Genomic DNA, 72,089 nt, shown 5'->3' with positions numbered 1-72,089 from the left:
TTTGAATAATTTCAGCACCATTTAGTTCAATTGAACACACCTTTGTTAATTGATAGTTAATGTTAGTTAATGAAAGTCATGACCACTGGTCAGTAAAATGATTAAACATCCTAGTTTCACACATGTGCCTATGTGTAAGATGTGCTAAAGCTCTTATGTATTACCTCTAAGCAACATTATAACATGTAAACATCCATAAAATACATCAAATGCTTTTTTGTCATTAGTGGACACCTTTAAGCATTTCATTGCAGTAAATCACGGTGTGAAGAAAATATTTTTTTTTGCCTACATTGTATGTGGTGTAAGAAAACCAGCTATTACAACATTGACATACAATAAAATCTACTTGCAGGTGAAAAATATGGTGTGCTTGCTTGTTTGACTGGGAGCAATCAAGAGCCATTCTGTCACAAGGAAGAGGGGGTAGGAAGGGAGAAGATTGCATGGTGATCAATATGTGGCTTTAATATTAGGTGATTCAGCTGCAGCTGTATTGCTCTATAGCAGTAATTCTGCAAGGGGAAAAAAGTAAAACATTTAGAAGCCCAGTAAATGCAATGACCAGGGCTGTTTTGTTCAATGGAGCTAAGTATGAGTCTAAATAATTACCTCTAAACTCAAAACGCAACAGATCCCCAATAAATCTGTACTATAAGATTAAATGTACTGTATCTTTCTGTCTTTGGTCTTGCAGGTGATCCTATCATCATTGTTTACTTTACAATCATTAACAAAAAAGAAACATGTGCAGTAGAATAAGAATTTCCATTAGAAAGACAAACAGTGGAAATGTTGTAGTAAAATAACCCACCACACACACATACACACACACACGCTCCATCCTAAAAATGGGTAGATTTTGATGAAAGATTTTATTGTGTCGGCTCTCTCTTTCTCCCTGTTTTCTGCATAGCAACGACACACACAGATCGATAAGGCCTAGACATTGGTTAACCCTTTTTAGTTTAGACAAAGATGCCTTTGGTAGCAATTAAACAATAACTAAATAGCAGGAATTATGTGCTGTTGCTATGGAGAGCTGACAGGGTTAAATACAGCCCCTATTTTGATAAGTATGACGTACAGTCAAAATACCCAAATGGTATGGGAATGTTTGATGAGAATTTGTTCACTTGCCTCTTTGGCTTTGGCCTATGGATCAGCTGTCAATCGTTAAGCCTTTTAAAAAACAAAAGGCATTGGTTGAACAAACTAAAACAGAGTTTCCTGTAATCATCTCCAACATCATCTGAGCTGGATCATAACAGTGGCTGATCAATGGCAGAGTATTTAAATATGTCACAGCTTGAATCTGATATTGTGCATGTTGAACTGCATAAACAGATCAATAGGCCACCATTGATCTCCATTGATATTCAGCAGCTTTCAAATACAATTAAACCACCTTTTTTTGTGCCATTGAAAGCACTTGAAATAAACAATTGACTGCTGCTTATAATTTAAAGAGCCGCTAAAAAGATTGAATAGATTATGGAACTGTTCCAGACACTTCACTGTCAGGGGAACCATACAAATCTATACTAGTGTGTGGGTGCCAGTACTTCAAGTGAAATCGTTTTTTCTCTGATACTTTATGCTTGCTTCATGGTACTTGTCCACCAATAAACACAACACACAAAGTAAAACAAACAGGTTTTACTACCCGAGTACAAATCCTATTCTTTTGTAAATTATTTTCTAGCAATGTAGATTTAAGGGTGAATGACTATGTAATAACACTGTAATTGCTCGGTAACTACAAAACTAGACGCCTCTGCTCTTGCGTGGTAATTACTGGTGGATAGGTGTGTAATTAGATGAAAATTGCCTGTACCATAGTGTTATAATGTCATTACATCTGTCACTTTTCATGCAATTTTGCAGTCGCTTAGATGTAAGTTGTGAGAACAGAAACTATTGGTAATTCCTAACTTTTTGCAAAAATTGCATGTTCATTGATGCCCGGTTACCTAAATTGCTACCAAGCATTTTTTTACTGGTTACTCTGCTTTGTTGTATCTATTCCTCAGTAGATTCAATGTGAATTCATCCATTATCTCAAACTAAACCAAAACACAATACAAAGAAGACGCAGCCCAAATACTTGAAAAAAACAACACTCTTCTTCTTTGTATGCCCTATTTTCTCCTGTATTTAACAGTATTCTATTTTATTACCATTCCATGCTTCCTATGATTTTTTTGTCTGTCTCCATTTATTGATTTCCACTTACAGGATTCCATCTTTTCAATCCGATTTTGCTTGTACAGTGTCTGTACCATGCAGCCACAAACTACTTTCACCTCTTCTTTCAGCCCAATACAGCCTTTGTGCTCAACCCCCTGGTCCTATTTCTTTTTTCTTTTTTTTTTTTACAAAGGTGTCCACTGCCTTTTCAACTCTAGGTTTTTTAAAGTGTATTGTTGTATTGGCATATCTGGATGGAAGTCGTGACAGACCAGGCATATTTCGTCATGTCTAGCAGGTATAATTTGCCCCCCACACTTCACAGTGATATCAATGTATGTTTTAAAACCTAATCTTGTCTGATGTCCTCATCACAAGAACAACGTCTCGCAAATTACCTTTTATTTAACTTGTTTAAAGATATACTGTAACAGATATGTAAACTGTAAACCACTTTGCTGTATACTGTTTGACCTTTTACAGTACTTCAGCAGCCATTTCAGTTAGCAATTAAAGGAATTAGCTAAACTAACACAAATTAAATGGTGGTGTATGGTTTATTTTTTAGAAGTTGATTCTAAATTGTAATTGGTCTTGATATAGCTAATGTATTACTGTATACCCTTAAGCATACTAAAGTTTTATTTTACACTGGGAACATTTTTTGTATATTTCAGATTTTCTTTTACAATAGATTAATTACAAATTGTATCTGGAATATACAGACATGTCTCACACAAAACATGCAGATATAATTCAATAACATTCATCGTAGCATTTTATAACCTGCGTGTTTGCTATGGTGCAAAAAGAATTTCTGTTGCTCGAGTGTGTAAAAAAAGGTAGGCTGTAATAAGAAATAGATAAATGCTGTTTGTAATGATTTTTCAAAAAATACCCCTGGCAAGCATGGGATTACAAGATATAGAACTCGGCACTGTGGTGTAACACAGGAGGATATGGCAGGGAGTCTGTGGCAGCACTGTAGTTTTTTCATTTTTTTTCTTTCAGGGAATCTATACCTTCTATAAACTGATTTATGCAGCCTGTTGGAAGTAATACCTTTACAGCTGTGACCATTTTATTATCTTGGTGGAGTGTATGCATTTCTGTTAGCCAACAAACTCCTGCAAATATATCTGAGAAATGTTAACTTCTGGGTCTGATAACATTCTGATGGCGCTAAGAAATGCTCTCTTTGATAACCTCCAACCCATTCCAAACAACAAAGTACAGCAGGAATGGTTCAATAATTTACTAGAAGAAGATTGTTTTAGGGGAAAATAAGCATTTCAAAGATAATTCCCAGACTTTCCCTCGTGTATCTCTCCCTCTCATCAAAGCCAGTGATAACAAGGCAGGAGGAGGAGCTGCTTCCCTAGCCATGCCCAATTATTTATTAAGCCTAATGTATACGAACACAATGAGCACAGCAAGTTAGTACAAACTTTGATTAGATTTCACAGCAACATTGTTTACTGTCTGAGAGAAGTCTCCAAAGGAATAAGCTGATGTCCCGACTTTATCTTGGTATACATGAAATCCTAGAGGTACCAGGTGTGGTGTTGCAGGGGAAATAGCTGAAGGATGTATTTTTGTATAGACTAGGAACACTTATCAATGCATTATGTATCAAGGCCACCCTTCACAATGAAGACTGTTGCTGTGGGTTGCTATTAAAACTCAAACAGAACTCATAGTCCTGAAAGCAGGAGCTCTCTTATGTCTAAAGGCCAGAATACAAGGTCCAATTACTATGATACTACAGGCCCTGTATGCATGATCAAACATGCACTAAACTATTTTTGACCTCACCTCAATGTTTCCATTCTACAGCAGAACACAAGAAAGCAAAACTACTGCAGACAGCCAGGCAGCCAGTATTTGTTCTTAAAACTCAGACAATCACTGTGCAACACTGTCCTTTTAAAGTATGCACTATAGTATTTTGGAAGTATTTCATTTTAGAAAGGCAAACATAAATTTGTCAGTGTCTTTTAAATCTTAAAAAATGTAGCAAGCGGGGGCTCCTGAGTGGCGCATCCAGTAAAGGCGCTCCGCGCGGAGTGCAGGATGTGCCCTATAGCCTGGAGATCGCAGGTTCGAATCCAGGCTATTTCACAGCCGACCGTGACCAGGAGTGGCTCTGCAGTGGGGCCGCCAGATCTGTGTTGTCCTCCGGCACTATAGGTCTGGTGGCATTGCTGTGGATCTGCAGTGTGAAAAATGACGGCCTTGGCAGGAGCACATTTCGGAGGATGCGTGTTCCAGCCTCTGTTTCCCGAGTCGGGGGGGGGGGTGGTTGCGAGCGATGAGCCGAGGATACAGATAATAATTGGACATGCTAAATTGGGGTGAAAAACCGGGGTAAAATAATTGGCGACGACTAAATTAAAAAAAAAAAAAAAAATGTAGCATACCATACCCGAATCTGCATTTACATAGCAAAATGTACATGTATTTGTTAAACGGATTACAACCCCGCCTGTATTTTTGTTTTACATAAATGATACAGAATTATGTACACAAACGTTTTGCCCATTGCCCTTTTCAGTCCACTAGGCCCAGCCTTAGGGTAATGAGTCAGCAAGCAATCTGTAATTTAATTTAATTTAACATGATGTAGGGCTCTGCCGGTAAGTATGCGTGGATGAAAGTTTTACTATGACAAGATTTGTACGCATGAATCTGAAACCGGAACACTAGGGGGCCCTCTTAAGAAGGTCCAGATATGAATTTGTATAATTCAGTAGTTTTCTTCATTTTATTTGGCATACAGGTCATAGTAGGTTCCAGTTATGTTCCAGAGGGTTCCAGCTCTCTTGCCTACACACTCCAAGCGTAGAAGGGATCTCTCATTCAGCACTTACCCACAGCCTGACTGCTTACAGTCATACAAAAGGACAGAGCTTAAATGAGTCTTCTTTAATGGATTAGTTAATGGGACTGCAGGGTGATTGCAAGTTATTTTAGATGTTTTTGGTGCCCTGTATTCTTTGTTTGTGTGCATTCTGGCCAATGATTTTTCCACTGGCTGCCAGGAAGCTTAAGCTTTCAGAGACTGGATGCAAACTATGCTAAGTGGCAAGGAATGATAGTCAGAAAAGCCATTTACACCAGTAGCAAGGTCAGACTTGATGCTTCCTTTAGGTTATGGTGACCAAATTAAGATGCAGCTCCTTCTCTCTCAACCTAAACAGACCCCAGGGTCATCTTAGACTGCTCATACTCCCCTTTCTTTTAGCCACCCATTAAGAGGCTGATTGAAAAGGATCCAGAGGGATTTAAACACTAGGAAACATAGACCGTCTTATTGGAATTCTTTTTTTTTTTCCCAGCACATATCAACACAGCTGTCATAGTTAAGGTTAGATTCCATTTGAAGGCGTAATCAAAACTCCCTTTTGCATTTTGTTTCTGCTATTGCAAACATTTTTCTAAAGAGAAAGAGGAGTTATCTGGGTCCCTTTTCTTCCAGGAGCTGGTAATACCAGCCATTTCAGTTGCACTTTACTATTATTATCCATGTGATGACTGTGACATGTTGATCATATATGGCAGCAAGAAAATTGATTTCCCTCAACAGAAACGCATCCAATTTTCCCAGGGCCATAATTTTATGCCCGCAAAAAAATAAAAGGGCAATTTTGCTTTGGATGGAGGAGGAGGGGGTGGGGGTTGAAATCTTTGATAGAAACTGAGAAAACGGTGGAGTTTTGATTGTGATGACTGCAGCTTTCACACAAAAAGCCTGTGCTGTCAGACAAAACAGCTTTACCAGTAGCAAAGTGGCTGACAAAGACAACAGGTTCAGCTTTGCAGAATAACAAGAGCACTTTAGATAAGTTTACTGAGGACTATCAAAACACAGCAGACCACATTTTTAGGCCTTATGGATTTTGACACTGCTCAAGCGCAGGGATTTGTTTAATTCATTCTCTGGTTGTATTTTATTCAATGACTGTTTATTTAACTATTTTAGCTAAGATGTATACAGTATCTTTGTGTGAGGAGCAGCTCTGGAGATGTACTAACTAATACATTTCTTGCCAACATCCCACAAGTGCTGAATGACTAGGTTTCTGTATAAACATATAGGATATTCAAAAGTCTTATTTCTAAGCCATGAGGAAAGTCTCCAACAGTTCCCTACTGCATTTCTTCATTGTGATGTTGTGTAGCAGTAATGGGTAGCTTCCAGGTAAGTGATTCTTGTATGGAATCGTTTTATAAAGTTGAATGTGCTTTTTTAAGAATAATACAGATAATGTATTATTGAAAACTTTTTTTTAAATAAAAAAAAAAACAATATTGTCCTTAATAAATGTTTAAGGGCAGTATTTCTCACTTATTTTGCCTAGTACATATAATGACCTGACATTGGCAATCACACTTTGACAATGTGTGCTGTAGAACGGAGCAGTAACTCACAAGATTCATATTAGTCTTTTTTTTATTTCATTTCCAAACTTGAACAATATTATTTTTTCCTATTGCCACTGTAGCTGAATGCCAAAGGTCTCTATTAGTGTCTCTTCCTGTCTGATCACTCCTACTCCAAAGGTCAATTTGGATTTGAAGCACGAGCCACATTACAGCTAATCAAATGCATGAAGGGTCATTTCTATTATGCTGGCTGGATTAAAACTGCTGAAGGGGAAGGCAAGTGGATATGGATACACCCCTTTTCTTTCGTAGGCTCAGCTTCGGACTACCTCGTCAAAATGCACTTGTCTTCACATTAGAGTCAGTCAGAGGCTTTCAAGGGGAGAAAATATCAGAGCAGAGTACAGAATCAGATCCAGGGGTTGCGACCTTGACTATTGATCCGGCCTCTATAATTTCCACGGTTTGCTGGGGCACCCTCTCCCAACCTGCTGGAGTACATTAGGGTAGAAATCCATAACACAGCCATGTTCATCCAAGCACAGGAAGAAACTAAATTAAATGTTAAAAAACAATCTGGGGCTAGAGTTGGAGACAATTCATCATGATTCCTAGGTGTCACGCAGGTGGGATGACCAAGGCTTCAGCCAATAGTCTACAGAAAAGAATATGGATGGACCCACTCTGACTCATTTGTCAGGTACTGGGCAGTTCAGGTTTGTAACCATTGACACAAAATTCAGCCAAGGTCAGCTAGTTCCAAAATTACTTTAATGTCGTTGTCTGGGGAAAAAAACCGAAAAACCCTCTGAAAATCCATAACTTAAAATCTAATGCTATTATGAACATCACAGAACTAAGCTCTATAACCCTTTGTTATTTTACAGTACATGTGCATTTATTTAGTCAAATATTGAATATAGACACACAACGATTAGGGAGGAGCTATATGCATTATTGATTACAGTAAAGCCACAATAGCACTGGTGCTTACACTCCTATTCATAGTACTTACTACAGATAGATAGGACAGGAAGAATAATGCTTTAAAATGAATAGTTAAAAATGTATTCTTAGATTTAACTTAATAGAGAAATATAAGAAAGGTAAATGTTTCCCTAGTAGTGCGTTAAGTACAATTAAACCCCAACTACTGGTGAGCTGAGAATTGGGAATTGGAACAAGTGGTGTTTTGTTTAACCAATTTAACCAGCTCCTCAATCAGCATCAAGTTTCCTGAACCAGCATGACCAGCTGAAAGGCAGAAAGTCACCAGCTCTAACCAGCATGCACGGCTACTGGCCATTGCTGGAATTTCCATTACGCTTAACTACTATACGCTAACCTCCAATAAGTCTGAGTGTCCCAATACTATCCCTATTGTGTGCATGTGTTTGTGTACACATCTAAATATAAGCAGCACAGCAATGTTGCTGTAATAAATGGATATATCTTATGGTGAAGCCTGAGGCCAGGCATTGAGACAAGCCATTTTACCCAAGTCCAGAAGTGCTCCTGACCAATGCATCCTCTTAACCTCTGATGGTCTTATACTGGGGTCAGAATTGAAGTGACACTTAGAAATGCATGAACTGTATTTGCAAAGCAGCCCTTCCCACAAAAACATGCCATTTCCCCAGAGAGGGCTTGTTAGTTTGAGACAGTGGTTGTCCTAAATTGGACAGGCCAGTGTGGTTACCTCTGTGAAAGAGTCCTTTAAATGTGAAGGGTCTTTGTGGTTACGAATGGAAATCCATTGAAGTACAAGTTTAAACAAATAACTATGGCAATTACATTTACACTTGCACATATTTGAAACGAACTAGAGGACATTGCACACTTTTATACAATGTCGTTAAGTTTCTCTCGGTAGTAGTAGTCTGTAAGATTCCGACATAAATTTCTTTATGGATCAGGTTTGTGATATCTTTTCTGAGACCTTTCCTAACCATGTTTATTAAACATATAAATATTAGAAATGAATTGTGATTACAAGAAAGGCCATGTTTCATTTGAAAAGCAAACAGTGCCACCAATGGCTAAATGTTGTAACTGATTCTTTGATGTTAACTTAGCACACAGCTCCACTAGGGACCAGCCATTATGATTATGGAAATCCTCTTTCAAAGGCAGTAGACATCAAGCAGTGACCTTTAAAGTTGAGACAACAGAGGTAACTGCAAAGCTGCCTGCACTTTGTGAATTAAGGGGGACATAACGGCCGTATTTAATTGAAGGCCATCTGCAGATATCAAAGACACCAACATAATTACACCTCAAATGTATTTATTCGCGCTTGTGTTACTGCCATTCAGTTAAACATTATTTCCAGTTAGGCAATTGAAAAAAAAATACTGTTATACAATGTCATAGTCAGTGTCCAAACACTGACTATGACATTGTATAACAGTATTTATACAAAAAATCAGGCAGATACTAAAGATCAGTTCCTCGTCGCCATTCTCTTGCACCCTTGCTCATGCTGTGGTTGTCTGATGCTAAGGGTGGGGATGACCTGATGCTTCTGGCCTTAAACTATTTCTTTTGTACCAGGCTTTTCAACTTTTCAAAAACGTATATTAAACAGTGTATCTATTCTAATTGTTCCTAATCCATCTCTCTAGCTTCAGTTTGATTATTTTAATCTAGTCTATTTGTAACAGGCAATGTTGAATGGTGCACTGCCATTAAGCATCCTGACCCCTGCCGGTGAGATGAGGTTAAAAGCTCTATGACTGCATGAGTAAATGAGCCTGACTCAAATGAGCTTGGTGAATGCATGGTTCAAGCCCAGTCCCTGCCCTGTTTCACTCCTCCCTAGAACTAATCTGTTTCTATTTACAATAGTTTATTTGTTGTGCACCATATCCACAAATTGTTATAGAAATTGCTTTGTTAAATGTATTTGTTGGATTATGTAGAAATGACATACCGTGTAAGCATCACAATGAATAAGCCATGATAAAAAAATTGAATGACCACTTCATAGCCGTACATTAGTCATCTGTCTTCTTATAAGTTTTACTGGTCGCCCTACAACTGAAACTGACAAAAACTTAAGTCGGTTTCAAAACTAAAGAGAGAAAATAAAGTTGGTCGCCTTTGCAATCCTATAGGGTAAGATTTTTTCATGTTACGCTGCTGAAGTGGGTACTTCGGGAATATTTGTGTATCTTCTGTACCTAAACACTACCAACCACTCAGCTTCTTCAAATCGGTCTCATTTTCTGAGCTTCCTGTTTAGTTTGCTATTGAGTTATTCAAGGGGTGGGGGGGGGGGGGGGCAAGAGCCTTTGGAGGAGAAATCATTTTTGAACGTGCAAAGAGGACACTAGAAATCATCTCCAGCAATTTTGATAATGGGTTTGAAACAGCTGCTCATATTGTCCTATAATGATGACAAATGATGCCTTGAAAAGCATTACCATTGAAGAGAGAGGAGAGCGCGTGCATAAATTGCTAGAGTATTTTGGAGGGTGATTGTGGAGGATTGTATTTTTATTGACATAGAATTGTTTCCTTGCCATGATGTCACTTTGTACAGAGTAGGTTTGTACTCAAGGATCACTATTCAAGAAGAAAAAATGTCGGAAAGGGCAAACATCAGAAAGGTTTGGCCCCACCATCAGAAATTTTAACCAAACTGAGCCTTTCAAAGACAAGCCACGGCACATATGTCTACCTCACACAGCTGACATTATATAAACAAGACATTTCATCTTCACAGCCAGGGTCAATTATTGTTAAATCCTTTTTTCCCCCGAAGGTTAATTGGGATAACACAATGTACTGTTGTTTTAGTCATGGTCTGGTGGTACCTACAAACAGAAAATAATTCTACAACAAAATAGTTTTGATGTGAAAGTTTCCTTCACGTCCTGATGAAGCGTGTCTTTATATGTTCTTCATATTTTAACACACTTTAAATAAGGGTTTGCTGTGTTATCACTCCACTGAAGACATTTGGGCGTATATATGTAATATGGTACTGAACTCACAAAGCACAGCCTATTAAAACATGTTAATCCAAATGAGGGAGTTTATCAGCCAATCAATATTATTATTATTATTATTAATTTCTTAGCAGACGCCCTTATCCAGGGCGACTTACAATTGTTACAAGATATCACATTATACATTATTTCACATTATACAGATATCACATTATTTTACATACAATTACCTATTTATACAGTTGGGTTTTTACTGGAGCAATCTAGGTAAAGTACCTTGCTCAAGGGTACAACAGCAGTGTCCTCCACTGGGGATTGAACCCACAACCCTCCGGTCAAGAGTCCAGAGCCCTAACCACTACTCCACACTGCTGCCCTTTCTACCCATTCATCAATAGGTCTAATCAATCACTGTTATGCAGTTAATTTATTTAAACAAAATGACTTGGTTTTACTGATCACTAGTATAGTGATTTCACTTTTACTGTACACTGAATGATTAATGTATTTATGTTACATAATTACTGGCACTATTATGTCCATTGTGAGCTGCTAATGTAATTAAATCAGTCTTTAACACTCTTAGTAATGACCTTGTCACTCACACATAGTGACATAAGGAAGTTTACATATTTTAATGGGTGGTAAAAAAAATTTGACAAATTGAAAACTATTTTTGAAGTTGTGTAAGACTCCTAACTATTTTAATGCAGAATGTTACCCAATATGAAAAATGCAGGTTTATGGATTAACAATATAGTCTTGTATGGCAAATCATTCCACTTCTAAAGTACTGAAATCATACTTTTATATACAGTATATATATATTTTTAACTGAAATTAATGTTAAAGCCCTGAGCTTATTTTAAATTTGTTTTATTTATGTATTTATTTATAATAACAAAAGCCATAAGCCTATGGTTGGATATCCCACATTTCTAAACGGAAATATCCACCACCATTGGAAAACAAAAGTAATTCAATTAATCACTTGCAATAATAAAACTTTCACTTTTAGCACAATACTCCCAAAAAGTGTTTCACTGACAGAATCAATGAACACAAATGGACAAAACTTATTCTCTTGTACAGCAAGCTTTTTAATAGTTTGACTTGCTTCTTCCACTCCCCATGTGTTTGAGGTGTACACTTGTGCTTGTTTACTATCTGATATATTTTGTTGATTGATGCTCCAACAACTAACAGAAAACAGTATCCTAATAGTAAATAAAACTGCATTTCATCTGAAGGAATTAGGCCAATATTCTTTGTGGGCATTAAATTAAACACTTTTTTTGGCAGATTACTTGTAAATTAGCCCCTTAGCTTTCTACAATTTGTGTCGAACAGCTCTTTATTAAACACTATTGTGTATTAAATGCTAGCATCTATCACTAATTGATCTTTATTTTGTATTCATCCATACTTCCAATCACTCAATCCTGTTTAAGTTCTGTTAGGTTTTGGGTCTTCATCCCCTTTAGGCACACAACAAAACGACTTTAGTAGAAACTTAAGCATATACCAGAATTACAGTTGGCTGATTTGTTGATAATGGCTGAACATTTTCCAGTAAGTTGGTCAGCATTTCCTTGTCTTTAACCCCCCTGTATCCTTGTCAAGCAGCCTCTTAATGGGTGGCTAGGAGTAAGGGGAGTATCCTGAGAAGACCCAAGAGTCTTTTTAGGTTGAGGGAGAAAGGGAGAAAAGAAGCTACCTCAAACTAAACATTACATACAAACGGGAAACATCTGACCTTGCTACTAGTGTTAATGGCTTTTTTGCCCATTATAACCCTTTTGAGCCCTACTTCTAAAAGCTTCCTGGCAATCTCTTGCATTTTCAGTAAAAGATGCAAAAATGTTTAGACTATGTACTAGAGGTAGACAAGGTTTAGCAAACAATTGGAGATTCAGATATTTCAGGGTTATCACAGTCTTCCCAAATTACTGTATTGGTTTGGTTTTTGGCTTCATGCACACCCACGAGGTTGCCACTTACAAGTTTTGGATCTTAATTTGGTAGATTTAATTGGCCCCTCAGTTTATTATGTTACAGAAACCATCACAGTACCAGTTCAAGACTAGTTGGTTTGGCAGGCTTTGCAGTAATTTTTTGAGATATAGGACTGGAGCAAAATGAACTGTTTTTCAGGCTTGTAAATAATGTGACAAATGACAGTGTGAAAACTATTGATTCCAATCACATTGGTACAATGTTTCATGTTGAAGCCTGCCTTTGGGCTTGAAAATTATTAGTGACTAAAGATTCAGAGCCATATATAAAAATGTTCAGCGTTCAAAAATATTCCCATGTCATATCACTCACCAGTTCTAAATCTCTATATTTCATATCACATGGTGCTTGTGTTTAGTTTTATAGCAAACAACTACAATACTATATTGGTGCACATACCATAGCACAAACAAATGCTTCGCTATGTTAGGGTTTTGTTATTAGTAAAAAGGGAATCATTTATTAAGTTGATTGAAAAAAGGCAGCACCATCTTTCTCATACAATAAAGATTCTTCAAATGTTATTTACAGAAAATGATACAAAGCGAGGTTTGTTAAAGCTGACTAAAAACATGTTTACTCAAGTGGAGCATAGTTTTTCCAATCATTTCTGCGGTATAGTAGCCTATAATATGATTTCTCCTAAGATTATGAGGTATTCATAATACATAAAAAAAACACAAGCAACATGTCACACAAACAACTGCCTCTTTTTCTTTGGGCCAAAAAACACTGATTATTCCAAAACGACAGCCGTTACGATGGTGTGGAAGGTGTGTGATAAAAGGTTAAAGCCAGATTTCCAAAGCAGAGCTCTAAAAGTGCTGCCGGGGTGTCCCCATATTAAGGATTATAACTAACTTGCCCTTAAGGTTGCCTTGGCATGTTTTATGCAGCTCTGACCTCGGGAGAGCTCCTGCATGCTGATATATTGACCTCCAACAGCTCCAGCAGCTTAAAGAAGCAGCCATCTGTGGAACAGCACAGCCTGACAAGTACTGCGAACTTCATGGTGCTTTCTAGCAGGTCAAGGAAGGATTAAAACAAAGAGATACTCCTTCAGGATTATTGCACAGCCTCTGCTGCGGATTAGTCAGCTTTATTCATGAGTATGCCGATGCAGGTCCAGCTGAGGCCTGGGCCTCTCCTTCGTTTGACTCACCCACACACCTATTATTTTTCTCCATTAAAGTGTGATACACCAGCTGGCAACAGGAAAGTCAGGCAAGCATCAGTGCTGCCACCAACCCCTCATTATGAAGCAAGGCTGCTGGGCAACTCTGTAATTAGATGGGGGTTTTGTTTGACCACAGCCATATCCAGACCATATGATTGGCCTATTCAAGCCAGGTCAGGGATCATTGTTTTGCTTCCTCAAGTGTATTTTGTTTTTTAAAGGGGTGGAAGCCATTTTAAGTACTGTGCGATGCTGAACAAGGACTATAATTAGCACCATTGTTTTGGCCACCCAGCCTTGGCTCTACACAACATCAGTCATTTTTGACAAAGTAATCAGCCTCATCAAGCCAGGTCAGTCCACGCTGGATTTTTACATTTTTACTGCTTCACTTGACAGATCAATGAGCTCTCTGTTCATTGATAATATTGACTAATAACCTCACACAATTCTAGTCTACAGGAGAAAATCTTAATCCTGTTTTTTCCTTATGAAAACTTGATACTAAAATTACTTAAAAACAAAAGGTTGAGGGTCAGGGGCATCATGTTGCATTGTTATCAAGGTTCTTCTGTTTTAGCCTATGTCAACAGGTTTTTTAATTATAATTAAGCCCTTAAGTGACTGTCAGAGACTTTGCGAGTTGTTTGTATTCAGACACGGGTTCCAGATGTGAAATTCAAGTGCTCTTATCAAAGGAAGGACCTCTTTTTTCTACAGTGCAAATTACACATGATAGCTCAACCTTGCAAAAATGTGCAGTATGGGTACCAGATATTTAGGAGTACTGAAGTGTTGTTGCCTAATGCAGACGTAAAGGATAAAGAGGATGAGGCAACAGGATGCTCTTTCCATTTTGTTTTCATTTATTCCTTTTGTATTATGTATTATGATATTATATTACAATTATAGATTTGGAAATCATGCACCCAAAGATAAAACAGCAATAAAATGAGAATTAAAAGATGCATTCAATTTCAGTTTGATCAAGTACTATTTAACAGGTGTTAAACGCTTTAGTTTATGAATTGTAATACATTTCTATTGCAACATTTCATGCTTTAAAAGACTAGTAAATGTGACCTACCCTGTGAGATGGATGTAAAGACAGAGCCACACCTCCATATATTCCCACAGTCTGAGACTCCCAATAAATTCTGCTAAATTTTGTTGATACCAAGTTTAAATAGTTAAAAAGCAAGTTTCCAGATATGCATGACATGCAGTTCAACAAATATACAGACAGACAGACACCTCCTTATATCCCCAGGATCTAATATTGTTCTGCTAAGCAATGCTGATACCAAGTTTCATCACAATTGGATAAGTAGCTCTCTAGATAAATGGAAAAATCTATCCAAGTTAATACATTATTAAAAAAACACCACCACTGACGTTAGACCAGTACTGACAAGGGTTATCAAAATTCAGACACAGACTAATAACAAAAGCTTCAGAATAAACTTTTCTTATTCAGAATTAAATTTGAACACTGTGGCACTTGCCAGTCGCGTGTACAAAGCTTTGTAATGTTAATCCCTGCAAAATACCGTAGAGACACATAAAGCAGGCTTTTCATACAAAGGCCTATTTATCTATTCATTCATATATAATGGGATTACTCTACTGTAAGGGATTGCCTCTCCATCAGACATTATTTGAATGCCATGAAAAAAAAGGTCTTAAGTGCTAGCATCAGCTTCCCATTATCTGAAACTAATTTTTGGAATATATGCTGTTGTATTTATGCAGTTGTTGTTTCACACAAGATTAACTCTGAAAAGTGAGAGTCCTTATAATCGGGTGACACTTATCATTTTAATTATGCCTGTCTAGTCACAGCAAATGACAGCTTTTGACTTCTCACGCCTCCTCCCTCTCCATGTGTGACAGCTAAAATTATTAATAAATGCCTGTTTATTATGTAGTTATGCTGTACATGTCCACAGGGTGTATAGGCAGACCTTGTGTATTTATCCAGTGCATGTGTCAGCAAAGCAGTGGGGGCCCACAATTGCAACAAAGCAGGCCGGCACCAGTGAAAAGCCTCAAGCCCCCTTTTACATTCAGAGCACATCTATGAGCTCAGCTGGGCCCTGGTTTTTAAATATGCTGTATAACTTGCTTTTGATCTGTAAAGCTATGGGGTAACATATTAGGGGAGGGGGAGTCAGCTGTGATCCAACTTTGATTTTAACACACAGGGTTCAGATGGGTCAAACAGCCTGCTTTTCATTTCCGTTTTATTACCTCTAAGAGTAACCAGTTCCTATTATTTAAAAAAACAAATGTTCTAATAGGGCTTATATAAAGGGTGCAGTACAGATACACTAAGGATTATATACTAATAGCTGTTCCATTGGGATTAATTCGAATTTGCAGCCATTATTTTAATTACATAAATTAATAGTGTGCTAGAACATTTTGTCTAAATAATTTGTTTAGCTAAATATACTGGTATATAATTTTTAGGTTAATCATTACTTTTCAGGTCCTAAAATCTGCAACAGTTCATTATCATGTACGTTGTTTAAGCATATTGTAGTGCTTGCTACAGAGACCTTTGACAATGGGTTGTCATGAAATAAAAGAAGCAGCAGGCCAGCTTTAAAGTCCTGCGCCTCCCGCTCAAGGACACTTTATTTTTGGCTAATACAAAGCTAAACTATCTTTGTGGGTCGCATTACGCTGAAAGTATTACTCAGTCCCGTGCAAAGTGGGTACCACTTTTTTTTCTATTTCTAAAAAGAAAGAGAGATTTGCTACGGAGATGCATTTAAGAGTCTCTCAAACAGATTAACAAAAATCTGTATAGTGCATTTCATTATTGCAAAGTGAACTGTGCTGAAGTGCATCAATCAACATTTTCATCATTATCTGCTATTCATTCTACATCAGTCAGTTCCGTCCTTTATATGCTGTGGCTGGCAGTATTACCTACTAAACCAGCACATTTTGCAGAGTGCCAGGAAAGTGAATGGCAGCTTGGCACCTTGAACTGAGTCACTGAGACTGCCACGAGTTATTGATGTTTCCGAATGTTCATTCTTTTACCTCAAGCAGACAAGTATCTAACACCTGGGAAATGTCATTCTGTCAAGACTGCTGAATGTGTGGTTAATTATTACAAAACAAAATGTACGATTAATGTTTTTGTGCCAAAGGATAAGATTGTTAGCAATTTGCTGGGTTACAAAGCAAATGGTGTCATAATGTCAAAATATCGAGAATACACACAAGAAACTTGGAAAGAAGGCTGCCTTCTAAACAGCTTGCCAAAACTAACTATGTTACAAAATTATTGTTATTTAATATCAGCAAGTAAAAAAATAAGTAGTTAAAAAATGTGCCTTCGAGGTGTGTTGCTTCAACATATAATTCCCTTCATTCAAATCGAGCTCAAACATGTATGTTTGAAATGTCATGTTTGCTGCAGAATAACCATATTACTAACAGAGCTAAACAATTATTTAAGTTTTAAAATATGTAAATAATTATTGTGGTTCCATCAGGAAAAGTATTGTCCTGTATTTATTTTTATTTTTTACTTTCGATACTAAATAAGGATAGAGGTTTGTATAATGTATCTGACTTAAACAAATATTGAAAGAAATTGCTGCAAGCTTTTCAAAGTATGCATTTGCTTCTATTAACTGTACAACCCCCCCCCCCCCCCCCCCCCCGGTCTATGCATGTCTTCAGGGCACATTAGAGGAAACAATCTCTCTGCTACATTAAGTCATATTTAGCTGCTTTCCTTAACTTATTTTACAGCTGGTCATCAATCCTCATATTGTTCAATGGTGGGTGTAAATGGGCCTACCCAAAGCTAGTTCTTAGTCTTTACCAAAGCGTCACATTGAAGAGTCTCTAATTTTATGAACGCAGGGCACAGATCAGTTGCCTGGACTATTTGTACCTTTTCAAAAAATAAGCTGCTAAAGAAACGGTATTGCTTCTTAACCTGAGGCAAGAAATCGAAAGAGTAATGGGTTATGTTTGAGGAAAGACTCCTATTATACGGTAAGTGCTGTGTAGAGTTCAAAAAAGGATTTTCTCTAAAATGTAGCATCCCCTTTGAGACCTCATTTAAACTGGAAGTCAAAGCCCTGTATATTAGCAGTGCATTTCCACAAGCTGGAGTGAGAGAATAAAAGGTACCAATGAAATATCTTCATTTAAAACTGACTCTCTTTAACACTGTGGTTTGCAGCAAAACATCATCTCAATCACTTGTTTCGTATCATATATGTGATAAAAAAGGGCCTTTAAACAGTGAATCATAAGTTTTTTATATTTAAAGAGCCATTTTAACACAGCTAATTCATTTCCACCATCAAGGTGAGGAAGGCCAACGAATTCAACTCAAATTACCTGGGCTGCGAACAATAGGCAGATCGTTCTGCCGTGGCGCTACATAAACTAAGTTAGCTCTTATTGAACGTGTTACGAAGAAAGAACTTTCAAGATGGCAGAAAACACAGCACTAGCATTGTTTTTGGATGAATTTATGGAAGATTGTGCAGAAAATCTGCTGTTTAATGCCTCTATTGCACTTGCATCGAGAGCCACCACCATGGCTTTAGCGGCAGTTAATTCAAACACATGCAAGAGTCCTGTAAGGATTGATGCTGCAGATTCACTTTGTTTAAAAGGAAAAATAGTCAAATAATTAAATAAACTATCATATTTGTTTTTACGAAAAAGAATGCATACAGATATGTTGGTCCAAAAGTCCAATATTTGGGGGAATTACACCACAGTCGCCACAGTGGTATTGTACCTCCGCCATTTTGAAACGGCCACCGAGTCAGCTCCTCAGAATGTTAGCTAACATTATGAAGCGCTCTCGGCGTGCAGGTCGTTCAATAGAAAGAGCCACGTAACGCTCTGGAGCCTATTGAATGTACCCCGGTTGCCTTGCCCTCACTTGGAATAACACCCTATGGCTTCTCTTGCCCTAACTAAAGATGGAGTGCCTGTTCACTATTCTCCAGGTCCCAGTGTATCCAAATCCCAATAGAAAACATACACTCAGTAACAATGTCTATATCTATGTTTGCAATGAAATTCCTTTTACGCCTTCCAGCAAACAGAATGTTCAGGCTTTTAACTTCAAGCAGACATATTGAAATACCAGTAATAATACAAAATCTTAACTTTTCACCCATGCAACACTCTGCACACGTAACAGCAATATATAGTATTGAAGGTCATTGGGGACCACTAACAATTCAAGTAGTAAAATTATTTGCGTCTTTTGAAACAGTAAGAGGCAGAGTAAAGAACCCAATAAATGAGCCTTAAATAAATACACCAGAGAATTAAAAGCCTGTTTTATTTAAAGCAAGCCATGAATATAAAAGATTGTGAACAAACAATAAACTGGCTTTGGAAAGCCTAATGAGAGAAAAACTGCGTTTCCACCACCACAGCCTGGCTTTTGAAGCAGAGTATAACTTCCTGAACTAGCTTTGACCTCATTGATTTGAATAGCTCAGTCTGCTCATAAAGTCCTGAGGGAAGTTTGTATTTAAGGACAAACAAATTAGATCGACCAGAACAATGTGCTCTGCGGCCAGTGCTGGACTAAAGCGGTCATTTTCAAAACATCGAAACCCCAGTGTTCGCTCTCTGAATACTTCACCTCAGAGACCCTGGCAATAGAACAGCAGGGCTCAAGCAAGCATGGCTGATAGGCTTGCTAGGGGGGTTATTTAGATGCTTTTTTTAACTTGCAGCTGCATGTGAGGTAAAGCAAATTAGCTGGTCTAGTAGAATGTAGGTGAATGCACAATGGTTTTTTGATGAAAAATGAAAACAAACCATAGATAAAAAAAAAGTGAGAAATGCTTTTATTCACAGCTGTAGCTTATGTATTATTTAAATAACAAGTTTGTAGAGTTATACTATGATACAGTATAAGATGTTTACAATTTAGTGGAATTCATAATTTAGAAAATAGTTATTGTTGTGAAATAACATCACAAAATAATGAATGGCACTCAAAATAATAGGAGAGTTATAATATTTAATGCTGTACTGTTTATTGGTCTAAATTAAAACCAACTTAAACAACAGTCATCCACCATTGAGCCAACTGCAATACATATACAACTTGAATACTGGTCAACATGGGTTAATTGGTAGAACATTCTTTTGGTCCAAAGATCAGGACCAGCTGTGGGTGGGGCACTGCTGGGCCTTCCTAGTTTGTCCTTAAGGACCAAAAGGTTTCTGAATAAGAGGTACATTTATTCCCCAAGCTTAATCAACCTTGGGCTCTTTGGGAAAAACACTGGCAACTGTGTAAAACTGTACAGTGGCTTTATGTTGTGGACAATAGTTCACTGGGGACTAAACTGAAACCACTTGATTCTTATGATTAATTGGGTCTCCAGAGTTGAAATACTTTTCTTAAGACCACTGCACATCCCAGTCTCTTTTAAATGCTGTTTTAAACCGAGAACCAGTAACCAGAAACAATGTTGTGCAGCTTTTTTAAAATTCACTTGAATCTTAAAAAAAACATTTGGAAACATCTTACTAACAAAAGAAGGGGTGACCTTGAGTCAAAACCTGAGGTAGGAGACTTCTCAGGGAGGCTGGATAATCTGTCCCTGAAATGAGCTTTAACAAAACAAGTCTCATTAAGAGTCACATTAATTAGAATTGGTCATGGGAGTTAAATGTGTAGCTTTTTGGGCTGGAATTTTAGTGTTTTTATAGAAGCATGGAAGCCTTAAATATCTAAGTCTGTACTTGCAGGTGTTGGTTTAAAGGAAGTTAATAACTTTCAAAAGATAAATCTACCAGTTCAAGCATTATATTGATGTTGCAGAATACTTCTAATTGCTGTGGAGGAACAATGCATATACACTTGAAAAAGATCATGTGTATTACTTTTATGCCCACACATTGAAATGATACTTGGTGTAACGTCTTACATCATGTCAATCCTTTGTGTACTATGGCTGCAGAAAAGCATGTATTGGGATTAGTATGAACATATATGTAATGAAATAGGGTTGTCTAGCTGAGTATTGGTCTATATTTAATTAGTACTGGGATTTAACGCTTATATCTCATTAAATTAGTTTACAACCTTATTATTGTCAATCGGCCCCCATAAGAAATTAAGACTGCACATGCCATCTGTAGTTAATAAACACAAACGGTTTCATTGACTTTGCTTTAAAACAGCTGTACAAAGAGGCAATATCAGCAAAGCACATTGACTTCCAGATTTCAGATTATTTTGATTTATGAGGAGGGTAACAAATGTATTCAGGAAATAAATAGAAACCGGAAAACAAGAAACAAATTCATTAAACCACTTACAACTAATTCTAACACATAACGTGCACCCTATACATGACAAATGACATATTTTTTGGTGGGCTCCAATAACCACTAATTTTACTATCTTGGTATTTTAACCAAATCAGCAGGTAATACAAACATTCAATTTATTATACTATTTTGGTACCTCCCAAGGTTAAAGTAAGTAATACAGTGAAACTTGGGATTTAGCACATTTACCAATGGTCACATATTAGTAACACATCTGCTTAATATCCTGTGAACTATGGTTGGCCTCCTGCAAACAACTTGTGTCAGCTGGACACTAAGAAGAAGGATCTCTGTCTGCTTACAAAAGCTATAGATGTATCCAGTTACACCTGCTTTAGCTTTGGGAATATAACAGCAGCTGAAGGAGAAGCACGACATGTCTCCCTCTGCTAGACCAGAAAGGACATCCTAACACTTTAGCCAATTGAATTCTCATTGTGTAGCCAATCATGAAGTAATGTGTAAGACCGTATTAACACATAGCTGTCTTGGGAAAGGTAAGTGTGTTCTCATGTCCAAGCGCTGTGTTCGGGTTCATGGACTTCTGTTTTGTTATACATTGTTTTAAGAGCAAGTTTCTTGTCTTTCTTTCATGTTTTCTTTTTACACAATTCCTTAAGACCTCCTGGGAGACTGTTCTCCAATGTCCAGCTGGACAATGCTATTAAAAGTATCCATTGCAAGGTGGACGTAGTTTAGTGGTGGCCATAAAAAACAACAACTTCTGCTGCATTTCAGTGCTGGCAACTACAATGTAAGGACTGAAAGAGAAAGCTGTCTGACTTCAGTAGTCTACACTGCTTTATAGAACAAAGGAATTCTACGCAGACAACATGGGGAATATAGATTTTCTGTGGACATGCAGAAAAAGTCTAGTCCTGCTATTCATCATTTTTCATCAAAATACCTAGAACTACCGGCTCAAAATATGTGATCAAAATATTTTAACAAATTGCATGAAATGTAATCTTATATTTTATAGCTTACATGTATATTATTCTTGTGATTTGCTAGTTGATTAGACGTTTAATGTTTAATGTTAACAAAATGTTAAAAATAGCACCCTTCTGAACAGCATGACGATTTGTAACCAGACCCATTGGTAATTTGGAAATCTGACAAAAATACATTTGTATAATAAAAAAACCCCTTTATTTATGTGATTATGTATTGTGTTGCAATCTTGCAATGTAACCAAGTACATACTTTAGAAGTGGAAAATATGTACTGGCTAATAAAATACTTCTATACATTATTATACATTTATTATTAAGTACTGTGTCCATCTTATATGAAGACATTCATGTTTTGTATTGTTCCTTTTTTTAACTTATATAGGAAATGAATGAGTACACTCATAAATAGTAATTACAATGATTACAGGTTGCTATCTCCTTAATAATATGCCTGTAGATGCTTATTCTACAGCTGGACATATAGACCTAGGATCTACACATTAAATATCATTGGTGAAGAGTAACGTTTGGTGACGTGGTGCTGGGTTGCTGGTGTCTCATGCTTATGTTACCATGTTGTTGAATCCTTTGTCATGTAAGGGGATGCCTGTAGCTGACATCTTCCCACTAACAGTTAACTTGGGACCTGTAGGCTCATGACCATGTTAGCATGGTTCCTCTCTTACTCTGTGTTTACAGACCGCAGTCTCAACTAGAGCACCTTAGATCTATGTCATTGTTGCTTAACTCACAGCTGAACTCAGAGTAGGCTTGGCAGGCACCAGACGTGGAAAAGCCTATAAAGTCTACAGAAATCTGTGCTGAAGGTATCCCCGTCATATAAAAATATGGAATTATTTTAGTAGTATTTGAAGTACTATTGCTGCTACTAAAAGAAATAGTAAAAATAATAGTAAGATACACAATAAAAATGGCTTGGAATCCATTATAAGAGAACAATAAAGATTAAGATGCGGGCATAAAATCACAAGAAGAAACCAAGATGGGATGTTTGAACTGAACTACTGCACATGATTTGTGTCTAATTCACTTGTGTTTCAGCCAGGGCTAACTGTTTAAAGGCATGGCTATAATTGAATGTTTAGTAGTTTAACTGTATGATTGAAGTTATACAAACATGGTTTGGGTTAGATTTGTGCTGTTGCTGCCTAATAAATAAAATGCCTATCTGTGCTCCGATTGGGTGTATAAAGGATATTAATGTGCTAATATACTGTACATGAGCTACATTGGTGCCTTGGCCAGTCTTGGAGAGGAAAGATGCAACTTGTCCAATAACATGCATCATTGCTCTATGTCTGTGCAAAACATCCTGAGGTAGACTTCATGAAATTGTCACTGCAGTCATTGGTTGATGCTCCCATCTGTCACAGGGGCCATCACCGGCTGTGTGCACTGCATGGCTCATTTGTCCCAGCTCTCATAGTTAAGGATATAGAACCCATTTCTCAACAGTTTTTCTACATTTCCATCCGCATCCATGGCTGGTATTGAATTCATTACAGATTTTTAAAATATAAATAAATGTAATGTGTAATTTAAATTAACATTTGTTTCATTTTTATACTGGCATGTACATATGTAAATATGCCAGTATTTAAATATGGGGAAACTGTAGCTTACCTTTATTAGTGGTACATATTAGACATATATTTAAAAAGATTATAAATATAGACAAATAGGAATTTTAAATGAATTTAAAGGATCTAATTGTACTTTTAAAGCACAATATGATATATATATGTATTATAATCAAACTTTCTGTAAGCACATTTTTTAAATCCTTAGTATTTCACTATTTGCAGGTTAATTTTTAGATGAATGCTTTATGTAGTTTTGCAAAGTATGCAATTTCATGCGGTTCTGCCAGTGCTATCAATGTAATGAATTGTTTTTTTAGTATAGTGGTAGTGTATTTGATCACATGATGTTCTTATTCACAACACTGATGAAGTCTTGCAGAGTCAATTGAAAGGAAGGCCCTGCAGTGCTTTCTTTTCTAAAGAAGCAATATCTCTGACCTTAAATGAAAAAAAGAGGATAGCACTCATTCACAATTTTTGGGACTGAATGGGAATTATTTTTGCTTCTTTCATTAGTCAGAAGAATGTGGACTGATGACTCTGCTTGCCTGATAAAGGGGATTCTGCAAAACCTCATTTAGAATGTTTCAAATACCTCAGTGTTCTACAGATCCCAAGACTAGAGAGTTTATGTTCAGGCGAAGGGTAATAGCAAGCTGCCAGATAGCATGTTTCTCTTTGCTCCCACTTACAACGGAAACAAGATGACACTTTCTTTCTGTTTTCCCAGGTGTTAGCTGGCTACGATCCCAGTACCTTTGTGGCTCCCTAGAGATTTTGTCCAGCAAGTAGATGGAAAAGTAATAACATTTATGGTTTTTCAGCATTGCTGTTCCACTTCCCTACCCTGAGAGTTATTATTAATAACTTACACCGGACTACATTCAGCAGTCTTGACAGGATTAGGAGATCATGTCCAAAGTAATATTGAATTAAAAACCCACTGCAGGTAAAGAATACGTAGTCACTGGGCAACTAACCATTCATTAATAGGGAATTGTTATGAAATTATTATTTGAGCATTGTTACTATAGTTTTAACACATTTCTTCATAATATTGCGTATATTGTGACATATTTAGGCTACATTTATAAAATATATATTTAGCTGGCTATGCAAAAAACACTATGGATTTAATATAATAGAATCTTCAGAGTGTTCCCAGGGACCAACAAGCAACAAGCAAATGTCTTGTATTATTATAACTTCTGAAGTGCTACAGTGAATACCTGCATTTTCATTATAAACTAGTAACTACCATGAAAACAGTAATAATTAGCATCCAAACAACTTTAAATCCTGTTGCCATGCTTTACTTCAAAACTGTGAACAAACAAAGTTGATCTTTGTAATGGTGAAGTTGATCTTTGTAATGGTGTTCCAGACAATTATTATGATAGTTCCCAATTAGGTTTAGTATGGGGCTGATCCAGGCCAAAGCAGTCAGCCCATTGCATCTGTGTGTACTGACCTTGCTTTGAGAGTGTATGGTTGTAAAATCCATTATTATCATTACATACACTTTGGAGAACTGTCCATTTTGTGGATTAATGGTGTGAGGTTGCCACTTTAGATAAAGGAGTCCATGAATTATTGACTTAATGAGGTAATGCTGGTTGATTCACAACAAGCTCCTTAGAATCTGGCTTCCACTTTCAAAACATATAATGACAGCTAGTGGAAAAGAAGAAAACAAGCAGAGGTGGGTTAAACTCGTTTTGTTCCCACTCAAATTAATTATAAAGTGAAAAATCTGTACTGTTACTTATCTTTCTACGACCCATGTAATATAATCTATAAACTTCAAATAATATGCCTATTTCAGTTGTTTTACTTGCTATTGATTAAAGATGACCACTTTTGTTTGAACTTAAAATGTAGCAGTTGTATATGGTTATTTAATTTAATAACAATGTATTAACCCTTTTTTTTAATGAACCTATATATATATATTATTTTTAATAACCTGAAATTAATAATCATTGTAAGGTTCGGTTTCTTCTTAAAATATTTAATATTCAGATAAAGTCAATCAAAAATAGTTTATTCAGCAATTAAATCAAAAACAGGAAAAAAAGAAAATGAAATACATGCAGTTCAGGGCAGGCACCAGCTGGTGTTATTTCTGAGCAATGACAACTCATTACATACAGTTTAATACTACCCTATAGGAAGTGGGATGCTACATCATGTGATGCATTCAACCAATAAGCAGTTGCCAGCATCTCTTAGTAATCCTATGTTAATAACAAGCATTTTGTTAGTAGCTATTCAGAAATATTTATGTTAGGTGTGTCAATTGTAGCTGGGCAGATGATTATTCTGGAGCTTCTGAAAATACTTAATCATATCAAAAACAGAAACAAAACTCATGATGTGTTGTAACTAATCAATGGCTTTTAAAACTATGTCACCTATATCTATGCAGTGAAAATATTTGACTTAATTTATGACAGGGTTACTAATTTTGCTTCAAGTAAATTACTTTGTTTCTGACAAGGGTCCATAAAACTAACTAATGAAAAACATAGATAATGTAAGTCTGGTACTCTTTACAGCAAAGAAAACAGCGAAGAAGGCAGCCAGATCGAATTCAATACAGGCCAGACTTTAATAAAGTTTTGTAACTTTAATTTCTGCAGTCATAAACACTGTTCAATCTAAGTTAGTGTTTATCTTATTTTATTTAAATATTTTGAGATTACAAATTGGATGGTGAGCCGATGTTTCCTCAAATCCATGCAGCGTCTTAAGCAAAGGTTTCAAAGGTTATAGATGAAAGAGTTTTCAAAATCGATCTGTTCCTCTGACCTTTAACATGCGATTTCACTACTTCTGGTCTGAAACTGAACCTATCCTTTTACTGTAAGCTGACTGAGCAGATCTAGAATAAGACTAGGGAATACTTAAAGCTCCCTAAATAAGACTTACTTTAACAATGCTATGCTATTTTCTTCAGTCCAATTTAATTTCCATAACAAACACTATATGGAAAAAAAAACACTCCTGCTATGGGTTGATTGTTCATATATACAAATGAGCTAATTTGCAACTCTCTAAAGATGACAATGATATCAAACAATCCCCACTACAGTAGCGGCATCTGCAGCGAATCTTTTCTAATCAGATTGTTTGTGGGTGCATTTTTTCCATATTTCCTGTGGGGTGCAAAAACACCCCACAACCCCACACTAATAACGACCGTCTGAGAATTGCAGATCTATAAAAATGGCACAGCTCATCTTCTGAACCAGCTTGTCTTGAGAGTACGATATCATTTCCATTCTGCCAAAGAGACCATATTGAAAGTACTTTGAAACCAGTCTTATTCGTTTCCATCAACAGCAATGGCATCGATTTGGATTTTATCCAATAAGCATCCAATGCAAAAGCTATTGCAGATGAACCGCAGAAAAAAAGTCTTTGACCTGTGTAATATCCAGTTGGAGATTGAATAGAAGACTTCAGATATCTTTGCATGTATTGATTTCTCCAACCTTGATTTACATTACTAAACTACCAAAATAAAATCGCTATTCGTGGTTGAGGTCTGAAAACAATGTGCTGTAAATACTCACTGTGAGGGCCTGCAGGACTGGCCAGTGGTAAAAATAACCTTTTCTGCACAGCTCTGAGGACTGATAGTCAGAGGCTGCACATGTGAGGTTTACTGGAAAAAATGAATTGTGCACACCCGGTCGACATTGATCACAGGAACACATGGTTAGCTGGAAGCAGTCCTTGAATTCAGAAGCAGACTGGGTGCTCTGAATCTCAGCAGGTCAAACAGTACATGTTTATGTGAGTCTAAGATTTCCCCTCCACTGGGAAACACATTGAGCAGCTCCTATTCCAAAATATAACATTATTTCCTTTACAAATCCTTGGTGCAGATATACATCCATTCCAATGGCCTTTTTTTGCTGTAATTTGTTTTTTGCTTTAATCAGATAAGAGCACGTAAGGTTTGCCTTAATTACACATCTTTACTAGCACACAGTGGGAGGTTAGGCCAATGTGTCTCTTATTGTCATCCTAAAGTAAATCTACATGTGTGTAGTTTCATCCCTTTCATTTTATCCCAAAATTATAAACCTTGTTGAATTCTTTGGGTGAACTCTAAAGTCAAAGTATTTCACAATAGGTATAAGCCTTCTATTTTGTCTTGCTTGTTGTTACTTGTTCGCTATTAGGTATGTTTACCATTGACCTTAAGCCATGAAGCACTCACGCTCTCCATTATCTGTCATTAGTCATGGGGGAGGGCTCAGGACATGTTGTCATAGCCATGTTTCTTTCTTCTCAAGTGCCACTTTGTAAATCAAAGAGGGTAAGTAAGGAAGGTGGACTACAAGCTAGATAGAAGAAGCTCTGTGCAAACTCACCATGGGGCCACTGTCTCTAAGAGACAGCACAGCCAAACCAGACCTCAAGGATATAAATGTAAAATCATTGTATATAAAAACAAAACTGACCACTTACATTATGCACTATTGTTTTTATCTTTTTTTCCCTTTATTGCTAATTCTATTGATACTAACATATTGCATTAGACCTGCTAAAGCAATGCAATAGTTGAGTTCCCTTTACTGTCAGCACAGTAGTGAAATGTATTCCTAATGCAATGAGCGTTTTCTTAAGCACTGAGGAGCGTGTGTCAAGAGATCGCATTTTCGACCTCTAACTCAGCCCATGACTCACTGTATGACATCAGGCAAATTGCTTTACTATCTTGTACTTCAAACACTTGCTGCTATAAAACAGGATTGAAGCAGCTCCCTATTGTAATTGAAATGTGCCAATTCAGTTTGACTTACCGGCATTAAATGGGTGGGTAACTAGATAAACGAATAAAAGCTCTCAAACAACACACTTACTGTGAATATCATGGACTGTATTCATAACATAGTGGTGTGACCCTAATGCTTAAAGAGACAGTGTGATGTCCATATAACTTATAACAGTACATGTTAGATGCATTTGACCTTGCCGTGTTGTTTCCTATCTCCCTGGATCACTCAAAATAACTTTCAATACTTTTTTGGCATTATGAGCTGCTTCTGGAAACTTGAATCTATCCCAAAGCTTGGTGGTATATTTACATTTTTGGCTACAGTCCCAAAATTAGCATATTCATTCTATCAGGTCAGGAAGTACCAGGTGCACCCCAATAAAATGCAGTTAATGCACCTATTATTCTCACTCGAGAGATCCCCCGAGCTAATTTTTACAGGCGCTGCTCAGGTTGCTAGGATACGGTCTGCCTGGCGTCACTTGCAACAATGTCGTCTTGGATGAATGAACCCAATAGCCTATAGGTTTCTGACATGTTTTATTTTTGTATTTTTAGATACCATTAAAAAACAATTAGTAAATGTTTATAATATGCCAACTGCAGTGGTAATTGTATACAGTAAAATCCCCAGACTGCTCTGGTTGTGAGTTGAGCTTAGAACTAGTGGTTGGTTGTTATCTCATGCCTGGTTCCTAACCAGAAGCATAGTCATTTTCAACTGTCATTCTGTCATTTTGCATAGGCTCTTTGGTCCTACATTCATTTTTTATGTTACAGTAACTTTACTGTAATAACAGAAAAAAGACTTATGCTTACAGCTCTGAAAAACATCCCTAAAAATATTTTTTTGTATATTGTGGCAGCCATAAATGAAACAGTTAATTGTTTTTTCATAAAAGTGTATTTTACTTATTATTATTATTATTATTATTATTATTATTATTATTATTATTATTATCAGGGCTACAACATTATAACTGTCTCTTTGACTATTGTATCTTGCCTATATTAATCATAATTTTGAAAATGCATCTTTTAATAAAAATGTTTATAACAAACATGATTCTAAGAACTTTCTGGAAAGTATAATTAACGGATGATTTCTGTATTGCATTGCGGCCATAGTAACTGAAGGGAATTTGTGTGCCTCAGACCCAGTCCAGTAGTCCTAAGGTTTTACATATGTCGTTGTAATTCTCTTTTACATAAACTTTGCAATGCTACTCTCTGTTACAGAGCTCAAGCCTGACACCCACTTCCACCCCCCCCTTGAAACCCGGTTGCTGCTACTGTATGTCATTCTGTGATACTACAAGCAGTAGAAGATGTTCAGTACAGTGACAACTCCAATCTCTCTTACAGCTCTGGAAGAAAAACTAGGGGATTTCCCTTCTAAATTGGGTTTTGTTATACCAATAGCATTATACAGGAAACACTGAAGAGCTGTTTCTTTTTTTTTACATGTCCTTGATAGGCAACAACCCTGTTAACCCTCTAAAGTCGTGTTTGTAAGATCGTATGGAACACTACACCTTTAATTTCTGCAGGCAGATGAAGATGTCAACATGCAGTCTGTAGAGGGAATGACAGTGTGATTAACCAGAGTGAGGCCTAAGTCAAGAGTAGCACAGACCTCTGGGAAATTAAGGCACCAATTTTCACTGTCAAGATCACCCGTGATAGGGCACCGCATCCCTAGCAACACGCAATCCTCAGGACTACACCATCATAGTGAAAACCAATTCTGCAATGTGCTATTATCCTGCTCCCTATCTTTACATCTTTAAAAAAATAATAATAATAATACCCCAGAATGGAATGCATGCAATGTATGTTTTTGTCTACATGTTCCAATTAAAAAAAAAAACATTTTCAATCCTTTCATGCTGGTCCTTTTTTTGGTAATCAACTCACTTAAGAGAGCTGTGATGTGAAGTGAAATGCATGTTTTTCTTACACAATTGAGGTGCTGCATGCTCTGAGTTTTACAGCTGAGCGGGAGCGAGATACAAGGAGGTGAAGCGTGTTCCTCGAGGGTCGCGGCGGAAGAGAGATGAAAGTCACATGCTCCTGGCTCATAGTCCTCATCAAAAACCCTTGCAGATATTTTCTGTATGTTTGCATGGTAATGGGCTAGATGTACTATGCTTTTCTCCTGTGTAAAGCCTGCACACTTTTTTTCAATAGCAATAATAAAACTGCATACTGCGGCTCTTGAATGGTTTTCTTTAAAATCCTCCTGCTTTGACTGTGATTTGTACTTGTTGCAAAGCTGCTCTGTTCTGCAGTATGGGCATCTAGGCCAAATCCAGCTCACAGCAATGTATTATTCAGAAAAAATGGTATTCTATAGTACTGTCATAAATACTCTATGTACAAATATTACTTATGTGTTTGTAAATACTTCCGAATTCGTAGCCTCCTTCATATAATTTTTGCGTGCGATGTACTAAACAGCTCTTTTTCGTGAACAACCACCGTAATATCACTGCAAGTTTACGAACAGCATACATTACTGCTCATTATACAGGAGAGATGGGAATTTGCATATCATTATAAATAGATTTCCAATGCCAAAAATCAAGTATTAGAACTTCCTTCTGGGAAAGATAAATGAGTGGTGTAGTGAACAGAAAGAAGTAGTAGGTAAAAATAATAGCTATGGCTTCTGCACACTCCAGCCTTGATGCAGCTATGGCACCGGCCAAAAAGAAAGGGAAAACACATTTCCACAAAGACGCAATTGACCTGTTAGTTCAAAAATCAGGAAATATTATTTAATACTTCGCAAGGCCAAAAAACATTAAGAAAAGAAACAATGAACGAATTAAGTAACAAAATAAATTCACTGGGACACTGTAAGCAACAGACACTTCACCTAGGAGGATTACAAAAAAGAGAGCAGCTGAAAATAAAACAAAACAACAGGACAAACTGAATGTGATGTGTTAAACGAAGCACAGACCCTGGGCACAGCAAAAACAAACCAAAACGCAGATCTAAAAGAAAGGGTCCCCAAAAACGGAAAGCATAAATAAAACTAAGCTTGTTTCTATATATGGTAAATTTGCACAGTTTACCATGTGTGTGCTCGTCTGTACCCTAACCATGATTCCCTATGCTTTCAGTGCTTTTAATTTAGGAATACCACAGAAAACTTTTGTTTCAGTCTATGTATATTTTAGTTGTGTAAAGAAAAAAAAAGTACAGTGTACAGTAGGCTACGCAAGTAAATACTTTTCGTTGTATTTCAGTTGTCTATGCACTACATAATTTATTACTGAGAAGAAAAGATTTCAGTTTGTGTTTAAAGAACTCTGCAATGATTTGTTTCTGTATTTCCCTTCCATTGTTAATGTGGAATTTAAAATAAAGCACCTGAAAATATAAAAGAAACCAAAACAAAATGTATGTATTGCCATTGTTATTTAATATAGACTATTAATAAATACATTTGTTGGTTTAGTTTATATTTTAAGGTGCTTTACTTTAAAGTAACTAAAAGCCAGTAAACATTTAAACACGAAGTTTCACATATGAACAGCTACTTGAATCTACACCAGTGAGAGGCATGCGTAAAATACCAGACACAAACCGAAGTCGTAAATCAGGAAAAAATGATGATACATCAAGGGTAAGCGTGAAACTTCAATATTATAATGAGATTTGTACATTTGCATACGAAAATAGTTTGAAATGAACAGTAGCAACTAAACTACCGCAGCACGGTAATTTAGAAACTAAGTTACGGGAGTGAAAATTACTTTAATACATCGCGGGTAGGTCTATGAAGTCCAAAAACCTACGAAAAGTCAAGATATACGAAATAAAAATCAATGATACATACAGCCCATAGTCTGCATCTTTGTTTGAAAAGGATCATTTGACTACCAAGCAAAAGTTCCTCCTGGTGAACTCAAGCAATGTCCACTTCTAATCAGTGGCTTACGATAACCTGGAGCTATATGCAATCATATGTCTATCCCCTCAGCCTCACTCGGAGGGTTATCAATAACCTCAGAGCTCAATGCTTGAGGTCACACAGGGAGTCAATGACATTCAAAACCAGGATCTCCTGACTCCCAGCCCCACAGCTGTGAACCATGAGGTCACACAACAGTCTTCCATTTGAACCTGGGGACTGCATTCTCGAGATAACGCCAAGTAGACATTTCCACTCTCCTCTCCCTACTGTCTCTCTGGCCAGCAGTCCTACATCCAGTCAGATTTACACTGGGAGCTAAGCTCAGACCCCTCCTGAACCCATTTCATAGCTAACCTTTCAAACTGCCAAATCAGAATGATTTTCAATCAACTCAGATATAACCAGAAATCCCCTAGCCCCCAATATGAAAGAGTGTTCCTGTTTGCACAAGGGCTTCAATAATATCTGTGAAAAAGTAAGACCCCCTTTCCCCTCCCCCTCATCCCCTTCTTTATTGACACATTCAGCTCTGAATGCATATTATAATCAAATCTTTTGAGAGCAACCCTTCACGGTTAATGGTCTGTATCATAATGTATCCATATCTACATCTCCCCAGTCTAATGTTTACCCTGCAAAGCCACACCAGTTGATTGAAGCTGATGGAGGCCTAGTTTTGGTAATCTACTGCAGTCTATTCCGGTGCATTGCAAGACAGTCCAATTCAATATTGTCCACTTCAGTATTAATTTGTCTTTTCAACAGAGAATAGAGCCGGTGCCCTCTGCTACAGCTTGCCTCAGACCCATCCGTCATTTTATTGACCTGCTGGGAACGGTATCCCATGGTTCCTTGCTCACAGATTGGGTTCCTTTGTAACCGCATTACTGGATCAAGAACATTTTATAGATTTTTTGTTTTTCCAGTCTGCAGCCATATAGAGTGCTGATATACAGAATGCTGGATGTGGAAGGTACATATAGAGTGCTGATATACAGAATGCTGGATGTGGAAGGTACATATAGAGTGCTGATATACAGAATGCTGGATGTGGAGGGTACATATAGAGTGCTGATATACAGAATGCTGGCTGTGGAGGGTACATATAGAGTGCTGGTATTCAGAATGCTGAATGTGGAGGGTACATATAGAGTGCTGATATACAGAATGCTGGATGTGGAGGGTACAGGATACAGTAGGCTCATATGATGTAAAGGTATTGCTTTATGTAAAAAACCCAATAAATGCCCCTGATCCATTGAAATTGTGTTCCTTAAAAAGTGGGGATTTGTTCTTTTGCTTACTTAATTTTAAATACAATCTAATTATGTTTTGCAGAATAACAAATATGATTCAATCCTATTTTTTAAATCTGTTTTTCTATCGAGGGTTATCCGTGCACAATGGCTTTAAAAGAATTGTCATCTGACAAGGGCATCAACCTTGGACATCTGGGCCAGATGTGTAAAGCCACCTTAAATTGGATCCTAACGCTCTGATTAATATATATATATATATATATATATATATATATATATATATATATATATATATATATAGATCATAACTCCAAACTGCAATTTATGATCCACAATATACAAGTAAAGTGACTTTGAAGTAATTATGTACAATAATGTTGTGTTTTTTAAATACAACATTTCTATGTCATGTACTGTACTGTAGGCTGTAATGGTAAATGGATTGTTTCAGATTTTTGATCGATTGTGTTTCTGGTTTGAGATGACAAGCAGTGTCCACTGCATTGCATTTGGACCCTTTATACTGTTTGCATTATTTTAACCAAACTAATTTAACCATAAAACCCACCACCACTATACAGTTACTACAACAAACAGCACATGAGATGATACATCTCAGTAGGCTAAGCTTATATCCTCGTGTGATGCCAGACTACTATAGAATGTGTACAGTATCATGTACAGGCGTTCACTTGAGGATATAAAGATGTTTAAAGCAGCAGAGTCCCATGTCACATTGTAATACAAGAATTATCTCCTTGGTGTCTGTTTACTACATTCATCCCAAGTTTTCCATTCTGTGACTCAATCTCCCTTTAAAATCTGCTTGCCATTACATCACATCCCTCTGTAAGCCAAATAAGAATGCTCATACCCATACTAGCAATAGTGGGGCGCAATGAATGAAATATTTTTCTGCAATTGGTGTTTCAGTATTACTGAAACAAGAAACATTATATATATATATATATATATATATATATATATATATATATATATATATATATATATATATATATAGTGTACCAGAAGTGGAGAATGAACCTGTAGGTACTTTCATGATAAAGTTCAAGGATGGAGGCTATGTACCTTCCTCCTGGTCAAGGTCTGGAAAACAGACCACCCATCCTGCGCCTCAAACCTTTTTTTTTTTGCCTGAGATGTCTGAAATACAGGAACAAATGCATACCAATTGTGAGCCTGTTCTGAGACAGATTCTTGTTGAGAAGGATCTGCACTATGAAAACAAGGGTATTCACTTAAGCTCCAGCCAGTCATCCAAGGGAAATAGTCACTCCAGCTGAAGATGGCTTTGAATATCTCTCCCAGAAAGGTTGAAGGTCAGCACCATTATTAGAAGACACTCTCCCTATTCTGCTCAGAGTATGTCTAAAGGTCAATAGAAAAACAGATACAATCACACACAAAAAGAAGAATTGAGGCATGATAATTATTCTGCTACAGGACTTAATTCTATAAAACGTAAAGCAAATTGTCTGTGAAACAATTATTTCATATAATTTGCTTTCGCCTTTCTTTTGACACAAGTGTCAAAATGGACAGATTGAACAATCTAATTTCCGCATTTTTCTGCCAGACATGGACCTTCCATATTGCTGAGAGCAGAGCATAAATCACCCATGAATAATATTGGGTGTGTGGTGTAGATGCATAAAAAACAAGCATTGAGTAAAAAGGGACAAAGAGACAGTTAATATGTCCTGTAGCTAGTTAGGTCATTCAGGTTTTATACTATATGCTGTAAACAAAAGACATTTCAGCGCGTGGGATAACATATATGTTATCAACTGTTAATATCTGTTAATATTATATCTGTTAATATTAATAATTTGTATAAAATAATAGTTGACAATGAGACCCTTCTTTTGCTCCACCTTTTTTAACCCTGGGTTTTTATCCTGCTCCCTGATGTCTGTATATACTATTTGTGTTTCCAAAAATCATCTGTAATAAAAGGAGAATGAGAAAACACTGTTCTCGCTCACTCCTGGGCTTCTTCTCCAATCTATCCTCACCAATGTATTAACAGTGTCTTTGTGTGAAGTAAAACATGAAGAAATAGGTAACCTATGCTCTCCACCCACACTATTTCTGTACACCTGTTAGCTAGTTTTTTAAGTTCGAACCCATATTCTACCTTGCTTTTCTTCATATAGTCTGAAAAAAGAAATGAAAAAATGTTGGTTACCCTAAACACTGCACAGTATACAAACTGATGTGATACAAACGTGTTCAAAGTGATTTCACCAATAAGTTTGGGCATCCAGCCACTTCAGTTAAAGTTAATTGGTATGCAGCAGAGTCTGTCACAAGTAGAGTTCCGTCAGTGTATTAATAAGAGGCAGCGAGCCACATAGCAACTCTTAATTCTAACTATTGGAATTCCCTTCCCTTCCTTGGGGGAGACTGCCTAAACCCTGGACATTCAGACAAAGAAAATTGCTCTGGCCTTGGCTGGACTAATAGAAGTCAAAACTTCAATCAGCCGCTTATTAGCTACTCTACACACAGGGTATGACTTGTGTGTTTGTGTGGCAAACCTGTGCCACTGCAGCCGAGGAATCGACAATGACATTGTCTTCATATTTGCTTGCTCAATATAAGGTTATGTTTGGGTCATGTAGCAAGATTGTTACCAAATTAATGTTGTCGTGGAACTTAGTGCAAAGAGGGAAATATATATATATATATATATATATATATATATATATATATATATATATATATATATATATATATATATATATATATATATACATATATATACACACACACACTGATTTCTTTATCTGCTCCCTCCCTAGTTAAATACTATTGACAGACCAGTAAAAATAAAACATATATAAAGATGAGTGGCTAAATAATTTATGCATAAAGTGTACTAAAGCGTATTGATCTGTATTAGTCTGCAAGTGAACTCGTGTATTAGGTCTTAGTGCAGAAAGATAGTGAACAGAAATAATTAACAACTGCTGTAGGCTGTGTACCTTCTGTGACACCACTAGTATAGTCACCATTGCTAAGTGTACAGCCTGATAACATTGTCCCTCATAAGAATGTATTACTTTGAAAAAATCCTAATACAAATAACTTGTTAATGTATTGTGTTAAATGGTATGAATACTGTACATGTTAAATTAAAGTTTCATGCTTATAAACAGTCAATGGATTCACAATACGTATGTGCTTATATGCATCTGCCATTAGACTACCCTTTCAATGTTGTGCAATATTCTCTATGTTGATGATGTTTATGAAGAATTATATTTGAACTTCAGTAAAGGAGTAATAGCATATCGTTTAAATATCTGCTTTTACTAAATACTACATTTTGGATTTTTAAAGTATAGTCTTACCATGGTTTGATACTACAGCGAGGGTTTACTGGGGAATAATGTTTTACTTAGATACTATAGTGTAAGCAATGTCAATCTAAACTGGAAAAAAGCTAAAGGCTAAATTGAATTCTGGTGCAATAACTGACCTAATAGAATGCAATGTCAGAGTGCCTAATGCATTGGGAAGTACAAGAATACTCTGAAGATGAATAGCTGTGTGGATGAAGGGAGCAGGTTCCCCATCCAGTCAAAGGTGGAGGAGGAAAGGCAGTTTCCAGTTAACAAATCTAATTCAATAAGTAGTAAAGCCAAGTGTAATCCTTTTGTAAAGGAGGAGGACGCAAGTCTTGCAAAGTGTTATCAATGACACTATGGACTGTCCAACATGGATTTCACTGAATCTCTTTTATTCTGTATTATCTTGGTATGGTGATTAATCTATCTGATATATCTTCTTTTTACTCCCAACTACTTACAACCTGCAATAATTATGCAAAATGGGAACTTCAGAAATGGTGACTCTATTGACCATCAACTTAGCTTGTAACCATCATGACTTCTTTACATGCTGACTGATGTCTCTCTCTGTGGGGTATTTTTCATGGCACACCACAGGCCATTTCCCACTGTGATACAATAGCTAACATTGCATCAACTTCAAGTGACCAAAATGTACTTGCATACAGCACTACATTTTCTTATATTATTCCAATTGATTTTTTTCTTCTCCCAAAATATATACTGTATGTCAGTAAACTGCTTTTAATGTTGGCCTTGATGACGTAAAACACTGAATGCATAAAAGCCTAATAACTAATAAATGAATCTGGCTATTTTGTGGCTGCACTTACAGCACAAAAATCAAACTAAACAAAAAAATATGTCAGAGGAAGGGTAGCAAAGTCCTCTTGGCGCACAGAGTTGAGGAGTTTTCCGAGTTATTTGGAAAAGCCTCAACCAGCATCAGTTATGCTACTACAGAGGCCATATGGTCCTCTACAGTGGAGAAAGTCAATGCTGTCGGTGTTACCAGGAGGACAGTCAACCAGGTGATGAAAAGGTGGCAGGACCTGCGGGGGCGAACAAAAAGCAAAGCTTGCAATGCAGCACAGGCATGCAGCAGGAAAAGGAGGAGGGTTGCCATCCACATCACATCTGACACCACTGGAGAGGCAAGCAGAGAGGACAATCCATCTCAAACAAAGTGACCTTGGGTTTGAATATGTGGGGTCTTCCCCGTCTTGCCCTTCTCCTCCAAAGGTTTTCTGCCTGTCCTTAGCAAGAGCCAAGTGTCGCCGCATCAGGAAGTGTACCACAGCAGCCATCCAATGACAAGTCTCTGCAGGTGTGTGGTTTTGTACAGCTCTTAATTGCTTGCTTCTACAATGGTTTGCACCTTGTCAAAGGAGGTGCAAAGTTTTTAGAGGGTCAGCAATTGCCCAAGGCAAAATCCTTACATCTCATTATAATGTTTGCGCATGCTTAGTATTCCAGATTCCTGCCCAATTCCATGTTCTTTTCTTCATTTAAATACATTTCAATATCATTTAAATAGATTAATGATGACAAATTTTGATAGAATTTGCATAATGTCAGGTGAAAACCATTCTTTACATACGCCCATTTTACTCCAGCTAAACACGTTTTTTGGCAGCAATATGGGTGTTTTGTAGCCGCAAATCACTTTGCACCTATCCTTACATCGGCCCTTAAATATCCATTGATCATGGAAGGTAGTGTACTCTGTCAGTTCTTTCTAGAAATGAGAATAATTGGCGCACTCATCTGTGAGCTTCTTGCCAAGTATCTTTAAATGACTCATCATCATTTCTATTGATTTTTTTCTGCTGTTATCATCACCAGGACATGGAATCACCATAGAGATCCTGCATGGAGATCTCTTGTATCAGTGCACTACATTAGTTTTAATTAACAAAAATAAGCAAACAAATATAATTGGATAACTTTGCTTCGGTAGCCGCACCACAGGACCACGCCACACTGAGTGAGCTTCCTGGTAAAAAAGTTCCATTAATGCTTTTAAGTTGGACAGTGCTGGTTATATAGGTTTTCAGCTGGTCGTTCTGGTTCTAGAGATGGTAATGCTGAACCGAAACTGACGGTATTGGTATACTAAACATTCTTTTTACTGTAAAATCCAACACTTGAGTACTGCTGACAACAGATATTTTAATTGCTGTTTGCGCCAATACTGTGGTTCTATGAGCCGCACATTAATGTATCTTCCAATCCGGAATACTGTCAATCATAAGATAATCAGCAGTCACTGGAATGTAAATGGGGCTATCATGAAAACATGATATCCATCTCATTAAAGTGGAACCAGAAATGCAAGGATACAAATACAGGTACATCAACTACCGATGCATGTAAGTACAGTGTAGTCAATTTACTTGCAAGTGTATCCAAGAACACTATTGCACGGTGGTCAAAATGATTCACTGAACAATTTAAGGCCTGAATTAGAACAAAGTCTACAGAGATGCCAGAGCTATGTTTTATAATATGGTTGTATTATTATGCTTTATTATTATTTAATCCCAGCCTAAGCGTCCTTATTCATAATATGAAAAATAAAACATAACAATATTCTTCTATTGATAAGCTCTGATTGCATTAACAACACTATGCCGGTATACATATAGGCTATATATAGGCTCTATTTTTTAAGGTTTAGCACAACACCATGTGGTGCATTTTGTAGCAACAGTTCTCTGTAGGAGCCGAGCACACTGCAGCCCATCCTCCTGACCTTCATCAGTGTGACTTGGCCACTTTTTCACTGTCCTCTCCTCCTTGTTAAGCCTTCACCCTGCTGTCAGCCTTCATTGTAATTCTGATTGCCTCCCCAGCAATAATTCTGCCAGCTTCTCCTCCAACCTTCCCCCTTTGATCTGTCTTTATAAAGTGGCTGAGTGGCAGCCATGTCTCTTAACTGAATAGATAATATTGTTAATTGAACCTTGTTAACTGTTTGACAAAGATCACTCCTCAATTGGTAGAAGAAATGGAGTAGCTTGTTTGCTTAGAACGCCGATAGGCAGCTTCTTTGACAGTCAATAAGAAAAACAATCTTTCTAGGGTGCACCTAAGACCTTTCTTGCTCTGTCTTGGTATCAACTATGTATTTGTTATCATTGTGTAACTGCATTTATATGTGTACAGCAAGCCCTAAAATGTACTTTTAATAAATGAAAGTTGACCCATCCAAATTCAAGAGAACAGGATTATTTAAAATTATGAATATGAGCCATGCATTTTATTAGAAAAAAAATCCATTAATTTTATCTTTACATAACTACTTAATTGTTTTATATTTTAATATAACATGTAATCCTTATCATCTCTGTTTAATAAAAATGGAACCAGACAATGATATAATAGGAAACATTTACTCAAAATCAGTAAATGGAATGCGTATACTAACCAGTTGTTTGATGTAGTGGGCTGAATGGCTGCATATTTAAATTGGCAGTGGTAGACATGACTGTTTGTTCTGAGTGATCCCAGCATCGCTGGCTGCAATTTGATAATTATTATTGATTTGCTCACAGACTGTCAATCAGGAGACAGCTCCAAAGCGCTGTGTGATGGACAGAAAGAGGATTGGACAGCCACCATCCAACAAGGAAACTTCATCTTGAAAATGAACTGAGATGAGATAGTGCAGGTGGATAAGGGTAATTGGCGATTGTTTCAGCAGGAAAGGAGGGAGGGGGAGGGAGGAAAAATCATTTATGGCCTTCATCTTTAGGGTCCTCCAGTGCTGCTTTACTTTAGGGATCATCTCCAAAGTCAAGAAAACAAATATGCAGGACCTTCAGAATAGAATGTCACCAAGCCTATGGAATTGATTTCTCTGTACATTGAGGCCAGTTCTAATTCTAATTCCTGTTTGTTGCCGATTACAAGTGCACTTCTTCAGTCTGTAGAATGTAAAGGACATAGATAGACCAAAAGCAAATTGTTGCTGTGAAACTAAACAATGTGGCGTGACATCCAATTAGACAATATCTCAATATAACTATCATATTTGCTTTTATCAAAATGGGAACAATGGAATCTGACTAAACATATGACAACAGCATACAGTATGCGGTGAAAGCAGGCATGAGTTCAAAGTAGAGCCATACAAAATGATTAGGTAATCACCATGAACGTGACCAATTATTATTAGTCTGCCCTTTGAAATGTCTTTAAGTGGTCTCCAAAGAAGACCCCCAAACTCACCCCAGGGAGCTGTAATTATTGTCATGAGGGCCTGGTACAGTAACTGCAAACTCACACCACCACTACCACAATAAAGGGGAGTATGTTAAATGTATTTGTACATGCATCTATTTACATGGTTCACAAGCAATGGGCTAAATCCCAATGATTTCTACCCCGTGGTCAAAAATATATACCATTTTTTTCTTTTTCTGAAATTTGGGTAACCAGCTATGTCAAAAGCAGATAATATTTTGCTTAAAAAACTCAGCATTCCCAGCAGATAGTGCAGACTGACAGGAATCCAAACCAGCACATTGCAGAGATTTGTTCAATACAGCTTACTGAGGTGAGATGCTGACTCTGGACAGCTTTAGACTAGAATAGAATTTCACATAAAGCATACGACAATATTAAAACCACATATTGAGCGCACAAGTTGTAACCGGTTTTGTTTTTTAAATACAGTTTTTTGAAGTATTTAAAGTACTGGTTTTTTTTTTACAGACTCTGTACTGTAGATGAAGTAAAGCAAAGCCTCAACTAAACGTTGAGGTCATCTTTGCCACAATGCACTGCAAAACAATGACATCCCACCAGCAAGTCCCAGCAATCAGAACAGTGATTTGGTTTGCTATTTGAGATTCACTTGTGTTGTCTGGATAGTGCTTTAGAACCAGCAAAATAGTTAATGTAAAATGTTTGTAACGGAAGGCAACAGAACCAGCAAATTATTGAGTGTGATTTTTTTTTTGGTGCAATATCTTTATCTTGTACTTACACCAGCAGTGGACACAAGGGGGAAGCGACATGTTCCTGAAATTCTTGCTTCAGTTTCAACATATTTTCATCATCTGTTATTAAGAGTCTGAAACCAGTGAGTAGCTGCAGTGTGCAAAACATCAGATTATCTAAAGTTAAGCTAAAAAATAACATTTTCAACTGGTTGGTCACACAAAAGAGTGGGTTATATTGCCATTGAAACTCCAACTGTTTCTAGACAATATAAAACAGACAAACTGGCTATAAATCCTACACTAGACCACAAAAAGTAAATTATCCAGTGGTGAACATTTTCAACCACAGTGGAATATATTTTCGATATAGATTGCTGTGCACAACTCCATTTTATACTAATGGGGTTCCATTCTTTCTAGTCACAATCCAATTAAACCAGCAGATGTTCCTTTGATAAACACTATCAATCCAAATGGGTAAGGACAGTCCTATCGTTACTAAATATCTAACATGAAGGGACACTCTGCCTTTTTTTCGCTTGGAATGTCACTATTTCAATCACAAGCCTGGGCTCACGTAATGACAAAGGGGGTTTGCTGACAAAAATATAAATAAAGTACAACAATTGCCAGTAAGGATGTTTTCTCCAGTGAGAAATAGTTAAAAAGACTGAAAATAGATAAAGCAAAAAGTTATTTGAAAAGCAAACGAATATTGTAACCCAAAAAACATCTCTAAAATCTTACAACAGACAACAGTAAAAAAAATAGATATGTTTATTTACAGCTGCGTACAGTATTTGCACATGCCACATTTAAATTCGATATATATCAAAAAGGTACGTGCCTTTATTTAATGTGTTTTATTTTAATTTTTTAATTTATTTAATGTGTTCATGCATTACTACTTTTGTATTTCAAGGAGAGGTAATTCATTTTCTTACCTCATATTATCAATATACAAACGTTTTACTGTAGTTATTTGTAATCTTTATTTCTTTAATTATTTAATTATTATTTTTTTTCAAACACAACAGAAATTTAAACAATCGCTTCTTGGTACTTTATCACATCTTGTGTTTCACTTCTATGGTCTGACCTCACTCCTTCGCTTCCATGATCCCAGCTTCACTCTGACCTTGGAAGTGAAGCTGACCTGCATCAAAGGAAGTGGGGAAAGCCAAAAACAACAGTACTGATATTAGGTAGTCAAGAGTGGTTCTTTAATAAAAAATATAATAATAAAAAAACAGTTTAATACACTTACCTAGATCCTAAATTAATATATTATCTTCATGTCCTTTAAAAATGTATCAAACACATTTTATTTAAAAACATAACCATAGCAATAATGAAAAACACCATATACTATGTAACTAAGGCTACAACATTATCCAGCACAAGGACAGGTAGCACCCAATGAAGACTTTTGAAAACCTATCAGCCCACAATTACAATTTACAACAGGGCAACATACAAAGACATTTTGTTTCATATGCAGCTGTTGTGCCTAATGGAGAAGCTTCTTTTTTTGTTGCTGCTGTTTCAAAGAGGGGAGAGGTTAAAGACATGAAGCTATAAAAGCATGCAATAAAGGGGTTTGGGGGGCACTTCATTGACTTCAGATAATTGCACAGGGATTGTGAAAGTAAATGGCATTGGTGTCAAGGGTACAATAAGAAGCTTTCTTTATACAATATAGTCTGTATTTTACTAAAATACCGGCTTATCAAGGTTGTGTAACGCACCATGTATCTCCATGCTATTTCAAAGAAGATGCAATGTTGAAAATATTCACAGGAACATTTTAAAAGCCTAGGACTTTTGAGATGATCCCTGCTCAGTTTAGATTTATGCTGTCTGTTGAGACACTCTATTGCTGGAAGCCCCAGTGTCCTATCATAATGATTCAGACAGACTTAGCTTTGAGCTTGCTAATAATTGATGTACCCCTTAAAACAGAAAATACTTTTCAAACAATAAATAGCACTTACACGGAGTGTAAACAGGAATATTGTCATGTGTTTATTGTTAGAACATTTTTGCTAAATTTTAAAAACATAAAATTGCTTGTTTTAAAAAAACAAATATCATAAAGGTCTTCACTGACAGAGTGTAATAGCTTTTTTTATTAAAGCAGAGTGAAAGCATGGTAAAGCATAGTTAAGCATTGTAAACCACAGAGATGTATGGAAAAGCATATTCAAAAACATGGCAAACCAGGGTAAATTATGGTAAATGAATATTATAATCACAGGGAAAGCATGTCAAAAGTGGAAAATACATTACAAAAATACCGTGGTAGCATTTATAAGGGCCATCTCTGTACCTGTATCATGTAAATATAAGAAGCCTATAGAAAGTCTTGTTTGTTACTAAGATCAAGTTAACAGTCAGAAACACATTTCTGCACAACATCTGTTTGGTGCTGTCCACTTTATATATCGCCAGGTCCATTCTGATTGGCCCACACCCAGTGCTGGTTCAGCCCTGTCCATTCCCGATTCCAAATGTTTTTATTCTTCTTCTGTACTGTCTGTAAGGACAGTGTTAACCCACCTCCACACATACATTATTTACAAGCAGTTTGTTCCTGTCAGCTCCTCATCAGAGACCATGAGGTGTCAATGCCAAGCTCTACATGACATTGACAAAATAAAAGAACTGAGCTTTTACTGGGACGATGCATTTTTTTCATTCAGTTCTTACTTTCAGGGTCATCTGTTTTGTTCACTCATTAGATGTACATTAGTGACATTAAACACCATGCACTAGTGACATCAGACAAGGCATTCAGTTAAAGATCTGAGATGTAAAGGGCTGTACTGTGTTTCGAATTGTTGCTTTTTGCACCTTGAGGTTTCTGTCTTATTGTGTCGTTCAGTGAAGATACATCTTAGCCTCAACTTGGGTCAAGGAAATGCAATCATTTCATTTTTTTTTCCTTGTAGATGTTCAGTTTGAAAGCCTTTCTTTGCATCTGAACAAACAAAACCCACCTTGTTAAAGCGGGTAGCATTTTATCCTTACTATTATATGGTCTGCAATTATTCATAATAGTTTTCATAATTTTTTTCTAAATCGGCCTTTACTGTACCTGGCTTTGAACTTAGGTATGATAAAAAGAGACATTTGCAATATAGTTGTGGGATGTCAGATTGATACAGAAAGAACTCTAGGCCACTACTGTTGCAATATTGTTTAGTACATATAATTGGTCACATGACATTTCAGCCATTTTAATTCTGAGCAATATATCAAGGTCCTGGTATACATATAGGTATAGGTAACTGTATCTTAAAGCATGCTTTTCTGTCATACAGTATACCCCGTGACTCAGCCACTTGTTATCATAATACCTCACTGATTATTGATTTTTGATTACGGCTGGAGACCCTAACAACTGCAGGAGCATTGATCGGATTTAATTTGACGTTGTGTTGGTGCCTCTCACAGCATATTGATGAGTATCTTCTTATTTTCCAGATTTTTGTCCATTGGCTGATGAACACACCAGGGGTCGTGACCTTTTCCCTTATCCGTGCTCAGGTCCGTGCTCAGCTTCATGAATAGTGTTTGCCACAGGGTATTATTAACAACCAGGCTGCAGAACAAAGAATTGGAGAAAGGAGAGCCACATCAAGGTATGATATTTGCTGACTTGGGTATTCCCTTTATTTAGGGCCTGTGTTAAATGCAAGGTTCTTTCTGAAAGGTGATGTACTTTTTTTTTGTTTTTTTTTAATGCTTCTTTATTGCATATTTCAGCAAACATTATAGTGGCATTTCTTTTACGATGTCTGCCCAAATGCAAAAGAAGTGAACCGCCTGACCAAAAACACAAATGTATGGTTTTCTCCTCATATCCTCTCCATAAGTTTGAGCTTATTGACCTGTCGTATTTATTTCCCTTTTTTAAAGCTAGACATTCTATCTGAATGTTCTACCATGTGGTAGTACCCTGGAATGGAAATTCCTAATTGGTGGATGAAAGATCTGAGGTTCCTAATGCTTAGTACTTATTTAAGATAACCAACAGAGAGGTCTACTTTAATGATCTCAACAGAGGCGGATCTCCATACCTCTGCCATAAAACTTGTAAGCCTGCTTTCTACTGTATTTTTCATTGTATTTAGATATATTGTTAATGAGGGGGCTTAATAACTTACCTTTGAAGGGATTTGACAGCGTTAAGGACAGTGAAATAGACCCTATTTCCTGAAAGCTTGTTTTAAAATGGCAACACAGTATAACAGTGTAGAAATGCATTGGTTTTTTTTCATACATGCAGTCTCTTGTGAAAATGTTTCCAGGGGATGTAGAGTACTGTATGTCCATGAAATGGTCTGAGAGAGAAAAAGAGAGATTATCCTATTAAGCCTAACATGTCCCAAGGGTCTTGAGTTTAAATGCACAGAACATGAACATCTCAAACTGCAGGGAGCTCGGTCTTTTCATCTCTTTCTTTGGTTTGTAATTTTGTCTGGATATCAGCCAGGCCTTCTTTGTGAGGAAAGGTTGGCTTGATACTGTTTGATAGGGTTAGGACAAGAAATACAATGACTTTCCTTTTGACTGGGTACGTTTTCTTTGAATTGTTCATTGTGATTATGATGTACTGTACGTTCCAAATGAAATTATGGACAAGATGGTAAAAATGATGAAAAACAGCCTGATGAAGGCCATCTGGCCAAAACATTGCTTCGTTTTGAACTGTTATTTTTAAATAATAAAGAATGGAAATGTGATCTACCATCTATTATTATGGTGTTGCACCTCTGTTTCCATCAATTGCGATCAATGTTGGGATATTTGGGAAACAGTTTCCGGAGGCAGCACCCAGTAATGGAAATAATTTTATTATATTGGGTGTGGAATATTAGCTACATGGTCTGGACTTGACAAAAGAACACCTCTGAAAATCTCATAGCCCCTTTCAACTTATCATCCTAAATATATATATATATATATATATATATATATATATATATATATATATATATATATATATATATATATATATATATATATATATTTTTAGCTTGGTTTCTCCTACCAGTTCTGAATTATACATGAAATTATTAATACTGTCAGGAAATATTCACAGTAACCTTAAACATTTGTGATGTGCTTTTATCTTATGACACTTTGAAGATGATGAAACGGGTCAACTTGGAGTTCGCTGAAAAAGCTTAAAATAGAGAGAATATGGACGCTAACCTTCAAAGTTGATAACATATCTTTAAGTCATAGTGCTTTGATGGTTATTAATCCAGTTTTATGTGTTAGCTCTCATTGAACTCATTTATGTCTGCAGTTGTGGACTGATGCTTGGATAAATATTTAAATATAAAAAAGCATGTCACCTTGCATAAACTAGAATGACACAATCCTTATTTTCTGGACTTTACTGACACCTAATAAAATCCTGTTATAGAATTGCCAGAATCCATTGCTACAACATGGTATGCGGGAAAAGGGTTTAAATTAATTGGGATCTGATAAAGAAAGGATATTTTCTAGTCACATTTAAAAAAAAAATGTTGACATTGAAAAAGGTTTCAAAGTATTCCACTTCATTTTTCTTCCCTTTGATTAAAATTATTTCTTCTGCATTCAGAAGGATTAGCAGAGCTTTTGGATGGAATCATAATAAAATGCTGTCTTCCACTTTGTAGAAAAAAAAATGATGTGTCTCAGAGGGCTTCTGTGTGTATATTAATAAACTTGCCAGAGGCTCTGCATTTCAGAAGGAGATTTTTTGACACCTGAAGCATCCAAGTCTTATTTTTATGCAGCTCAAGACTTACAGATTGTTCTGAAGTGCAGCATCAGTTAAAGAACACATCTTTACATTAAACATATATTTCTGAATCCCATGATGTACTCTCCTCTAACCCTAATGAATTGCTTCCACAGACCAGTGGCTTTACATTTCAAATGGCTGTCTAACTTTGCTGTTAAAAATGCTGAGTTTGCTAGGCCTCTGAGTCGTCCTAGGGCCTAGCTATAACAAGACCCAGCTTAGTGCCTTAGGCTACATCCATACTTATTAGACAGCTCAGGCACAAGGGAGCTTTTCAAACCATGGCCCTCACCACCTGGCTAAAACAGAGCACAGTACTAGATAGCTAACTTGCTACAGGACTGGGCAGAGCAAGCCTCCAAGACCTAACAGATCCAATAGACCTGGTCTCTAGGGAAAAGCAAAAGTCTCGTTTAAATTTCACTCTCCCTTTTCAGCACACCGTTAAAACGTTTTTTTTTTTTTTACACAACAATGCACCAATAACATGTTTATTTCTGAATATGGTTGCTATGTAGCAATGTTTGTATGAAATACCAAGACTGTCATATAATACTTAGAGGAATACTTTCTTTTCATTTTGAGATTTGTTTTTCTTTTCTTTGTTTTCTGCTAACGCACTTCTTTTAGACCTGGGTTATTGATTTCTTACCATTTTTTTCCTGCTGTGTTAAATATCAAGGCCTAGAGGGAGCTATCTGCACAGGCAGCCGTCCTACTGATTCAATATGAACAGCTTCTAAATTGCAATGCTAAGATTTTCATAAACTTCATGATGCAGCTTGCACATCTCACTGTTACAGTAAAATAGATATAGATATAGATATAGATATAGATATAGATAGGTAACCTGTGTAAAAAGAGATACAAAACAGGTTTCAAGTGTTTCATGCAGAACACTACATCACAGAGCTGCAGAATGCCCGGAAAGGTGTAAGGTTTTTTATGATGGTGTAACTTGCATGGATATATATATATAAGCTTTAAAGCAGAACCTTTGTGAGTCTCATTTGGATTGGATTCCATAAAGAACAGATAGAAAAAGTGATGCACTGAATCTTCTCAGATAAAAAAAAAATAGGAACTATTCTAAAAAAAAAAAAAAAAAAAAAAAAAGGGTTTTATTTATATTTGTAATAATTGGCTTGGAATCATGACTGAAGTACTCGGCTAACATATTAGGGTTTGATATACTTTATAATAAAGCAATTATTCTTAACACTGAAGGCTATTGGAAATCAGTAGTTCATGATATTTGTTTTGTATATGTATACATAGGGAAGAAAGGGAGGAAAAGAAAACAAAACTGTGTATATAGGTAATAAATTGGTTAGCTTGCACAGCCACCAATGCAGGATAGCCCTGCCCCCATTGAGAAGGCAGCAGGTCCCTTGAGATGAGCCCAGAAGGAACCGCTGATGGTCAGCAGGGGCTGAGAGAACAATAGACTTTCGAGTGGGCAGTGGCTGCAGTCTGTTGGAGTGGGAGGGGTACAAGCCAAATGGCCATCACAAATTAGACAGGGTGTCATCATGTCATCCTCACTGACCACAAGCCCCAGCACTGGCAACGAGAATCCTTAGCAGGTGGCAAGATGTTGAAAACATTGATCCAAATGTATAGGCAAGGTTTCAGCAGTAAAGCTTATTGAGATCTGAAATGTTATTTAGCCGTACAGCTAAGTTGGGGAAATAAAACTGTATTGTTTTAAAATAAAATAAATGGCAATGTAATGGTTCTGTAACGATAAATGATAATTGTATGATATGCTTAAAAAACTAAGGTGTGCATTTGTGGGTCATGCAAACATTTGTGCTGACTACAGACAAAAACCCACCTTTGATGGGGGATGCTTGCTGAAAGGTAGATTTCTGAATTATGTTCTTTAAATTATCTTGGGCTGGGAGAGTACTATTGATTTTTAAAATGACTGAGGCAGACCTCATGCTGCAGTCCCTGAAGCTGGCTGTAAGGCTGCAAACAGAAGTCATGCGTGCTTCTCCAAAGAATGAAAAGAAAAAAACAATACAACTGCTGATGTTGGCTTTGTTTCAAAACTCACTAAGCCATCAATCAACAAAATAATAATCAGAATAAGTACATGGCAACTAAAGGCAGGTTTTTATCCAGTTACATGCTCCAATTCGGCTAGCTACTGAGAAAATTAGAACAATACACAGACAATTAACAAGTATACCTCTGGGAGGTGCACTGTTAAGGTGTGTGTGTGTGTGTGTGTGTGTGTGTGTGTGTGTGTGTGTGTGTGTGTGCGTGCGTGCGTGCGTGCGTGCGTGCGTGCGTGTGTCTGTGTTTATTTGTGTACAATGCTGCATATTTGTAAGAGTAATAATAATGTATAATATGTGTTACTTTGCTATATGTAATATTTAATGGAATTTGTATTAGGTTTTGGAGTAAGAACTAGCTTTACTTATCATAAAGAATAGAATTATGCCAGACATAATGTATAGGTATATATTTGAAACTTGTCTAGTTATTCCTCTGTATGCAGCATTGAAATATAAGCCGGCATTAGAGCTCTGTCCATCTCAATGCAACTGTATCCTTCTGCTGTACACATAACAAGACAGGCAGTCATAATTCTTGAGTACCTCTTTCATCTCCTAACTTTAAAGAGGAGAAAATGGTTTAATTGGCCATTACTAAATGTCATCCATAAAAGACATGCATAAATAACAGAAACTCTAGACTTCTAAAGCAGAATCTGCAAATGAATACATTGTAAGTATGGAACACAAACCAAAATGGACACCTGAACCAACTACAAGACACTAATTCAATCTTGGAGTTAGATAGAATGATGTCGTGCAAACCCTTCAGTTGAGTTTATTGCTTTGTGTTTTGATTCCTAGTGAATATTCCTACATTATTTTCCAAAGTTTCTGTTTTTCAAAGACAAGGGCAATTTAGAATGCAGACCCAGGTTTGGTTGACCTGCATGAATAAAAAGGTGCAGACCAGTAAGGTGAAGAAGACTGCTGAATAGTGTTGTACCTTTAGATAAGAATACATATTAGAAATTATATATTTCAAATATTAGCAATAAAACTCACTACATCTTCAATAGAAGAAAAGCAGCCACCAGAAACAGTTAGCATCGTATAGCAAATGTCGTTGGTGGTTCATAACATGACAATTATTTACCAAACATCTGTCTGTATAATGGACCAAATCATTTTGGGGTTGGAAAACAGGAAGCTGTTTATTATGCCTTTTTTTAATTGGATAAAAAAATAAATAAAATAAGCTTGTGGAACAAGCTTCATTCAGACCTAGGTCTAGTATTGGATTGTTATATTGAAATCAGAGATGCCTTCAGTTTAAAGGCAGCCCACAGATCAATCAGGGAACTTGTCATACATCAATGTTTGTGAATTCTGGTTTACCACTGTTTTTTTTTCTCCAGGTTTCCCACACATTAAGGGATTCAAGCCGTATTCTACGCTACCTATAAAAATTACCAGCATCCTGTGCATTTATTTTTTGCACAGCTAATCGTGGTTGATTTTATTTATCTATATTTACAGTGCATATAAAGAAGCTGGTGTTTCAGAGATGTAAGCCTCTTGTTATTAATGAACATGTAGTGAGCTGCCATCAGAAACAATACCCGTCACTAGCATTGAGCCAGTAATTGCAGAAATGTTCACGGCCAGCACAAGGTCATGTTTTTCCCTCCAGCATTACATTTTCTCTCAGTCCAATACCTAAAAGCTTTAAATGGTAGAAATTGTAGCTACATGCATTCTACAAATTAAAGGTTTTCACTGCTCAACGACGTGTGGATGTTTCCTGTTTTAACTTTTTGCTGAAGAGTAACAGTGGTTAAAAACCGCTATGCCATTGTAATGTTTATTTTAGAGCCATCAGTCCTAATTTTGAAGCAGGTTTCACGCAATCTATTTCCGTACCTTCAGGACTGAACTTACTTGATCTGTATGATATGTGAAGCATGGGAATCAAAGCTTATTTTATTGCCGTTTAACTGATATTAATACCCATCATTACAAAAATGACAAGCATTTTTCAGCTCATTTAGAACATGATATCATTACTGAAATATTCCACTCTAGATCTTCATTTTTTAACCTCACCAATGATGATAAATGGAACAAACTGATTTTTTTAAAGCTATTATGTGGTAGAAAACATGTTGCCATGATCCGATGCACAAGGACAAATCAATACTGTGAGGGTCAATTACAATATTTAGGTCACATGACTTCCAGACAATAAAAAAAAAAATCCCCCTTTTATCAAAAATGTATACAGTAGGTTCAAAATTGCCTTTCTCTTGACAAGACAAAGGCAGCCAACAATGGGGTTGCAGTTATTGTTTACTTTTTATTGGTTATAGGATTTAACAACATATTTAAAAGATACTTGATATTACAATCAAGCCTTACTGAGATAGGCTGCTAATGAAACAGTAGGCTGTTTTTATCTGTATCACCTGACTTCTAAGCACCTGACCTCCTGATTGTGTTTTCTTAGTTATATGCTGAAGATGGTTTGGCACATCACATGGTATCTAATTTGTGCAATACTCAACTCAAAACCAAGGGTTTAGTTGAAACAAAAAAATAATTAAAGTTTTTTTTTTTAAGCTGAAAAGAATTAAAGAGGATAAGAAATTGATCTTCTAATGAATAGATCTTAAGTTCAAAACACATTATACGTACAGCCTTCATTTATATTAACAGTAATGGTATGTTGTATTAATAGCTTGGAAGGAACTATCAGAGAGGACAACATAGAGGTGGGCCATGGTCAACAAATCAGATACTGAATATTTAGCACCTCTCAGGCATTAATTAGTGGCTCACAGAAAATGTCCTGCTGCACAAATTAGCTGTAATGCTATGGAGAACACATTAGCAAGCAACTTTTTTTTTAGATTGCTGTCTTGTACAACACAATACTGTAGCGAGCCTGGAGGGAAGAAGCTAAGTGAGTAATGAATTTTGGCTGTGCTAGTTCAGTCTCTGAGCAGTCGTTCCCCCGCTGTCTTGCATAGTGTAACTACTCGTATAATCTTGGTTCGGTTCCTTCTAAATTGAATCCTCTACGTTTTGGTTTGTTTCTGGGTTGTTTTGGGTCAATCATAAAGCACACAAGAGTTTGAAAATGTGTCACTTAATGTTGACAGGTAGGAACTCCTTATGCATTCAAATAACCTAATATTAAAATGACTGAGCGTGGATTCAAACCCGGGAGTTCCTTCCTTTTAATCATTAACTTGACTTGACCACTGCCGATTACAGCCAGTACAAACCACATTATTCCAGCACCACGTGTTGGACAATTAATACGCAGCAGATTACTACAATTATTTTAAGGTACCAGTGACATTTGCTTGTGCAGTTTATTAAAGCTTGTATGTAAGTTTGAAACAAATTAACATTGTTATATACAGACAAAAAACAGTGTATCCTTCCATGTATTGAGCTCTCAGTCAAAATGAAAACAGTACTTATTGTCAATAGCAAATAAGAGGTAAGACAAATTAGTCACTACTGAAATAGTTCTTAGAATTTTAGCTGATTCCATCCCCTGTAAAAGAAAAATGATTTTTGATTAATTATTCCCAAGATGTCAAAGCTTCAGTTTAAATATAAGGCAAGTTTTCAATAGTTCACTGCTCTCTGTAGTTACAACTGACTATGATGATCTCTACCAATCAATCAGACTGACCCTACCTATTTGGAACCATGCTCTGAAACAGAGATTAGAACTTTGATGGTGTTGGTTGCTCAATGCTCACTTGCCCCAGGGTTTGTTGGAAATGAATAGACCTTTGGAGAGACTTGATGTTGCACTCATTTCTATGGAACGGGCGTAGTGTAACAGTTACAGGGTCATGAGTAGGTTTGTGTTCAGAGTGTGAAACTGTGACATGGCAGGAGATGGACCAGTCAGTTCTTGACCTAGCAAGTCACTGGAAATCACCCATTATGAATGAGCTCTGAGTCCACTGTTTCTCTCTTTTCCATTTTTTTTTTGTTTTTGTTTCATACGATCTGGTGTAGATAGCTAATATTGGATGGGACCACCACTTACCCCGATCACAGCCTCATCAGCCGAGATAGATATTTGTAACCTTTTCTGTTGAAAATCTTGCAGGGTATTCTTTAACATGGGTGGTTGCTATAGGTTTTGGTGGCAGATCAATATTCCTTTGCTGAAACATCTGCACAGCATAATTAGAAGTAATGCAGCAAGTAAACAGTCCACAATTGTTCTGGTGTTATTGGAATATTAAAAACAAACATTTCAGCAGAATGTTTTATTTATACAATTAAACTAAGATTATTATGAACAAACACCCCAGCAGTATCTAATTTGGAAGTGACATTTAGACACACTTTAATTGTCTGAGCTGTCCAGTAATGTTTTATTTGTATGCAAGGAACCATCTAAAAAGGGGGTTAGCATCCCTAGGTTTGGATTGGATGGATTAATTTTTGCGCTTTGGTTGCAGAGCATGCAAAGTGGCAATCGCAGGAATTTGTAGTTTCCTTTGGAAACTCATAAAAGGAGCTTTAATTATACAGTTTACAAGATAGTTGGTATTAATTAAGCAAAGGCATCCTCCTCAGCTCCTTCACAGAAAGGCATTACAATAAGACTGTTAAATCACTTCAAATGGTTTGGATAACTACTTTCCTTGGTAATAAAATCCAGGAGACAAAAGAAGCTACAGCTTAACTCTCCTTGTTAAATCTTAAAGGATCAATTTGACGATCTAGAAGGATTTTATATGTTTGCCAAAGCATTTAGTGACCCAGTTTCAGGTTATTAGAAATCCCTTAAGATTTGACAGCTAGAATGAGTTTTGCAGTTATTTTCAAATTCATACTAAAATATATCATTAGTTATATACAATGTAGATACTACAGTATATAGGTAAGACAAGAAGGTACCTGTTGGTATAGTCATTCAAATGTGTGTCTAACTAGAAAGTAGTATAGTAGTATAAACTCAATTGAGTACAATGGTTACATTTAGTAACTATTGAGAAACGTACTAATGCACTTTTAATAAAAAATGAGCAGGATATTCTTGAATAGTAATAGGGTGGTTATTTTAAAAAAAGTTATTTCTTTAGTACTTCAAATCATTATACTTGTATTAATGGATATGTAACCTCAGCAACAAATATTCTCTTAGAGGGTTTGATTCTATTTTATTTGAAATGTGATCAAAGCCTTCATTAGTCTTTTTGAACTCCTTGTTAGAAAATATGAAAAACTTCAGAAGGGATCGTTTATTGGGATATGAAGACTGTATTTTAAAGTGAGCTGTCTAATAGATTGTTCTACAGTCGCATGCAAAAGTATTTGGGCAAAAATTGAAAGTTATAAATTAAAGTAGAGATTCAGCTTTATAATAAAACAACACATTATTATATAACATGCATAAAATGAAAAATATCATGCAAAAACTAATTTCATACTTTGACAAAAGTATTTTGGTAATCAACATATTGAATGCTTGAAGAAGCCTGCTGTTTTTTTCAACCAGATTTTATGGTCAGACAAATCCAAAATACAACTTTCTTCACCAAGAAAGCAACAACATGTTTGGAGGAAGAGAAGAGAATAATTTAAAGATAAATTCATTCCAGTATTAAACAATGTGGAGGTTGTGTGATGGGATGAGCTTGTTTTTCTTCCTCAGGCTCTGGCAACCTTTGTATTGTAGAAGGATCAATGAATGTTGCAAAATATCAAGACATTTTGCACTCTCATTTGTTACCCAGTGCTAGAAGGCTTATTGGACGGAAGTTTGTATTCCAGCAGTATAATGACCCTAAGCATTCTGCAAAGTCTACAAAGGAATTTCTGAAAAAAGGAAGATTACAGTTATGGATTGGCCATCTCAGTCCCCAGACTTGAATCCCATTGAGATGTTGTGGATAGACTTGAAGGCTGCTGTTGCAAAAAGGAAACCAAAGTAGATTGCAGAACTCAAAGCTGTAGAAGAATGGGCAAAAAGATGCCAGGAACTGGTTTCCAAATACAAAAAAGACTGCAAGCTGTAAAAGAAGCAAAGGGTGGGTGCCCAAATACTTTTGCCAAAGTATGAAATTATTTTTTGTATGTTACTTTTCATTTTATGCATGTTATATAATAATTTGTTGTTTTATTATAAAGCTGAATAGCTTTCAATAGAACAATTAGAAATTATAGAAATCACTTTCATTGTGGTTTTTCTCATTTTTTAACCCCCCAGTATATACTGAAAATCAAAACAACTCTTTGAATTTCACACTTCAAATGCACGTGACAAACAGACAATAACATGCTACCTTTTATACCTTGAAGAAACAGTGAAATCTGGACTTATATTACAAAATAATTTGTTATGGTTAATATGAACTATATATGTTTATATATATATATATATATATATATATATATATATATATATATATATGTGTGTGTGTGTGTGTGTGTGTGTGTGTGTGTGTGTGTGTGTGCTATATTACTGTGTAATGCTGTCTTTCTCTAGGATTATTGTCTTTATTTACAGTGCTGCATAATCTAATTATCTCTCATTAGTCGAAAGCTGATTATTTAATTTATCTTTGTAAAAGTGATAACAAAGGCCCTCTAATTAAGAAGATCAGCAATTAGCTTCTGTCTTATAGGCAGTTTTAAATGTCTCTGTACAGATAGCATGGAGTGTGTGATTGTAATCAGCTGGTTGTCAAAGAACTGCAAGCAAGGACATTTTGATTTACTGTGCTGTTTAGGATAAAGCTTAGTGGTGACTTGAAAGTGGGGTCCAAAATGGAGGTCTGTGTTGCTATAGCTGCAGCAGTTGAATAGTCTTTTCTTCTGTTGACATATGAAGATATTCATTAAGAATAAAACATTTGGTGTAAGTGAACACCGTCAAAGCAATAGCCTCACAATTAAACTGTAGCAAGGGGCTCTGTACAAAATTGGTTACCACTAGGACTGATCACAATTTTTTGTTTGCCAATACGGGAGAGGGATTGCTCTGTAATCAATCCCAAAAACTGTCTGCAAGTCTATGGAATTATTAAGACAGCTCCTAATTTTGCATTTACATTTTCATATTATTTTCTACTAATATTTGTACTTACCGTAGTGTGATACACCACTATTAAATGAGTGGACATATGTTATTGTCTTACTATTGTTAAGCTGTGTCTCAATAAAAGTGTCCCTTTCTTTTCTATGACCAGTGCGTGCCATTATATTCTCCATTGTTCCTTGTGAAGTGAGCCTGTGTTTTTGATAGTTAATTGAGTTTTTTCTTTCTGTCACTGGAGGTTAACCTTTCACCAATTTAAAAGAAGAGAGAGAGAGAGAGAGAGAGAGAGAGAGAGAGAGAGAGAAAGAGAGAGAGAGAGAGAGAGAGAGAGAGAGAGAGAGAGAGAATACCCTCCACCTGCATTGAAGGAACTCAAACACTGTACAGGAGGCTCTCAGTTCGAAACCTTATTAGTGTAACTGGATTTCAAACTCACAAACAACACACTCACCTCAAGGTGTAACTCGATTTGTGATAGATTTCATGGCTTGATCTGTCAGTGGGAACATTTTAAATAACATTGTTTCAAAACTGACTCTGTGCAAGATTTGGAGTATGGAGTTGCTCCACACTATTGCTTTAATTCCACATTGTGGACAAATCACATGGGCATGAAAATGAATTGTTTTCTTGAGCATAGTTGATCTAATAAATTAACGCTTGATCAATATTGTCACCATAAGATAACAGCTCATGTAGTGTCTTTCAATGAGCATAGAAAATGCTTGGAATGTTAAAGGGTTAAACTCATAACAGTGTTTGAGATCAATCAAGTATTTTTTTTACATTTTATTTTCTACTGTTGTTTTTGGTATTTTATTTGCCAAAATGCTGTAAAATTAGTGGTTCCATTCCTGAATTTCAGACACATCAAATCCTTTATGATTGAAGATTAGAAAATCCTCATCCCTTCTGTCTCTGTCCTCATTAGAATGGATTCTGCTCTGCTTGGGCTGATTACAGGATATTACTTTTAATGATGTGTGCTGTACTCACGACACATTGGAGTTTACAACTACTTTAAATCCATTTCTGCATAGAAACAAGACTCCAAAAAAGGATCTGGGCCAGGTGGACCTTTAATTTGTTTGAAAGAGTATTGTTAGTTGTCTGATTCAGTTGTAAGCCATCTCTGTATTCCACCAAATATATTGTGAACCCATGTACACCAACATAGACCAATGTATTTTCACACATTGTACCGCCATCCCTGTGGACCTTCATCTGCCAATGATCCTCGAGAAAGGTATTGCTGTATCTTTGACTACTACACCAGCGAGATACTCATGTTGTTATCATTGGTGTAAATAGTACAGTGTAAGACAGGGGTGTCCAAAATTGGCCCTTTCACTCCTGGCCTGTGTTCCAACCCTGTTCTAAATTGTTTAATTGAACCAATTAAACCTCTACCCAGACCCTGAAGTAGTTAATTATCTCATTTTACCTGATAAACCTGGAGTGGAACGGCCCTCCAGGACCGTGATTGGACACCCCTGGTGTAAGGCTAAGCTAACATTTTTTTTAGCAAAAACCTGCACCTACAGCACTATTTTTATAGTTTCAATGACCCTTGTATTTTTAATGGCCCTTTTATTGCCTCCCTCAATATATTGGCAATCTGGTCCCGCTCCCCTACTTGGAAGCCCATATACGCTCATATACTCATTTTTAAGTAATACTGGAGACAGTAATACATTTTAAATAAGATGCGTGATTGCATGGCTTTGCTTAAGCCGACTATAGTAAAAAACAAATATTTTTCTGTTCATTGAAGCCTCAGCCTTTTATCTATTTCTCTGATTGTTATTCTGGCCATATGCTGCAGTTTATTATTGAACCTCCTGACTCTTAAATGTTTTAGTATTATTTTATATTTCCTATGGGAGCCTTATGAAGAGTTTGTGTAATTTAGGGGGTCAGGGGTTAATTACATCATAGTCGACCAAAGCTCTAAATTTTGAGTGAATGACAGCTGGGCAGAAAATTCAGGATAACATTGGAACTTTCAAATATATTATTTAAAAAAAAAAAAAAAAAGCAGTGTTGAAGTTGGCCCAACATAGAAGTTAAAAACATACACGCTCTCAAGACTACAAAATACTCTTCATATAGTAATAGTGGATTTAAATAGAAATAATAAACATGGATTAGAACTTTGCAAATCATAAGTTAAACAAATACTGTTCTAATGCTGTATTTAAGCAATCATTTTAATTTTGCTGCAAATACTGTTTTATTTTTATTTTTATTTAATCCTTTTTTCCATTTTTAAACATACAAATGGCAATTGCCCTGTCATTGCAGGCCACATTACAGGCCCTATTCACAAGCTGCTGCTTTTGGTCCTTTCCCTAAACTAACCAACAACTTGGAACAAAGGATCTGCTTATATATCATATATCATGCACATGGGTTTGGCTCCATCCATGCCAAATTTACACTGAAAACAAACACACTTTATTTATAACAAAAAAAACCACACACACACAATAAATACATTTTTATGTACAGGGCCTCAGCCCTGGCACAGGAAAAAGTGCTTTGACAGATGATTAAAATGGACTTCTAAGCATTAAACTTCTAAAACTTGATTTAATTAATCAAAATAATTTAAAAAAACAATTCATTCCACACAACAGTCCTTTAAGTTGTGTGAATAAGGTCTTATTATGCCTCCAGTTTGCACACTTTTTGATACACTCTTCTCCTGTCATAGCCTCAGCTTTTCACTTCTTGTGATTTTGTTTTAGTCTGATCAGTCAATGCGTGCTTCCCATGTTAAAATGCACTGCAGTATAGTGTTGCTGGTAAAAGCATAACATAGAGCAGTAAAGCACAGTGAGCGTTATGAATGATTGTGAGATTTCCCTTTCTCTTGCACATTGAGTTGACTCTTCTGATCAGATTCTGAAATTGATATATAATAACATGATTCTTATTGGCATTCTCATGTGTGCAACCTTTGCATATGATGTGATTCTGCGTGTCAAAGTCTGATTTAGTCATCCTCTGAATCTGTCTCTCTAATCTGAACGGTATTTGAACCTCCAGACAGAACAATACATATTAGCCTGCATTCATAGAGCATCAGCCAACACTAAATCTATTGCAGCCCTATGCAGATGCACTGTTTGTTGTCTAGGAATGTTTGCACTAGAAATTGAATTAGGAAATGTTTGAAATAAGATTGTTACATGAAATTAATTGTAAACCCAACTGAAAATACTGCTTGTTAACTAACCAGCAATATCTGGGGATGATTGCTGATGATATAGTACTTCAATAGTATACTATTTCAACAGAAGCATGCTTTATTGAAACTCTTAATAGAATATAATCAAGTTATTTGTAATTAAAGTTGCGCTATTAAACATATACGCTTTGCTTGTACCGTTTACCCATTTTTGATACAATCTGACCATGACTTTTGACATCATGGCAGAAGCAGTTGTCTGATCATTTTGACAAGTAATTGAATTGCATCCGCTCCACAGACCAACAGACAATGACAAATATCCTCCCGTTGGTCCATCACTCTTTTATCCTCTTGTCATAATACCTTGGGAAAATGTTAATACGTTGCTACAGTAATTCAATTAAAGTGAATAGCTCTTAACTGAGTTTCAAGATAAACGAACAGAATTTGAAATAACAAATTATTTTCTGTCTGCACCCATTGTGCTTCTTCTTAAATGAAGAATGCGCACTAGGTATGTTGCTTCATAATAAAGGAGGGGAAATGCTAGCAAGAACATTTGGGTTGAACATTCTCTTTATACTATTTATTCAGCTCTGTGATTTAACGGGAGACATCAAAGATATATTAAATAAAGCATGGCCCCTGTCATGCGTGATGTCACTAATCATCTTTTAACCTTAAAAAACAATTATTAATTTAATTTTAGATGACAATTTTCAGTCCCAAAGGGCACATGCAAAGCTTGCTGTGCTAGACAGTGCAACCTGTTTAGGATGGGTAGCTACATGCAAGTTTCACCTGTCAAAATGGAGCCAAATGTGAAGCAGTATTTATGTATAAACATGTTCTTTTGATCAAGTTTTAAAACAAAAACGAGTACTGTAGAAAAAAAATAGGTATTTGAATCTTTTAATCATTTCAGAAAATGTAAATACATAGTGTCAGATTTGGATGACTATAAACTTGTAGTAGTCTTTTATTATCTGCGTGTATCTGTGGTTGTTGCTTTAGCTGACTACTTCAGAGAGTGCAAAAGTAAAAGCTTCTATTTTAGTCATTTTTTCTAATATATTAGGTCATGTTATGGCATTTTAAAATATTTATAAGAGTATTAAAAATGTGTGTGCCCTAGAAAGGTTAATAAGGGCATTCAATGCAGTTTTGCTTTGGTCATTCGATTATCAAAACATTACGCTCTGCAATTTGCAATGGTCCATAGAGCCCACATATCCATAAAGCTATTGCTTTGCTGTGATGCAAACATTCTATAGCTGGACTGGGTCCATTATTTTATATCCTTCCACGCACCTTTAGGAATTGGCAGATTGATTCTCCAGTTTTAAAGGGATGACCTTTTCTTAGTTTGACTTTCTATGCTAAATCTAAAATATAGACCATCTGTAATGCAGAGATTGCCAGCCCAAATGGCTATCAGCTCTCCGTGGCAGAGGTTATAAGCCTGATGCACGTCAGCTCCAAAGGGACAGGGCTGCTGGTGACCTTATGGCTTGAAAATGGCCACTCTGAGATGTAATGTGAGAGAGAGGGGTCAGATATTAGCCACTACAGAGACTCTGACACTGTCTCAGAGGTTGGCTTTTATGGAAAAATCCCAGCAGACAGTATGGGGTGACAGATAGCATTGAATCACTTCAAGACAAGATCCCCAGTGATAGTGATTCAAAGCGAAACTAGATATGCTGCATTAGGATTCAATATGAATATCAAACAGGGGCTTAACTTTGGAAAAGGTACACTGTCACTTTCAGTTATGTGGTAAACATATGCAATGAAAGTTTGATTTATTTATCTTTTTTATTGCTGCAAAAATATTTGATCCAAGTTGCCTATGTGATTATTTTCTTCTAGTTATATTATATTCTTACAGTTTTATCTAGGCATGCTTGGTAACAAAACTCCAGGGGTGCTCACATCAAATGCACAAATAGGTCTGTATATTAAAATAATCTCTTACCTTTTACACAGTCGTGTGGAGTTACACAGGTAATGTTTACAACATAGTCATCCTTTAGTCCTTCAATGAACCCTAGACTCTGGTACAGGTAGCTTTAGGATATCACATACCTACATTATTTGTTTTATTCTACACTAGTTTTAAAGGTAAATAATCAGTTACATGGAGCCCAGTAAAAAGTAAAGTCAAATTTTAAAACAATAATACAAACTGCAATATTAAAAACATACCAGTACATCAAAACTGCCTAATTGTATGATTAGTGTAGTTGGTTTGCCTTGCCATTTAGTATTATAACTTTAAAGTTGACAAGACATTCTAAAAGGCTTAATTTAATAAAGCTTCAATAGAACTACTTAATTGCGCAATGACTATTGACGATGCCTTTAAACAGTTCACAAGATTCACAAGATTTAGCTAATGGAAGTGGAATTGCCCAACTTGCTATACTTAAGAGAAAGTAAATTGTATCTGGCATTTGCAATGCTTAACAAATAACAACATTAGATAGCACAGTTTTAAATTATTGTTTTATTACTACATTCCGCAACAGCATCCCACAACACATGCTCTGTTAATACTGTGGAAATGCTTGACTATTAATGCGTGTTCTGTACTGTCTGAATTATATCAGCAAACTTCTGTAGAACATTCTACAGTTGGGCTCGACTCATAACCTTTCCACACACTTTTAGGAACAGGCAGCTTTAAAATAAACCTGTTTTTCCGAATCATTTATCCATTTACATTTTTTTTAACGAAGTCTGAGGTAGAAATATCTACAATAAAATGAATGTTCTCAGGAAATTATTTCTCAAACAGGCTGAAGAACTAATACATCAAAAGCATGGCATTTAAGGTGCAGGTGTGCAAAGAGAAGTCTCTTTTGAAATGGATCTCTGTTTCTCAGTACTACAAAAAAAAAGTAAATGATGGTGTGGTCAGAACTAAATACTTGTATACCAAGAGGTTATGTTGGTGGCAAATCTTACATTTCCTTCCAAACAGACTGTGGTGATAACAGTATTTTGAGTTTATTTTGTTACACAAGGAATCTCAAATGGCTTCCTCATAGGTGATCACTTGGCTGGCAACAGATATTGTTTTCAATAGCAGTGACCTCAGCTGTGATGTTCTTATAAATATTCTTTCCCTGGGTAACAGGCTGTTACTGTGGTTGTCCCCCAAATGTACCTGAAAATCTTTCAACACAGACAATTGTTTTAAAAGCTGCAATGGCTAAAACACCTATTTGACAGTAGAATGTATAACATGTGCCCTTCTTTTAAAGACTAGTAGCTTCAAGTGTATTTGTCCCTATTATTGTATTATTGTTTGCATTCTGAGTGGTTCTGGGTTTTGTTGCCCCAATATGGAATTATTAGCATTGTTCTCTTGCGTGGAGATCACTGCCTGGACTGAACGGACTTTGTCATTCCATTCAAATCATGTGACACGACAGGTATTGTAGGATTTTTTTGTTTTTTTAATAGTACTGAGAAATAGAGATCCAACAATAATGATATTTTGAAGCAACAAAAAGAGACACTAAAAAAAAATGCAAACAACATTAAAAGGGAAAAAACTATTAAAATGACATTTGAAGCTGCTAGATTTACCAAACTGTCCTTCATTTTGTAACTTTTTTTTTTTTTTTTTTTTCTAAAACGTTATTGTAAACTTAGTAAATCATTAGGTAAGCCTTATCAAGATTCACCGACGTGTTCAACTTGAATACTTTCTTTTATCAGGTGTCGATTCCTTGCTATTGGGTCCATATACAGACTGCCTTCGTTGGAATTAAAAGTACTTGAACCTACTGTAACAGTGTGTACAGTCGATACAGCACGGAGCAGCTACTTCACAATTTAAGCAGTCAGCTATTGACTCGTGGCAATCTATATCTGCATTGAAATAGTGATTTTAGGATTAATGTGGACCTGAAAGCCCGATTGAGCCTCTTTGCTGCCAGCCTGTTTTTGTAATTGCAGCATGGATTTCACCAACACAAAGGGCAAAATGGATGTGATCATCCTAAGCAATCGATACTGTGTTGATATGTGAGCCCCACGATTCACACAAATATAGAATTTTTTTCTTCTTCTGCATTTAATAAAGACACAAAAAAACATATTTTATGCTAAGAGTATTAAATAATAAATTTGATCTGTGTCACTTAAAAAAAAAGTGCCTGATGGAGGAAGGCCATGGAAGACCATGTAACTACCCAAGCCCCAGCCCTCAGGGTTGTGATCAAGCTGCCTTATGAAGTGTAAAATAAACCCTCCTAATCCTAACCCTAGCCATTTTCTAGTACAACTGTGTACTTACATATATTGTACAAAAAGATGTACACATTATGTACATGGTAACTATGCATAATAACATTGTAATTATGTGTAACTAAGTAACTACTATGTAAATACACAGTAATTAGAGACACACTGTAAAGTGGTACCGTTCTTTCTCTGTATCAAGAGGTATGTGGCTACCACATGTTTTTGACATTTTGGTCAACACTAGCATTTCTGTGGCATGTCCGTCTACCTGCATGATTGTACAGCGCTTATAAAACAAGGAAATCATTCAGGTGATAAATCAGTGCTGTATTTTATGATTGAATCCACCCCACAAGGCAGGTTAAGTTTTTTTTTAAACAACACGGGTTAGAAAACAGGATGAAACCAGCCTGTATTTCGACAGGGCATGCAGAGAAATGGACACCACTAACGGCAGTATACAGTTCCACTGAAATTCAGCATTTAGAATTCTGACTGAGCAAACACAAACACACTTATTATGTGAATATATTAATGGATGTCTGAGATTTTGCTCAGCACAATATGGCAAATATGAAGTTTCAAAATGATTACTGGATAAACATAGTAAATGGTTCGGATTGTTTGTTTGATGTTGTTAATCTAATACCAGATCTGGTTCTTTAGCCTGGACTAACACATCGCTACATAATGCCCTCCAGTCCTAAGCCATATTATCTTGTTAAGAAGGATTTTCATGATGATCTATTCTGTGACACTCTTTAAGTTGCTGCCAGTCTGAAGCAAAAACAGGATTTTGATTGGTCTGCATAGAAAACCTGGGAAAGAGGGATTGGAGAAACTAAACCATAACATGAGGTAATTAAATACATCAGAATGCTACATAAACTTATTGTACTGCTGACTGAAACAAGGGACCTCCGTAATGAAGACTAATACAGTATTAGTCATAGACCTATAAGAACACTACATGATGTAAAATGTTATATATTTTTTTAAATAATAAAACATATATTTGATAGATAAATAAATACATTTGCAGATACGTGATTCTAATCCTCAAGAATCTGGTTACCATTAACATACATTTTATGTCACTACTTCTAAAAGCCTTTTAAACGAGGGACCAACAGAAGATTTCGAAAGAAGAGAGGGAATGCGACGGTGAGGCTAGGGTGAGGCTCCATCGCTGTTCAATCAAAGTAAACAGGAACCATTCTTTCTTTAAACCAGACTTAAAGCTGCAATATCCCACAGTCAAAATACATTTTAAACAAAAACATAATTTCCTGGTGTCTGTTAACAACTGCCTTCAACAAAACAGTCTTCTGTGCACCACTACATCATACTGTGAGCCAAAAACGCAGACTTATATTTGCTGTTTCAGAAGTCTGTTTGTGTTTATGTAATTCCATCTGAAAAGTAAAAACTATTTTTAAAAAATGTAGCAGGCACTACACCTTGATATATAATAATAATAATAATAATAATAATAATAATAATAATAATAATAATAATAATAATAATAATAATAATAATAATATTTTTTTACTTGTTAGTAATATACTAGCTTACCAATATAGTGAACCTGTACATGCACCAAATAGTATGGAATTAACACCTCAAAGTGTTCTGCATGCCTGCGTTCTGTATAAACCTGTAAAGTGTGTTTCACTAGGACATTAAAAGAACAAGACAACCAGGTTATCATAGGTCAGGACATTTTTTACATGTGTTTTTATTGTGATATATAATTATTATCAATGAAGTACTGTACATGATCAGTATTCAGTATACTAAAGCTTTTTTTGCATTGAAAATACATTAAAGTATTTTGCTAGAACCATATTGTATTTAGAGATTCAGATAGCAAACACAACTGATTGAATGAAATTCATGATTTATTTGAAGCAGAAGTCAAAGTATTTTAGAATGCACTCAATACCCTTGGCCTATGCCCTCATCCTTGTGGAGCACTGGTGCCAACTCCTAATGCTACCAGCAAGTCTGGATGGTGGTCTAACTAGCCTTCATAGAACAAGGCCAGTCAACGAGGCAGAAGACTGATTGACAAGATGACAAACAGGTACAATAATTGGTGGCTTATTTATAGTTGGGATGGGTGCAAAACAGTGTTAGAAATCTGAGCTGCCTTGAACCTGGGGGCACCTTCTAGTATTGGATTCAGTTTTTGCTCAGATACATTTTCCATGCCAGTGGGTAAATAATTTAGGAAGTGTTTCTTGCTGCTTTTATTACAATGACACGTATTTTATCTTCTGTCTACTGTACTTTGGAACTTCCTAATTGGAGGCCACTGAAAGGCTCCTGTTTATGAATGGTTTAGCTATATGAGCTCTTGTACTCAAGGGGATGGGCAGAAACCATTAAACTGCACCCCCCATGTGACCTGCACAGCTGTCAGATTGGAATGATTTATGATAACTTTGATCTCTTTCTGAATTTGAACCTTAGTACGGAGGTAGAGTCCAGTGCATTAACACACCATGTGACCCAGCGCACGTCCCCGAAATTAAGGCTTGATAGTAGATATTCTGCCCTGTCTTATATTGTAAGGTGGTCATTTTTTTGACAATATGGGTTTTGAGTGGAATTGCACAAAATGTTAAACAGTCTTCATATTAACAAGTCCCCACTGTATGTGTTAATTAAAAAAAAAAAATCTCACTAGCATTTTAGAAGGGCATTTTTCCAAGAAAAGCTGCCTAGATTCAGCTGATCAAAATGGTGACTTATCAGCCTTACCAATACCAGAATGCTGCTTGGTAAACACTCAGTGATGTCATCAGGATAGGGCTCATTGAGGATTGATTAGTAAGTTTCAAAATTCATTTTGATTACCTAGCAACAACAGAAGACTCAGTAAAGGTTAATTGGGTGCATATTACAGGGGAAATAAATCTCTGATGAAGCAAAAGTGTCTACTGATATTGTTTGTTTGTTTTTTTCTTTAAAAATTGTCCAGCTTTCCCAAACATACTAAAAGGATATGATCCTAAACCATTAAGGTTTCGACAGGCACCCATTTTCTACTTCACTCAGATCTAATCTTAGGAACCTTTTTATTGAGACTGTTTTATAATCGTTTCCAGCATTCGTTACAGGTACCTTCAGAGTCGACCACTCAGGGTTGGGGCTAAGATATATGGTTCTTTTAAAAAAAAATGACAACTAAATACATTTAATTTTCACTCAGGACTAGTGAAACATTTTTTTTATAGCAAACCCTTTTATATTTACACATATTATTTAGAAACGAGGAGAAGGGAGTCCATGTATTGCATTTTCAGACATTAAAGATCAAATCTGTATTTCTCTGTTACTCTAAAACTGTGTTCTATATACAACGGGGGGAAAAATCATCCAGGAGCTGATTATTTTTAGTGGAATGTGTCACTGGTTGCCTTGATATAAATTATACTACTGCCCTGTTTACATGCTTCTCTGACCTTGAATGACATTGCTTGCAAACTTTGATTGACAGTGTGCTGCACTGCAGACCACACTGCACATGCCCACTGTCCCAGAAACGATCTGCTTCCAAATACTTCTTTACAGTCTGTGAATATAAATACTGCCTGCTTTTAAATATAGCTAGAGGGTTTTCGTCTCCAAAAGTTATCTCTTGCATATCATTTTGGGGGTCTGTGTAATAACCAGCAGTGGCTCTATAAAGCTGCTCTTTACCCCTACATTAATCCCACTGGTCTTTTCCCCAAAAGGATATTTATAATTAGGTCTTTATTAAGAGCAGTAAATACAATACAATATATTTTTTTAATTGCTGGGGAGGTGTCCACAGTAGAGCAGATTTACAGTGTGGCTGAATCTAAATCATTGCTTAGATCATTAAAATAGAGTCTTTATTTGGGGTGTTTGGTTTAATAGGTTGTTGAATTTTCCTGTAGGTTTTTCATCCTAAAAAACTGAGCATTGATTGAAAGGCTTTAATGCTTCACAAGGAATTGATAATGACTTTACACAACATATTGATTTTTCGATATCTTATTATTTTTAAACACTATACTGAACAGCTTGTATCTATGTCTGTTTTTTTATTATCTCTTTATAATAAAACATGTACATGTAAAGGTAGACAGACACACACAAAGTATATTTTCCATAACAAACACTTTAGTACAAACATAAACAATAATTGATTAGTCTTTAGAATTATACATTATTCACAATACTCTACTTACCTTTGTCTGCCATCTTCAAGGCAAACAATGCCTGCTACCAAAATTAACTTATAGATGCAGAGCGCTGTAGGGTTAATGTACATGCATCTCATTAGCAGTCTACAGGTTAAATTAAAAAACTAAATGAAAAAAGAAACCGTCTCCCTCCAATAACCTCTATGAAGACCCTGCAGTACTGCGGATATTGCGAATGACCAGCGAGGTAAATCAAATTTACTGGCAATACATTCTCCCACTGTCCAGATAAAACCGCAGAGTAAGCTGGTGAACTTTCACCCTTCACCCCTGGCTCTCTAAGCCAATGTACAGATAAAAAAAAAGTCAATAGCTTCAATCGATAGGAAAATATTTTTAATCTCTAACAGGACGATATGTTTTGACAAGGCCAAAGATCCACCGGGAAGAACAATGAAATCCTAAAGACAGAAAATGAGAAGTTTGCTTTATTGGCGGGAGCTGAAGCAGAAATCATAATGTTGAGTCCATGGTTGCCAGGATTTAATCATAATTATCCAAATACTGGGATGCTGCGGCATTATATGATTGATACTTTGTTGTTCAAACACAGGTGAATTCAGCTCAGATTGACAGCTTCAATTGGATTTGTTTCCAGCAAAGTAAATAGCCTATTTTCCAATTGCTGAAAAATTAATGCTTCAAAGTAGCCTTACCCCTTAATGGATTCATAAAAGAAAGAAAGAGCCTCTGTCTGTTTTCTGGAAATTTAACTACAAATGTCATTTGTTTTAGAAGCCAAAGATCCACAGAGAATTCAGCAGCCTCTGTCTTACAAAATATAAATACCCATTACGGCCGGTGACAGTCCTTAACATTGTGTTTTTGTTGTTGCTTTTGTACCCTGATGAATAATTCAAAACCATTTCTAGAGCCTTGTGTACATTAAAAAATAAATAAATAAATAAATATTGTATAGTCTTTTTATGTGTTATATACAGGTCATTCTCTTAAGAATTTGCACATTCAAAAGCATGACCTGTCTTCATCTGCACAAGCAGCTTTTATGGTCAAGCTTTGGACCCTGGAAGTTAATTAGAAATGACATGACTTTTTATGATTATGACATCTATTTAATGCTTTTTTCTTTGTTTCTTTTTGTCTGAAATGCTTTATAGAGTTTAAATTGTGTACTGACTTAGTTCACTTATGTGTCGGTAAAGAAACTGCAATTCCACGTGTGGTTAATATATTTTAAAAACACAACTGCATGTATGAATAGTGTGTTCTTACAAAAGATGTTGCAAGCAGCTTAACATTTAAAATGTTTTAATAAACGTTGTTCTATTGCAACTGAACACTTACCTGTGTAATGATTGTAGCATTACTGTGATATGTGTAATAATATACACCTGTAATAATATACACCTTATATATTGTATTATTATTATTATTATTATTATTATTATTATTATTATTATTATTATTATTATTATTATTATTATTATTATAGTCGATAAAAACATTGACATTTTTTTTATTTCTAGATTATCACATTTGATTTATTCAATATTTGTGGAAATAATAGCTGGGCATTTTTTTCTGCCAGGCTTAAAAAAAACGAGATTAACTTTTAAAATTAGAATGGATTGATTGATCTATTTAAATTGTTTAGGCAGGATACACCCTTGAGAGGGAGCCATGTTGTTTCCAAGGCTTTAATTAGATCCTTCGAACAGTATTTACAGTATGAATGAGAATCCTAAGTGTAGCAATTGTAGAGTGTTCAATGTATACTTTATTGTGCTCCAGTGTGGCACATTGACGGCAACACATTCCTTTCTCATTCTTCCTTTGCAGATATGTCCGTAGTGGGTTTACTGTGATGGAAATCAATGTACATGTGTGTTAAAATGTATAGAGTGCTTAAACATAAAGAACTTCTTTTCTACAGAAAAACAAATCTTTATGGGTTTTCATCATATTGTATTGCAAGAATGGTCTTGCTTTTCAGTAGGTTTGTGGTGGCTACAGCTTTTCTTAGCCATTCTATTCATTTTAAAGGTGAATTCTCTTTATAAATAACTATTTTATTCCTGTATACATACCCATAGTATACATTTGAATAATTCTGTGATTTATGTGATGAAGATAACTGGTGGGCTTTGGCAATTTATACAGTTTTATACATTTAAGTAATTCCACACAGCTATCATAGTTTTTGGCATTTTTTGAAATTGTGAAATTAAAAAAGTGAAGAAAAAAAGACAGCCTCTTTGCTCCGGGCGGCACATCCTTAATAGATTTTTTTTTTAAATCTCCCAAACTTTATTGACAGTATAGAAAGAGCAGTGGTAAACATTTCAAAATGGAAATGTATGTTCAAAAGAAAAGAGAAAAGGGTGACTATAAAAGAGTTTAATAACAACAAAATAATATAGCATCCTGCTGCATCTTTAGCTTATGATCCAATCCAGGGGTCTCCAACCCTAATCATGGAGAGCCACAGCATCTTCTGGTTTTCGTTTCAACCGAGCGCTCAGTTACTTAAGTGCACCAATTGTTGGCTTAATTAGTCGAGATTAACAGGTGTTCCAGATCTTTAGCCATGATGATGTAAAGACACCTAGAAAACCTGCAGGATTGGGGCTCTCCAGCCCCAGGGTTGGAGATCCCTGATCTAAACTAACAATCTTCATTCCTATGTAAAAGTCCAGCGATTTACTTTTGTTTTTAGAGAAATTAAACAGTATGGTGGATCGCTATTTTCTTCAGTCAGGAACACCAATGAAAAAAGTCCTGTTCTGCTGTTTGACCAATCAGTGGCACTCAAATAAGGCTTATTGACTGATGGCACCAATCTGTATTGAAACAAGCCTGCTAAGTCAATGAGGAATCTTGTTAGCGTTGAGAAACCCATCTGTGATAATAGGGCTTTTGACAGAGAGGAAACATCTATAATTTGGTGCAGCATGCCACAGTATAAACCAAAAAAGGAAACCAGTCAAATATATGTGAAGGAGATCCCTAAGATAGGCAGGGCCTTGAGAATGTAAGGATTTATAAGTTAGTAATAAAACCTTAAAATCAATCCTATATTTGACTGGTAGCCAGTGGAAAGAAGAAAAGACAGGAGATATATGCTCATGTTTCTTGGTCTTAGTGAAAATACAGGCAGCACTATTTTGAACATATTGTAACCTGTTTATAACCTTAGAGGAGATACCTGCAAAAAGAGCATTACAGTAATCCAATCTTGATGAAATAAAGGCATGTGTAAGCTTTTCTGCATCAGTCGTAGATAATGATGATCTAAGTCTAGCAATGTTCCTAAGGTGGAAGAAAGACACTTTGCAGACATTCTTAATATGATCCTCAAATGATAACATAGGGTCAAATCTCACACCAAGATTGGTAACCAATGAAGTGGAACTGATCTCACGTCCATTAATTTCAAGGCTAAAATCAGCTGCCGTTGAGAACTGATGCGGCGAACCCTCTACCTCAGTTTTGCTGCAATTAAGCTGTAAGAAATTTTGCTGCAACCAAGTCTTTATGTCGGCTAGACAATTATTCAATAGAAAGACAGCCACAGTAATATCTGGTGTAGTAAGTTGACTGTCAT

Source organism: Acipenser ruthenus, chromosome 21 (genome assembly GCF_902713425.1).
Source record: "Acipenser ruthenus chromosome 21, fAciRut3.2 maternal haplotype, whole genome shotgun sequence".
Lineage (NCBI taxonomy): Eukaryota > Metazoa > Chordata > Actinopteri > Acipenseriformes > Acipenseridae > Acipenser > Acipenser ruthenus.
This window is presented reverse-complemented; position numbering follows the sequence as displayed.